The sequence below is a fragment of the Xenopus laevis genome, chromosome 7L (genome assembly GCF_017654675.1).
Source record: "Xenopus laevis strain J_2021 chromosome 7L, Xenopus_laevis_v10.1, whole genome shotgun sequence".
NCBI classification, from domain to species: domain Eukaryota; kingdom Metazoa; phylum Chordata; class Amphibia; order Anura; family Pipidae; genus Xenopus; species Xenopus laevis.
Window position 1 is genome coordinate 7,090,931 of NC_054383.1, and position 72,089 is coordinate 7,163,019.

General features: G+C 39.2%; 3 protein-coding genes and 2 pseudogenes across 3 annotated transcripts; all 5 read left to right on the plus strand.

Moving 5' to 3' along the window:
• Positions 1 to 10,063: 10,063 nt before the first annotated feature.
• On the plus strand, positions 10,064 to 14,404 carry LOC108696960 (olfactory receptor 1F1). Its single transcript, XM_018226663.2, has 2 exons — positions 10,064 to 11,003; positions 14,130 to 14,404. The coding sequence occupies exons 1-2, from the start codon at positions 10,064 to 10,066 to the stop codon at positions 14,402 to 14,404; spliced, it is 1,215 nt and encodes a 404-aa protein (XP_018082152.2).
• Positions 14,405 to 15,781: 1,377 nt separating this feature from the next.
• Positions 15,782 to 16,616, plus strand: LOC108695719 (annotated as a pseudogene).
• Positions 16,617 to 25,376: 8,760 nt separating this feature from the next.
• LOC108696052 lies at positions 25,377 to 28,916 on the plus strand (annotated as a pseudogene).
• Positions 28,917 to 40,100: 11,184 nt separating this feature from the next.
• On the plus strand, positions 40,101 to 41,553 carry LOC108696051 (olfactory receptor 8D1). Its single transcript, XM_018225041.2, has 2 exons — positions 40,101 to 40,261; positions 40,764 to 41,553. The coding sequence occupies exons 1-2, from the start codon at positions 40,101 to 40,103 to the stop codon at positions 41,551 to 41,553; spliced, it is 951 nt and encodes a 316-aa protein (XP_018080530.1).
• A 7,648-nt stretch (positions 41,554 to 49,201) lies between these two features.
• On the plus strand, positions 49,202 to 50,194 carry LOC108695720 (olfactory receptor 1019). The gene has a single exon (XM_018224692.2). The coding sequence runs from the start codon at positions 49,202 to 49,204 to the stop codon at positions 50,192 to 50,194; it is 993 nt and encodes a 330-aa protein (XP_018080181.1).
• Positions 50,195 to 72,089: the final 21,895 nt, after the last annotated feature.

A 72,089-nucleotide genomic window follows, 5' to 3' on the forward strand; every position in this document is an offset into this window, starting at 1 on the left:
AGAAGTTTCTCAGATTTGCAATTGGGGAAGATCTACATTTCCAATTCACATGCCTACCTTTTGGACTAGCAACGTCACCTCGAGTGTTTACGAAAGTGTTACAAGCGCTAGTAGCGGAAATAAGGAAAGAAGGCATTTTAATCTATCATTACTTAGACGACATCCTCTTAAGAGCAAGAGATTCGACAACATTGATAAAACATCGAGACAAGGTAATGAAGATTCTTCAGAAGCACGGGTGGAAGTTGAATATGGAAAAAAGTCAACTCCTACCGTCACAGGACTTAGTCGATCTAGGGGCAAGGTTTTTGACGAAACAAGCACTTGTAACTCTACCAGAAGAAAAGAAAATCAAGATAAGGAAAGTGATTATGGGTCTGATCCAGACAGTAGTGATGTCAGCGAGAGAGATATCCAGTGTAATCGGTCTATTAAATTCAGTGGTGCCGATGGTGAAGTGGGCCAGGTGGCATATAAGACCTTTGCAGCAGGTTTTCATTCAACAATGGAGACACTCGAATCACTCCTGGAATCAAAAGTGGATCATTCCAAATCAAGTGAAGCAAGACATGAAGTGGTGGTAAGAGGATGTGAACTTAGCGAGAGTGAAATCCTTGGACGAAATTCATTGGGAAGTGTTAACAACAGATTCCAGCCCGTGGGGCTGGGGAGCACATCTGGGGCAAACCTGGCTCCAAGGAAGGTGGGAGACGGAAGAACAGTACCTGTCATCCAATGTATTAGAATTGAGAGCGGTGTGGAAAGCCATACAAAGATTACATCACCAGCTGAGAGGGTCTTGTCTAATGGTACAGGTAGACAATTTGGCAGCGGTAATGTATATAAAAAAGCAAGGAGGAACTCGAAGCATGAGTTTGTTGGAGGAAATGATTCCCATTATGAGGTGGGCAGAACAACATTTACAGGAAATGACTGCACTGCACATTCCGGGAAAGCACAATCAAGTAGCAGATTTCTTGAGTCGCAGTGTAATCAGCAAACACGAGTGGGAATTGAATCAAGAAGTATTCCTCAAAATTGTCCAGAAATGGGGACAACCAGTGATAGACTTAATGGCGACTCGGAAGAATCTGAAAGTGAATCAGTTTTACTCGAGGAATCAATGTTGCCAATCGTTGGCAATGGATGCTCTTGCTCAAAACTGGAGACAAGGTCTATTATACATTTTTCCCCCAATTCCTTTGATCCCGAGGATACTCAAGAAAATAAGGAAAGAGAAAGCCAACATAATAGCAATACTGCCCGATTGGCCCAGGAGGGTCTGGTACCCACTGTTGAGGTCTATGATGATAGACGAACCTCTGAATCTTTGGGGCAGACGAGACTTGTTGATGCAGGGGCCAATCAGTCATCCTTACCCGCAAACGTTATCGCTGAAGGCATGGAGGTTGAAAGGATCAGGCTGACAAAAGAAGGATTCTCAGAGGCAGTAATAAAAACAATGTTGGCATCGAGAAAATCATCCACAAATAAGACTTATCAGAGGATTTGGAAAATATTTCTGTCTTGGTTATGTGACAGAGAAAGTACTTTGGAACAAGTGACAGTGTCGCATGTGTTGGATTTTTTGCAAGATGGATTTGACAAAAATCTGAGCCTGAGAACTTTGAAACTTCAGACCTCTGCTATTTCAATCCTGACAGAGAGGCAATGGGCAAAAAATGAAAAAGTTATAAAATTTTTGTCAGGAGTCCTTCATTTAAGACCTCCAGTGAATACACTGTCTGCAACTTGGAGCTTGCCATTAGTTTTAAAAAAACTAGCCACAGAGCCATTTGAACCGTTGGAGACAATTTCAGACATGTTGTTAACGCTAAAGACAACCTTGTTGGTTGCAGTTACTTCAGCAAAAAGAGTGGCTGATTTGCAGGCATTTTCATCAGAAGAACCCTATACTGTGATTCAAGCTGACAAAGTATTGCTGAGAGCAGTACCAGAATTTTTACCAAAAGTAGTGAAAGAGCACTATTTAAATAAGGAAGTGGTGTTACCATCTTTCTTTCCAGAACCTGTGTCAGAACAGGAGAAGGAGTGGCATAATTTAGACATGGTCAGATGTTTATCAGTCTACTTGGCTAAAACAAAAGTTTGGAGAAAGTCAAACAAATTATTTGTAATCCCAGCAGGAAGCAGGAGAGGACAAGCAGCCTCGAAATCCACAATAAGCAGGTGGATAATTAACTGCATTAAGCTGGCTTATGAAAAAGCTGAAGTGCAGCTACCGAATGGAATTAAGGCACACTCCACTAGGGCAATCAGTGCTTCATGGGCTTTTCAGGCGGAAGTCTCAAAGGAAGAAGAATGCAAGGCAGCCTCTTGGAGTTCTGCAAATACTTTTCTGAAGCATTACCATCTGGATGTGCGTTCCACACAGAGGGCTAATATTGTCCTTAAAGTTTTGGAATCAGTGTGTGAATAAAATATATTTGGTTTCAGCATTAAAATATTAAGTTGTTTGTTTCCTCTCCCAGGTAGATTGCTAAGGTATATCACCCTTAGTGTAAAGGCTGCCATAATGACCATGGGAAATAGAAAATTTAACTTCATACTTACCGAAATTTTCTTTTCCTGGTAACTATGGGCAGCCTTTACACTAACCCCTCCCCAAACAACTAGCTGCTCGGACATCAAAAGACAAGGGGCAGATGGGGGAAGGGGGAGTATTTATAGATAATTAAGATTGGTGGATTGGGAGAGAATTCATTATTAACCTGTCCTGTCGGCTTTGGGAAGCAGGGGAACCCTTAGTGTAAAGGCTGCCCATAGTTACCAGGAAAAGAAAATTTCGGTAAGTATGAAGTAAAATTTTCTATTTGTGCATCACAAGTATATAATCCTATATACACTACATAGCCTTATATAAGTCAGAATTGGCCTCAGCCAATCCATATGTTTACATAAGTTACCACTTTTAATACATCTATAATTTATATATTGGTTGGATCATACTTACCATGGCACTGTCCCTTAAGCCATTATTGACTGCTGTATATAAGAGTGTAACACTTATCCCCAGCATAGCTGTTGCATTTAAATAAGCTTACACTGCATATACCTGACTTTGATCCCGCATTTAAGCCAGTCTTAGTTCCTACATTGATCAAGTGTATGATACTGAAATGGCTTGCTTGCAAGAGGAATCCCTGCTTATAACTTGACTCAAATGTTATATACAACAAACATGACACGGGGCCACTGGAATAGTGACCTATGTTACCATGGTGACATACCAACCTGGAGGCTGTATAGGCACCTTCTGGAAAGTGCCTTAATCCTTCCCACACCAATCGCTGAGCTGTTTAACCCATACCTTAAGTTTGGTTGTTATATTAATTGGTGTCTAAACCAGAGAAATGTATAACATGTACATTTATATTTGGTTATTGTCTTAGTCAGCCCCAAAGCCACTGGAAGCATATACATTGGTTGTAATATTAATCAGTGGCAGGACCAAAGAAATATATAATATGTCCATTTATATTTGGATACTAAAGCCAGGTGCAAAACCACTGTAATGTTTCCACATATACATACAGTTTGGTTATAATATTGAACAGTAGAAGGACCACAGAAATGTATAACATGTACATTCATATCTGGTTATTACAGCCAGCCCCAGAACCACTGAAATGTTCCACATGTACATACAGTTTGGTGTAATATTAAGCAGTGGCCGGACCAAAAGGTGTATAACGTACATTTATATTTGGATATTAAAGCCGGCTCCAGAACCACTGAAATGTTTCCACAAATACATACAGTTTGGTTGTAATATTGAATAGTAGTATGACCAAAGAAATGTATAACATGTACATTTATATATTTGGTTATTACGCCAGTTCCAGAACCACTGAAATGTTTCCTCCTACATTCAGTTTGATTGTAATATTAAGCAGTGTCTTGACCAAGAAATGTATAACATGTACATTTATATTTGGCTATTAAAGTCAAATCCAGAACCACTGAAATGTTTCCACATATACATTCAGTTTGATTGTAGTATTAAACAGTAGCAGGACCAAAGAAATGTATAACCTGTGCATCATATATGGTAATTCCATTATACAGACTGAGAGTCAAGAGTCCAATCTCAATAACAGAACAGAGTTATAACACAGAATCTTACCGGATGCTTCTGGAAATCACTCTGAGCTACTAAGGGAAGCAGTGGGAGGAGAATCTTCATGCTCATTAACTGCACCTGACACTGACCTCCAGAGTAATTATCTAATTACCTACAGCTGCTGTTCACAGAACCTGCAGACCCACCTTGTCTGCTCAAAGAACATACAGATCAGTATAGAACATGCAAATTAGCATTGCATTAACACAGCATTACATTAGAATTGCTCATAGAACGTACAGAACAGCTACCGTTCCCCCAATGGCCTATCTGGCCCATCCATTCTTAAGAGTTAAGAGACTCCAGCATCAGGATGGCGTTCCCAGCTAAGCCTAGTTCTTAACTGTTAGAAGAACAAAGGCCCCAGGTTTTTTTTTTACCTCAACCTTGGGAAAGACTTGTGAGGGAGGCAGCTGGCTCTGAAACCGAAATTCCTCAAGAAAAAATAAAATAATACCCCAGTGTAGGGGAAAAGGAGAAGGAGGACATTAGGCCGCTAACTAAACATTCTGCTAACCCCACTCCCCAAGGCAAACCTGGGATTCCAACAGATTAACCTTATTTAACTGCCACCTCCCTCTCCCATCCGTAAAAATCATAAGGGGTGTAGGGGCCATACACCCCAATGCCGCTGGACGCATTTTAGACATGCCCAGGTAGGCACACGGATGGGGGGACATAGCACTTCCCGCCGGACAGGTTATTATCAGGCCGGGAACGCACATGGATCAAGGACAAACCAGTGATATAAGCCACAGTAACACTGTGCCTACCTGATCCAGATGATGTAGACTTCATACATGAGGTAAAGTGCTTATTGGGAAAAAAGATCACAAAGACCAAAACCCCAGTCCCTAGGACGCTTTCCAGCAAGCCCTAATGCTTCCCCAAGGTTAAAAAGAGAAAAAATAAACTGAAGCAGAAGAAATAAAGACACCAGATTGGGGGGGGGGTTGGGCTTTTAAAGCTTTGGGGAAGGTCCTTCTGACGGGAGCACTGGGGCGGGGGCTATCCCATTAAGTATGACATGGAATGACCTGTGTTACCATCTTTTATGGGACCAAAATCTGCTCATACATCAGACCAGTTCAGTCCTACATCCCAAAGCAGGACACACATTTTGCTCTTCTCTACATTGTATATTAGCTCAATTCTTTCATATACACTATGAAGAATAAAGAATTTAAAGATAGTTCAAAGACAGTGTCTGGAGTTTTAAAAACTATAAACATTAGATTGTAGATGGATTGAAGTTGCAGCACAAACTTAACTCTGATGGACAAAATCATTAGACTATCATTTCAAAACTTTGGAAATCAAAAACTACAAATTTAAAACAAGTGTAATAAAATGAAATTAGCAGCTGTATGGTACAAGGCGAACCCATGCTCAAGCAATCTTGCAATGATTAGGGATGCACCGAATCCAGGATTCAGCCAAATACAAGTGCATGGCCAAACAGAATCCAAAAAAAAAGTCACGTGACTTTTCATCACACAAAGAAGAATTAACATTTTTTATTAACCACACGCTGTGCACATGGTTCTCTTTCACTCATGTGAAAAGTCATATGGGGCAAATTTACTAAAGGGCGAAGTGACTAACGCTGAAGAAAATACACCAGAGTGTATTCTCATTAGTGTAATTTCGGTACTTCGCCAATTTACTAATGGGTGCAGGTGTAATTTCTGAATCAGTGGTACAGGCTGATACATTAGATAGGTATAAGAAGGGGTTGGATTGATTTTTAGCAAGTGAGGGAATACAGGGTTATTTGAATATATCTCATAGTACAAGTTGATCCAGGGACTAGTTCGATTGCCATTTTGGAGTCAGGAAGGAATTTTTTCCCCCTTTGAGGCAATTTGGAGAGATTTCAGATGGGTTTTTTGCCTTCCTCTGGATCAACTGGCAGATAGGCAGATTAAAAAAAAAGGTTGAACTTGATGGACGTGTGTCTTTTTTCAACCTTACTTACTATGTTACTATATCGCAACTTCGCTTTGATTGCCGACCTAACTCTACCGAAAATTTGCCAACATTTGGCGCCCTGGTCACAATTGCGCATTTTAGTAAATTAGCGTTGTCAGAGCAAATTTTCATCTGGCGAAGTGTACCGATGGGTGCGAAGCCGTTGATGAAGAATTTTCACTGGTTAGTAAATTTGCCCCATAGACTAGATTCAATTCGAGGAGCAAAAACTTTTCTCCAAATCAAGGTCCAGTTATTTCCCATAGAATCCAAAAAAATCCAGTATTACCCTCTCTGCAGAATTCCCCAAATCTTTTAAGTAGGGTATTTCCTACCACTTCAATATTACCTTGCACCAGTTTTAAGTTTGAGCTTGTCAATAGCAGCAATGATCCAGGACTTCAAACTTGTCACAGGGGGTCACCATCTTGGAAAGTGTCTGTGACACTCACATGCTCAGTGGGCTCTGATTGGCTGTTGAGAAGCTAAGCTTAGGGCTCGTCACTAATTATCCAGCAGAAAATGAGCTTCCCTGGCTGTAATATAAGCTGATGCTACAGGTTTGCTGATTATTAAATTCTGATGCTAATTGCACTGGTTTCTGTGCTGCCATGTAGTAATTATGTGTATTAATTACTAATCAGCCTTATATTGTGACATTTCTATTCTATGTGTACTGTATATTGTGAGTGGGTCCCTAAGCTCAGTAAGTGACAGCAGCACAGAGCATGTGCAGTGAATCAGCAGAAAAGAAGATGGGGAGCTACTGGGGCATCTTTGGAGACACAGATCTTTACTGCTAAAGGGTTGTGGTTGCCTTGGGCTGGTACAGAAGCACAAAACATCATGTACAACATTTTTAGCCTATTTTTTAATCTTTAGTTCTTCTTTATGCACACAACAATTGAGACCACAAATGCCTAATCCCCCTTTTATGGTGCTGTGATAAATCACTGAGGATCATAAAGGTTTAAGCATTCTTGGTGGTTTCCTATTACACTGTAACACCGGCAGTGCGCCAGCGCATAAACGCTGGAGTGTGTCAACTTAGGCGCCGGCGCATAAACACCGGTGCATGCCAAAATGGACGCTCCCACCAAAACACTTAGGAGCTATGACATCTAATTTGGGCGCCTGGCTTCCTATTGGTCCCTGATCTGTCTGTCTTCCTCAGCCTGCTCCTGATTGGTTCCTGTCCCCTTAAATACCTTCCTCTTCCTTCTCACATTGCCCAAGCTGGCTTCTGTTTCCACAGTTCCTGCTCAAGTCCCGTTTGCCTGCTTTCCTGTTTATTCGACCCTTGGCCTGTTTATTCGACCTTGTACCTTCGCTGCCCGGACCGACCACTGCTTGAACTTGACGACGCTTTTGCCTTATCCCTTGGTACTTCGCTTCTCTGCTTCCTGAAACCGACCACTGCCTGTAATTGACTATGCCTTTGCCTGATCCCTGGATACTTCGCTTTTGGCTAACACGCTTGGCTCCTTTGCTGACTCCGCCGCAGAAAGTCCGGGGCCCCAAAAGGGCGTCGGTGAAGACCGGAGCCGTAGAGGAGTTCCAGTTGCCATCTGTCCGCCTAGGACCAGCTGTCCTCCTCCGGGATCCCAGGTAACAGATCGTTACATACACACTGTATTAAACATAATCCCACTGCTCCATTCGACATCATCATTCAACATCATGAAAAAAAAAAACCTTTTCTGATTATTGTTAAGTGCATTTATTGTTCCATAAATTTGCAACTCTCAGAAATGTTCGAAATTCTAAAAACCCTATAAAATGCTATAAAAAAACAACTCAACGCTTAGCCAACAAGTTTCTAATGGTAGATTTCAGCCATTGCCATTTTTTTTAAAATACAAGTGAAATACTCTACAAACTAACTAACATTTGTCAAGAGATGTCCCTCCCACTGGAATTAATTAGGAAACCAGCGATTTTGATTTAGATCATATCAACAAACCTCATAATCCCTGGAGGAGATGCAGCAATTGGAAGAGCACAGAGATTTAGGCTTTATAAAGTCTAGTAGAAATCCAGACAGGTAGCACAGCTCTGGAAGGTATGGACTTTTTCTTTTTGAAGACGTGGACAGTATTCATATTCAAATTCTAGATCTCAAGCATTCTGGATAATAGATTCCACACCTGCATTGTAACACCTGTGAGTAAGGACCTTTAGTTTTACAAGCAGAATTTATTTTCCTGCATTCAGGGCAATATACTTGAAAAAATATTAGCCTTTGCTCGAACCACGAAAAAGAGATATTCTCAAATCTAAGTCATATTGACTGAGAGAATTCAACAACAGAAGTATTGTGTGACCTTCTTGAAATAAATGTGTCAATGAATTCTACTATTTTATAATAAAATTCCTAAAGAACATATGTATTAGCAGAAGAGAATGGCTAACAAATATCAAGTTTTGGGGGTTTTATGAATATGTTTACATGGACAGACAGACGGACAGCTATATTCATTTTTGTCTCATGCAAACAGATACCATTTGCATTTCACATTTGTATTAACACATATTTGGTAAACCTCGATTTTTTTCTGGCCCAGTTTTTAAAGTGGAAAACTCAAATATTTAGATGAAGTTAAAAACTCGTATTTTTAAAGATTGATAATACAGGTACGGGACCTATTATCAAGAATGCTCGGGACCTGGGGCTTTCTGTATAAGGGATATTTCTGGAATTTGGATCTTCATACCTTAAAGTCTACTAGAAAATCATGAAAACACAATTGGTTGGTTCTGCTTCCAATAAAAACTAATTATTTCTTAGTTTGGATCATGTACAAGGTACAAGGTATTATAGAGCAAAAGGAAAAGGATTATATGGGAGACGGTAATTCGGAGCTTTCTGGATAACGGTTTCCGCATAACGGATCCCATACCTGTACCCCAAAGCTGCTAAAAATCCAAAAATACTCCAGCTAAAACCTGTCGAGGTCATGTAAAAGTCAATGACAGATGTCCCTGTAGCTATTTCTTGACATCTTGATCTGAGCTGGTTTTTGTTCCATAATCCGAGAAATTCGAGTTGTCACTGACAATCCGATAAAGTCGAGCTTTCGGAGCTTCAGTTAGAAAAAGACACACAAAATGAATTGACGCAAGATTTGGTCGCAACGTATTTTGGTCACTGAATTTTTCAAGAAAAATTACTGGTAAATTAAGGGGATTCTGGTTTGGGAATTTGGTCAAATTTTTTTAATTAGCGTGATAAAAAGTCAAGTTTTAGTAAAATACTCCCCATACTGCATTTAAAGGAGAAGGAAAGCTACGGAGGCATTTTATTGCCAATAGATTAGCTACAATAGTGCAAGCTAGAATGCTATATTTATTCTGTAGAATGTTTTACCATACCTGAGTAAAAAGCTCTAGAAACTCTCTGTTTGTTTAGAATAGGAGCTGCAGTATTAACGTGGTGTGACATCACTTCCTGCCTGAGTCTCTCCCTGCTCTGGGCTCAGATTACAGCAGAGAAGGGAGGGGGATAGGAGCAAACTGAGCATGCTCAAGCCCTAGCCCTGGAGGTTTAAGCTGAAAACAGGAAGTCTGATACAGAAGCCCATGAGTACACAATAGAAGGAAAGAAATGTGCTGTTTCTTTTGAGGGTTTACTGGTATATTTAGATGGACCTTTCTGATAAAGCTTACTTAGTTTTAACCTTTCCTTCTCCTTTAAAGCAAAGAAAGTCCAGTCCCTGGGAAACAGCAACTTATTCTTTGGTCTGAGTCAACTGGAGGCTTGTGGGACCCACAAGGTGGTGGCAATCGATTGCCCATTTTAGCTCACCTGGCCCGTTGTGTTGCCGACATGACAGGCAACCCTTAGGTGGTCTGCATTGGGTAATATTGACAAGCATTCCTTTGTAAAGTGATTTATGTTTATACATTTATACCCAGCTGAATTGTTGCTTATTATTTTATATTTCCAAAATGGAGACCATGTTTAAGGAACCATCAGATCACAACTCCACAGAAATTATATTTACAGTCCAATGCTTTACAGACATAAAAGAACTGCAGGTTCACATTTTCAGCGTCTTCCTAATTATCTTGCTCATAATTCTAACTGGCAATATAACAATTATTGCAACAATATCGATATGGCCCCTGCTGCACACTCCCATGTACATGTTCTTGGTCAGTCTTTCATTCGTGGATATTTTCTATACGTTGACTACTTTGCCGAAACTATTGCGCATGGTCGCTACTCAAGACAAGACCATATCATTTGCAGGGTGCATGATTCAGTTATATGTTTTTATGGCCTTGACTTGCATTGAGTTTATTCTACTTGCTGTAATGGCCTATGACCGTTATGTGGCAATTTGTCATCCGCTTCACTATGGTTTATTAATGAGCCATAAACTCTGCCTGAAACTTATAACGTCTGTATGGATCGCTGGCTTTTTGGACACTGCCACTCATGCTTTCCTCATATCAAACTTGTCTTTCTGTTTATCGCGTCATATTGACCATTTCTTTTGTGATGTTACTCCAGTTCTAAAGATCACTTGCAGTGACACCTCCACCTTCGAGACTCTGACCTACATAAATGGGGCAATTGTGGCTGTTCCACCGTTCACTGTTACGGCTTTGTCTTACATATTCATCATCTGCACAATACTGAAGATCCAGTCATCCAAAGGGCGGATAAAAGCCTTTTCTACCTGCGCCTCCCACCTCACTTGTGTCGTCATCTTATATGGGACCCTCTCCTGTTCATACATGAGACCAACAAAAACCTACAATCCAAAGCAAGAAACATTTCTTGCTCTTCTCTATACTGTTTTAGTTCCTATGCTAAACCCTGTTATATATACACTAAGAAATAAAGAATTTAAAGGTGTTCTCAGTAAAATAATTAAAAAAGGTATGTTATTTAGAGAAGCACCAAACAGATGATGGGAAATACTTTTTCTGTTGCAGATGGCCATCATTAAAGCATTGCCTAAATTTTAAGAAAAAACATACTTTTTTAAAGTAGGATATCATTAGATATCATTTTAACAGATATTATGGAGGAAATACGAGTTGTCCTAAAGAATATTTCTTTTGAGCCTTGTGACAACCACAAACCCTGTCGTCTTTATCTGAGCTTGTTGCTCTTAAAAGAATTGTTCGGTATAAAAATATGAACTGGCTAAAATAGTCTGTGAAAATAAAAGATTGATTCAGTGCTCAAAGAGAGAGAGACAAAAAGAAAGGAGTATATGGGTCGCACAATCTATTTGCAGATTTGTGTAAGTGATTGTGTGCTCAGAAGACGTTGTGATCAACTAATTCATCGTGAATATACAAGTAAATCGATTGTGTTAATTTGTGGAAATTGCTTTTGTAATTAATAAAATTGAATTAACAAAGTGAAAAGTCTTGTGAAATTCATTGTGGAATAAAATTTTTTTAAAGTGCGAGGTGCTTATTGTGGACATTGATACATGATTGGAGTTTTAGGAGTCAATAAAAGTTATATTTTATCAGGTTTCTCATCCATGGGTCATATATCGTGGGTCCAATCATGTAACAATGTCCACAATAAGCACCTCGCACTTTAAGGGGCTGATTCACTAAGGGTCGAATATCGAGGGTTAATTAACCCTCGATATTCGACTGGGAATTGAAATCCTTCGACTTCGAATATCGAAGGATTTAGCGCAGATAGTACGATCGAATGATTATTCCTTCGATCGAACGATAAAATCCTTCGAATCGAACGATTCGAAGGATTTAAATCCAACGATCGAAGGAATATCCTTCGATCAAAAAAAGTATGGGGACCTTCCCCATAGGCTAACATTGACTTCGGGAGCTTTTAGATGGTGAACTAGGGGGTCGAAGTTTTTTGTAAAGAGACAGTACTTCGACTATCGAATGGTCGAATAGATTTTTACTTCGAATCCTTCGATAGTCGTAGTCGAAGGTCGAAGTAGCCCATTCGTTGGTCGAAGTAGCCCAAAAAATACTTCGAAATTCTAAGTTTTTTTACTTCGAATCCTTCACTCGAAGTTAGTGAATCGGCCCCTCAAAATTTTTTATTCCACAATGAATTTCACAAGACTTTTCACTTTATTAATTCAATTTTATTAATTACAAAAGCAATTTCCACAAATTAACACAATCGATTTACTTGTATATTCACGATGAATTAGTTGATCACAACGTCTTCTGAGCACACAATCACTTACACAAATCTGCAAATAGATTGTGCGACCCATATACTCCTTTCTTTTTGTCTCTCTTTCTTTGAGCACTGAATCAATTTCTTATTTATAGGAGTTGTCAGCACATCTATACCGAGTGGCTCATCGGCTCTCGGTTAAGGGACTTCCTTAGGGAGCGACATTTGGTTAGAAGGTGCGGCAAACACCAATTTCTCTCACGCAAAATAAAAGATGTTGTCAATGAAGTTAGCTTAAAATGTTATCTATAAAGGCTGAAGTGAACAAATGTCTAATAACCGAACAGAACCCAACTTCCAACTGTATTCCTTTAAAATACAAACAGCCCCACCCAGAAAAACCTTCTGCTTTTTGACGATCAGCCAATCTTTAGAAAAAATCCAAGTCGAAAATATGATTGATATTTACACCAATTTTCCTGTTAATAATACTTCAACTTTGACAGAAAAGACATTGATACACCTTTTTCAGCCATTTTACTCAATGCTCCATATTCATAAACAATTTTGACAATAATTTTGCCCAAAATATCATTGAAATGAGTTTGCTGGCTTACAAAACAGATTGCAGAATTTTTTCTACATTCAAAAGAATTTGATCCACCGTGGATAATAATTGTCCCAATCATATATCCCTGCACGGGGGTTGGTTGTGTTTACCTGCATTAGGCATCAGAGGCTGGAACGTAGAAGCACGTCCTCTTGACTAGGAGCTAGGAACTATGGGCAACCAGGGAAAAGAGCTTAGTTTTGTCAAGAAAATCCTTTATCCAAAGATAGCTGTCCCAAGGCTTTTGTTTTCATAAAAAATATTGTTTTATTAAATTAGCATTAAAAATCAATTACAAACAACCCCACCAGGCCCACCTTACGCGTTTCGCACCCTCCGGCGCTTAGTCATTAGTTTTGTCAAGGCAAACTTTCCATGGTGAATTTTCCACTGTGAATTTTTGATGCAGTTTAGCTAAAACATTGGCAGGCGGCGATCCATGCCTGGTGAATAAATTCACCCATCACTATTACACAGTTATTAGAAATGATACTCAAAAGGACACTTTTTGGCAATGAGCTCTCTATATATAGTTCATGTTCATCTAGGACTAGTACAATCTACATGTTACTAAAACAGTGAAGAAGGTTATTACGCTGTAGTAACTACACTAATAAATATTTAACAGTTGCAATTTTTAAACATAATCCCACATGGGGACTGACCAGTGTAGCAACAAATACTTGAATATTGGGTATAAAATTACTTTGGGGATATTATGGGACTTTTGTGGGCAAAAAAGATTTAGAAAGTACCTCATCCAACTCTAAAGCTGGCCACAGACGCAAAGATCCGATCGTACAATCAGACTTTCCCATCTCCAGACCTGCCACTAACCATTCCGACAGAAGTATTTTAACCTGCCTGACAGAAAGTGCAACATTCTGGAATATTTTATCATTTAGTTTTAAACACTTTAATCCCTTCCATTTAACGGAAAAGCTCCCACCAGTCATCCATTCCTTGATCATTCACATCAATGTTCTTTAACTGATGCTTTATTATTAGTGATGGGCGAATTTGCGCCGATTCGCCAAAAAATTTGCGAATTTCGCGCGAAGTTCTCAAAACGGCGAAAAATTCGCGAAACGGCGTCGGCGGCTCGTTTTTGACGCCGGCGCCCATTTTTGTCGCCAGTGAATTTTTTCTGCGAATTTTCTCAGGCGTTTTCCGAATTTATTCCCTGGCGGCGAATCGCGTGAATTCGCCGCGAATTCGCGCCTGGCGAATAAATTCGCCCATCACTATTTATTATTGTTTATTTCCAATAGGGAAGACCATGCTTAAAGTAGGCAATGACACCAAAGATATTGTATTTACAGTCCTGTGCTTTTCACACAAAAAGGAAGTGGAGATTCCACTTTCCATAGTCTTCTTAATCATCTTCCTCATCATTATAATTGGAAACATTCCAGTTTTTGTAACTATAACGTTGTGTTCCCAGTTGTACAATCCCATGTACATGTTCTTGGGCAGCCTCTCATTCCTGGATATTTCCTATGCCTTGACTACTCTACCACTCAAGAAAAGACCATTTCCTTTGTAGGGTGCATGATTCAGTTATATTTCTTTATATTCTTTGTTTGCATTGAATTTATTCTTCTTGCTGTTATGGCCTATGACCGCCATGTGGCAATTTGTCATCTGCTTCATTACAAATCCGATCATACAAATCATCGTACAATCAGACTTTCCCATCTCCAGACCTGCCACTGACCATTCAGATAAAATAAAGTAGAAAAGAACAGATCAGCCGATGTTCTGCCCCTAAAAGCAATCGTACGATAGTTATGTCCGAATAAAGCTGGTGACAGTCTCCCTCTGAAAATTGTACGATCGGCAATACACGCAGAGATATTATTGGAAGCCGACAGAAGTCTTTTAACCCGTCTGATTGACCAAACGACCCATCTCCGTCGTACGAAAAATGACGGGACTCTCCACACAGGGTCCGAAAATCGTAAGGATCCTCGATTCGTATGATCAGATCTTTGCGCCTATGGCCAGCTTTAGGGGCTGATTTACTAACAATCAAAAATTAGATTTTTCCAAAAATCTCTAAAAATGTGTGGTTTTCCTATTTTTTTTTTTTTAAAAGTTCTAAAAATGTGAGATTTATTATTGTGTAAAAACCACAAAAACCTCTAATGAAAAACTTTGCCAGGTAAAAGTTGTTGAGGTCTTATAGAAGTTAATTGGAGCAGATTTTTTTTGCTGGGAATTTCTCTGACATTTTTAGAGGTTTTAGAGGTATTTGTATATTTTTCAGCTCGTTTAGCGTTATTTTACGTACTTGCTTTTTTATTCTTTTTTATTCTTTCTTGATCTTTTAATAAATGTTTGGACGTTTGTGGTCTTAGAGAAAGTGAGTTCAGTCGAGGTTTCAAAAACTTCAAAAACTACTAAAATTCAGTTGAGTTTTTTATGATATTTTTCTTGTGGCAAATACAATGGGTTCAGTGGGCATTTTTTTCTTGGGCCAGATGCATTGCCTTTTTTTTATTCTAAATACATTTGAGTCAGTGGGTACTTTTTATTGCGCCAAATGCATTTGAGTCAAGGGGTGTTTTTCTCTTGCGCCAAATGCAATTGAGTCAATGGGTGTTTTTCTCTTGTTTTCACCTTAAACTATTTTTTCTGTGTTAAGAAAACAATTGTTTTCCGTCAAAAATAAAACATAAGGAAAATTGCTTGCATAAAAAAAAGTAAGAATGTTGAATTTAGCTGTGAATCTGTATCAGGCAAACAAATATCACTCATTCCTAACGAAAAGTGCAACAATCTGGGATATTTTATCATTTAGTTTTACTTTAATCCCTTCCATACCATAGAAAAGCTCCCACCAGTCATCCATTCCTTGATCATTCACATCAACGTTCTTTGACTGATGCTTTATTATTGTTTATTTCCAATAGGGAAGACCATGCTTAAAGTAGGCAATGACACCAAAGATATTGTATTTACAGTCCTGTGCTTTTCAGACAAAAAGGAAGTGGAGATTCCACGTTCCATAGTCTTCTTAATCATCTTCCTCATCATTATAATTGGAAATATTACAGTTTTTGTAACTATAACGTTGTGTTCCCAGTTGCACAATCCCATGTACATGTTCTTGGGCAGCCTCTCATTCCTGGATATTTCCTATGCCTTGACAACTCTACCACAACTGTTACTAATGTTCTCCACTCAAGACAAGACCATTTCCTTTGTAGGGTGGATGATTTAGTTATATTTCTTTATATTCTTTGTTTGCATTGAATTTATTCTTCTTGCTGTTATGGCCTATGACCGCCATGTGGCAATTTGTCATCCGCTTCATTACAGTTTATTAAATGAGCAAAACGAATAACCTCCGTGTGGATCATTGGCTTTTTGGACCCAGTTGCTCATATTTTGCTCATATCAAAGATGTCTTTCTGCTTATCTCACAATATTGAATATTTGTTTTGTGATTACGCTCCAGTGCTAAAGATCACTTGCAGTGACACCTCCGCCATTGAGATTCTGATGTAAATGGAGTATTTGTGGCTATCACATTGTTCACACTCACTACAGTTTCTTATGTGTTTATTATCTTCACAATACTGAAAATCCAGACATCAAAAGGGAGGCAAAAAGCCTTTTCTACCTGCGCCTTCCACCTCACTTGTGTTATCATTGTATATTTCACCATCTCCTGCTCATACATGAGACCAACGAAAATCTATAATCCAAAACAAGAAAAATATTTTGCTCTGCTGTATAATGTTTTAGGGGCACATTTACTAATGGTCGAATATCGAGGGTTAATTAACCCTCGATATTCGACTATCGAAGTTAAATCCTTTGACTTCGAATATCGAAGTCGAAGGATTTACCGCTATTCGTTCGATCGAAGGAATAATCGTTCGATCGAACGGTTAAATCCTTCAAATCGAACGATGCGAAGGATTTTAATCCATCGATCGAACGAAATTCCTTCGATCAGAAATTTGCTAGAAAGCCTATGGGGACCTTCCCCATGGGCTAACATTGTACCTCGGTAGGTTTTATTTGGCGAAGTAGGGGGTCAAATTTTTTTTAAAGAGACAGTACTTCGACTATCGAATAGTCGAATAGTCAAACGATTTTTAGTTCGAATCGTTTCGATTCGAAGTCGTAGTCGAAGGTTGAAGTAGCCAATTCAATGGTCGAAGTAGCCAAAAAAAACGTTCGAAATTCAAAGTATTTTTTCTTCTATTCAGTCACTCGAGCTAAGTAAATGTGCCCCTTAGTGTGCATGCTAAATCCTTTTATCTATTCAGTAAAAAATAAAGAATTTAAAGATGAATTCATTTTGTGCACTGTAGTTTCCGATTTCCGATGGGTGTTAGAGCTCAGAGCTGCTGAAAAGCTGCACTTTGGATGAATGCAACATTTTCATAAAAACAAAAAAACATATGTGGGTGTTGTTGGAATCAGGGTCTGGAGCATTGGGGGCCCACCTGGGCTGCAACATGAAGGGCCCTCCTGGCAGTTACCGGGGGTCCACGCTCACATGCACGAATGCTGAACTGCAGCAGTACAAGAGTTCTTTCTTTATGGGGCAGCCGATTGGGGGAGCCGGTCTGGGTCGATGGGGGCGCATGAGGGCCAGGGCCCGCCGAGTTTTTCCCCGGTATTCCTCCAGCCCAGTCCGCCCTGATGTGAATCCTTCTGGAATGTCCAGCTTAATATATCATAAATCTGGTGTCTGGTGTAATACCATTATTTCCTACTGAATGCGAGAATGAAGAACATCTAGTTGGAAAAATAAGAGACATTAATGATTATTATTGCTGCTTTTTAAATTGGGCTCTGAATCTTTCTCCTGTCCTGCTTAATAATAACCTTTAAATTTATAGGTGTGTGATGTACCTTGCCTAGCTGGGGCATTTTTGTATCGGCAGTACATGGGGGAATGTACTATGCACCCCCCACTACGTCCGCGTCCTCGGTAAACTGACTGCGAGATTGGCGCATGCGCAGAATTACGATCTCTCAGTCAGTTTACGGTGGACGTGGAAGATGGATGTGTGTAACTCCGCTGGAAGAATCTGTGGCGAGGGGTAAGTATGGAGTATGGGGCATTTCCCTGGGGGTAGTTAACCTGGGGGGAGGAGGGGGGTCTACTTGGGGTGGGGGGGATGGGGTTTTTTCCTCACAGGTGGGGAGTTAGCCTAGGGGGAGGGGGATCTACCTAGGGTGGGGGTATGGGTTTTTTTCCCTATAGGTTGAATTCTCCTTTAAATGTGTCTTGGTGTTTTTTTTTTCTTATGTACAAACACATTTTTTTTTATGTTACTGGTCCCTTAAAACACCCTTGGATGTCCAGTCTCTGCCTGGTTAACCCTGTGGTGGCTCTTAAAGGGATGACACTTAAAGGGATTACTCAAACCCTAAAGAATGGGGATATATACCTGCCATCCATGATATATACCCTCCAACTTGTACAATATGTATTGTGTGTATATATATATATATATATATATATATATATATATATATATATATATATATATATATACACCATGCACGAATAAAACCTTTTTTATTTATGCTTGATGGTCGTGGCCGTGAGCGCTTTCGTGGAATGGTGAGTGCCGATGAATTCTTCACACACACACATATATATATATATATACACAAGGAGTTAATAAACCAATTTTTTCCGTTGATATAAAGCTTTGGTAAAAATTTCCTTTCCTTGCCAACATGTTTCGATATTCTATTTTTTATGGACTAGCATCCAGGTTTTGTTTTTGGCTTATGATTGTGCGTTCTGAATGCGTTATATATATATATATATATATATATATATATATATATATATATATATATATATACACACACATACACACACACATACACACACACACATATATATATATTTATTTATTTATTTAAATAAATAATTTTGGTTAAATCAAGTCTGATTCTGAAAAAAAAAGTTCACTATTGATTAAAACCAGTATATATAGATAGGGGCATCTGCCACTGACTTATACATGAACTCGGCAGGTCTGGGATGGAGTATTTTTGGATTCAGACTTTTAGGGGCAGATTTATCAAGGGTCGAAGTGAAAATTCCAATTAAAAAAATTCAAATTTCAAGCTATTTTTTGTGTACCTCAATTAGGAAATAGTCCAAGTTTGATTCGAATTTGAAAAAAATGTGAAAATTCGAATATCGAAATTTATCATGTACTGTCTCTTTAAAAATTTGTCTTCGACCATTCGCCATATAAAACCTGCCAAATTGCTATTTTAGCCTATGGGGGACCTATTTGGAGTCAATTGGTGGGCTTTGAAAAATCAAAGTTTTTTTTAGAAAATACTTCGGAATTCGGTTCGTGTTTTTTTATTCAAATTTCAAGGTTTTTTTATTCGAAATTCGACTCTTGATAAATCTGCCCCTTAGCAACTATAGTATAATAAATCTCGAAAAATGTGAGATTTTTTTCCACGAAAAATTGCCGCCCTAAAGTTGTAAATAACCCCCTTAATGTCTCATAACTAGCGATGAGATAATTTTTCGCCAAGTTTTGCCTTAAAAATAACACCCATAGATTCCAATGGGTGAAAAAAATTGTTGCTCATCAAAAATAAATTGTTACTCGTCAAAAAAATGTTATTGCCCATAGACTTCAATGCATTTCAGCAAATTTTCACTTTTTCTTGAATTATAGGCAAATATAGGCGATTTGCTCATCACTAACCCTAAATTTTAATTCTGAATTCAATTTAGTCCAAATGCTCCAAAAAGTACTGAGATTTAAGTGAATTGCAAAATAGATCCTGGATGCTGTGCCTACCTCATTTTACTCAGACCAATAATTTAAAGGGCATGTAAAGGCAAAAAAATAAAATCCCATTTTTATTTTCTTTAATGAAAAAGAAACCTATCTTCAATAAACTTTAATTAAAAAAGTGTACCGTTTTTATTAGAAACATGACTGTATGCAGTGAAATTCTCCCTTCATTTACTGCTGTGGATAGGAATTGTCAGACAGTCCCTAACTGCTGTGCAGGGAAACAATCATACTTATGAACAGTAGGGGGAGCCCCCGCCTTACTTCCCAGCCATGCAGAACTCAAGCAACTTTGTTTGTTTCCCTGTAGAGCAGTCGGCGACTGTGTAGAGATTTGTATTGGATTTTATTTTTGCCTTTACATCCCCTTTACTGTTTCCAACTCCAGCTGCAGGGACAAAGATCATGGAGCCAGATTTAAACAGATAAACTGGGATTCTATTTGGAGGATTATTTTGCTGCAGCCACTGGTTCTGGAGATTTAGAGAAAGTTTGTATTAAACAATACAGAAACTATAAAATCCACATTAGATTACATGACAACACAGGACCCAGTACAGTCTGTATATTCTGATTATTAATCAGTCTTGTTGTATCGGCTTCTGGCAGATATTATTTGACTTGTGCTGTTTTGAAAAGTCACCAGCGACCGCTTCGCACCCATCGCTACACTTCGCCAGGCGAAAATCAGTTCAGATAACACTAATTCATTAAAATGCGGAGTTTCATCCCGGGCATCGAATGCTGACGACTCTTTGCTAGCGTTACTTCGCCAATGCGAGCAATTCAAATCGAGATGTGTTAGTGTTTATTTCTGCCTAGCGCAAATTCGGTAGAGGTCTTGTGCTCAGGTTAATTTGCATACGGCGGGAAATTTGAAGTGGAATGGACGTCTTTATGTTATATGTTGCAGCAAATACATTACATTTCCACTGTTAATTACACATGTCCAGGGAACCTTAATTAAGACATTAGAGTTGTTATAATTCCCTACACATTTCCCCAAAAAATTTTTGCAGGCTATCACTCTGAAAAAAGGAAAAGTCGCCAGCGTTTTTTGAACTTTGATGCTTTTTCCACTCTGAGAATATAATGTAAGTAACAGAAGATTGAGGAAGATCTATGCACTTCAGTGCACTTTGCCTGGTCTGAGCTGGAGAAGGAAAGTTTGGCGAAAGAGGTAACGTTCAGTAAAATCCGCATTTTAGTGAATTTGAGGAGTAACTTCCCCTTGCCAGAGTGAAAAGTCGCCTGCTGATAGAGTGCGAATGAGTGCTAGCAACAGTCCCATTGGCTAGCAAATTGGCGCCTGCGCCTTTTAGTGAATTGGCAAAGTCCCTGTGGGTGGCAACGCTGGCGAAAAGCCGCTAGTGTTAGCCACTTCGCCCTTTAGTAAATCTGCCCCCTAGAGTGGAGGAAAGTGTCTTGCTGCCAGCAAGAGTGTGGCAGAGGTTGGTGAACCTAAATCCCTTGTGGTCGAAGAGTCCCAGGAGGGGAAGCCAGCGGGGCTCAGTGTGAAGCCCAAATGCTCTGAAATTCTAGAGGGTGAGAGTTTCCCTGGATGGTGAGAGACTAGAGGGGGGGACCCTGAATGTTTTTTTCACTGAAGTTGTTGAATTGTACCCTGCCTACCACTACCTGCCTACCAAATGCTAATCACCCCAAAAAGTGCATGTGCAGGCCAGTGACAGGTCACAATATAGTGAATAAAGTACCCCCTCTTGTAAAATATAAGGATATTATAAGTTACCGAGGAGTTTCATGACCATATAAAAACACGAGGCCGAAGGCCGAGTGTTTTTATACAGGTCATGAAACTCCGAGGTAACTTCTAATATCCTCATATTTTACAACTGGGGGTACTTTATTTATTATAATACACAAATTTTAGTGAGTCATGTGACAGAAATTACATCACTACTCACCGTTTATAACTGATGACATCAGAACTCACCGTTTATAAGGATATAATTTACAAGATATTCATGGCTTTTGTGTATTATATATATATATATATATTTACTCCCTCAATGAGGAAAAAATAGTTCATACCACCGTTCCCTTTGGAAAATGTCCCTTCAGACTTAACCAGAGTATTGAGCTCATAAATACTCCAAAGGCTTTACACTCAAGCTATACAAAGGCTGCCTTTTCCTAAGTTTCATTATTTCTATGAAATAACCCTAAATTTGTATTATTTTAATGCATCCTTTAAGTTTTTTGCTGCTGATAGCAATGTCGATAAAGACACACCGCTAAAGATTAGGAAAGAAAGGATTTTTAAATTTTAAAAGATACATTTATCAAATATAGTCTTTATATTTCATAATAATGGGTAAATTTTTTGTAAAGCAGAGATGAACCGAAAAAGTAAATAATGTTATTTCTCAAAACAGAGTGAATTCTGTGCTTGAACAGAGGGTTGTATTATTTTTTAGTTATAAAGTATTTTGTACTGTAAAACCTTGAATGACCTATCATGGGCAATATCACCTTCTGGTATTGCTTTTAATTAACTCTATTGCTTCGATTAACTGGAGAGGCCACTTTTGACCCATTGGTAAGTATATCTTTTCCCTATATTTTTTATATCTACTACAACTCACCAAACATGGATGTTTCCTTCACATTGTCACTGAAACCGAAAAAGCAAATCCGCAAGTTCCTCATGTTCACACATTTTATTGTCTTTACAAATCGATCCAGTAGAACAGATTAGGAACCAATTAAGTCTCACAGGCAAAAAGTTAAAGCCTTTTAGATCCCAAAATTACAGTTATTAGGTTATAAATAATCTCAGCTTGACTTTCCCTTTAATCCCTTAAATAAACATTTGACATTTTAAAAAAAAAGAAACTCATCAATTCATCACTAATAAAGCCTGGAATTGCTTAACTTGACTGTGTATTCCATAGAAAATATTAGTTTTCAGGGAGTGTTTAAAGGTTTGTAAGGAAGCACAGAGCACTAAAATTCATGGACCTTGTTTTATCGCTGTGCCTCCTACTCATCCTTGATCTTTTAGAAACGACAGATAAAAAATGGCCAAATTCAAATCTTCCCTCTCTTTCCTTGTCAAATTTCCATCCTAAAAAATGCAATATACTTAATAATTTAATAATAATTTAATATTAATAATATTAATATTTAATAATAAGTAAACATTTGAAATGTTTTTCAGTTTCTCTTAAAGTTAACACCTGCCCCAAAAGTTTGACATTTGGTAGAGTTTTTCTGCCCCAGGTGATTTCTTAAAAAACAAGACAAATAAAAGACAGTTTGTTTAATGCTTTATTAAGGGGGTTATTTATTAAACCTCAATTTTATCTGGTTGGGGTTTTTGGAGCAAAAACAAAAAAAATTTTGTGTAAAAAATAATAATTTTTTTCGAACTTTATTATACCCTGAGGTTGCAAAATGCCTGAATCTGAAAATCCACAATCTCAAACTTGTCGAGGTCATGTATAAGTCAATGGAAGATGTTCCAATTCCAATGTGAAGATATTGTGGTCTGCGTTGGATTTAGCCTGATAATCCCACAAATTCAAGGTTTTTGGGCAATTGAGCGATTTGGAAGTAAAGCCCAAAAAATTGTATGATTCAGGGTTTTGCTCGATTCTATTGAGTTTTTCCTTGATCTGATTATTTTGGGTTATTTTAATGGTAAATAAGCTAAAATTGTGGATGGATGTTTGTTCAAGCTTTCCTTATTTAAAACATCAGATAAATTTGGGTTTTAGTAAATAACCCTTTTAATACTGTATATCCATATGGTTGTGTTTCACTTATTTTATTATTTTGACTGGTTCGGTTCCCCATTTTAGTTCTAAATAACTGACACCCTGGTTTTACCAGTAAACAGGCTTTTGTATGGATCACTTCCAACCATTCTCCTATTTGGTGACATTTAGGGGCAGATTTACTATGGGTCGAATATCGAGGGTTAATTAACCCTCGATATTCGACTGGGAATTGAAATCCTTCGACTTCGAATATCGAAGTCGAAGGATTTAGCGCAGAAAATTCGATCGAACGATCGAAGGATTATTCCTTCGATCGAACGATTAAATCCTTCGAATCGAACGATTCGAAGGATTTAAATCCAACGATCGAAGGAATATCCTTCGATCAAAAAAATTTAGCCAAGCCTATGGGGACCTTCCCCATAGGCTAACATTGACTTCGGTAGCTTTTAGCTGCCGAAGTAGGGGGTCGAATTTTTTTTTAAAGAGACAGTACTTCGACTATCGAATGGTCAAATAGTCGAACGATTTTTTGTTCGAATCCTTCGATAGTCGTAGTCGAAGGTCGAAGTAGCCCATTCGATGGTCGAATTAGCCCAAAAAACACTTCGAAATTCGAAGTTTTTTACATTCGAATCCTTCATTCGAGCTTAGTAAATCTGCCCCTTATATTATTTTACTTTTGGATTTGCTCTCCTAAAAGGAATGTACCCTGAACATATTCATATAACATCCTTCCATCTTTGCCTGGGTGTTTATTCTGAGAGGACTAGTTCAGTGCAGATGCCAGGCCTATTAATAACATAGTAAGTTAGGTTGAAAATAGACCCATGCCCATCAACCTGCCTACGTCTAGTTGATCCAGATAAAGGCAAAGCAACCCTTTTGAAGCCTCTCCAATTTGCCTCAGGTGGAGGGGAAAAAAAGTTTCTTCCTGACTCCAAGATGCAACCGGACCAGTCCCTGTATCAACTTGTACAAAGAGCTATCTTCCATAATCCTGTATTCTAAAAGAGACCACACTTACACAACCAGGCCCTCCAGAAAAAATGGTGCCTGGCGCTCATTGTGGAGGGACTGGCACCCTCCCACACATCCTTTAAAATAAACAGCCAGTATGATGGATAAAGGGGTTTACCCCTTTACATTGCCCATTTGCAAATACAATGCAAGGGCTTACATAGTTACACAGTTACATAGTTACATATTTAAATTGGGTTGAAAAAAGACAAAGTCCATCACGTTCAACCCCTCCAAATGAAAGGGCTTGTCTTGCTTCTACTTGCCATGAGTGTAAACACCATCCAACCCCTTCTTATACCTATCTAATGTATCAGCCTGTACCACTGATTCAGGGAGACAATTCCACACATTCTTCACAGCTCTCACTGTAACAAATCTCTTCCCAATATTTAGCTGGAACCTCTTTTCTTCTAATCAGAATGGGTGACCTTGTGTCAGCTGGAAAGACCTACTGGTAAATAAATCATTAGAGAGATTATTATATGATCCCCTTATATATTTATCCATAGTTATCATATCCCATCTCCTTAAATGCCTCTTCTCCAGTATAAACGACCCACATTTGGACTAGTTTGGACTGTCTCTAATTCAAACTTAGTAACATAAATACTTAGGTTGATAACAAGACACATGTCCAACCAAATAAGTTATGTACAGAGGCCAAGTAGAAAACTGGTCTTGTTCACATTTATAAACACTATTTTACAATTGGAAAGATTATGTATCACAACATTCATGCCTTACAGTGTGTTTCAGTCTGAGGAGGGCATTTGGGTATGTGAATGACTGAATGATCATTTACTGAAGACACAGGTCATTATCAAATCTGATCTATATTCAGGGATAGAATGTGTATGTGTGGCTTGTTGGGTATCTATCTCTATATATGTATGTATGATATTTGTATATTAAAGTCCCTTGCATTCCTTGTGTAGGAAGGAAGATGAATAAATTGACATTGGAAAATCAATCAGCGGTTACCAGATTTACTGTGCAGTGCTTTTCAAGCTCTCCAGACCCCTCTATTTATTTTCTTTCTTCTTGCCTTCCTCATAATTCTCATTGGAAATGTGTTTTTGCAGTTATTATACATAGGGGCCCATTTACTTAGTTCGAGTGAAGGAATAGAATAAAAAATACTTTGAATTTCGAACGTTTTTTTTTGGCTACTTCGACCATCGAATGGGCTACTTCGACTAAAAATCGTTCGACTATTCGACCATTCGATAGTCGAAGTACTGTCTCTTTAAAAAAAAACTTCGACCCCCTAGTTCGCCACCTAAAACCTACCGAAGTCAATGTTAGCCTATGGGGAAGGTCCCCATAGGCTTTGCTATCTTTTTTAGGCCGAAGAAAAATCGTTCAATCGATGGATTAAAATCCTTCGAATTTTTCGTCCGATTGTTCGATCGGACGAATTGCGGTAAATCCTTCGATTTCGATATTCGAAGTCGAAGGATTTCAATTCCGCAGTCGAATAGCGAGGGTTAATTAACCCTCGATATTCGACCATAAGTAAATTTGCCCCTTAGTGTCCAACTTCACAAAGCCATGTACATATTCCTGGGACTCTCCCAAATCTATTAGCCATGCTGCACACACAAGACAAGACCATATCAATCACAGGCTGCATGGTTCAGTTTTATTTCATCATGGCATTCGCTTGCATTGAATTTATTCTCCTTTCTGCAATGGCCTATGACCGCTATGTGGCAATTTGTTACCCACTTCACTATACTTTACGTATGAGCCTGAAACATTGTGCTAAGATTATAGTTGGTGTGTGGGTCGCTGGCTTTCTGGACCCAGTTATACATACTGTGCTAACAGTAAGGGGCAGATTTATCAAAAACTTCGACCCCCTAGTTCGGCAGATAAAAGCTACCGAAGTCAATGTTAGCCTATGGGGAAGGTCCCCATAATTAACCCTCGATATTCGACTAGGAATTGAAATCCTTCGACTTCGAATATCGAAGTCGAAGGATTTAGCGCAGAAAATTCGATCGTACGATCGAAGGATTATTCCTTCGATCGAACGATTAAATCCTTCGAATCGAACGATTCGAAGGATTTGAATCCAACGATCGAAGGAATATCCTTCGATCAAAAAAACGTAGGCAAGCCTATGGGGACCTTCCCCATAGGCTAACATTGACTTCGGTAGCTTTTATCTGCCGAACTAGGGGGTCGAAGTTTTTTTTAAAGAGACAGTACTTCGACTATCGAATGGTCGAATAGTCGAACGATTTTTAGTTCGAATTCTTCGATAGTCGTAGTCGAAGGTCGAAGTAGCCCAAAAACACTTCGAAATTCGAAGTTTTTTAACTTCGAATCCTTCACTCGAGCTTGATGAATCGGCCCCTAAACTTTTCTTTTTGTTCATCCAATCACATTAATCATTTCTTTTATGATCTCACCCCAGTGCTTAATATTTCCTGCAGTGACACCTCCCCTATAGAGATGATTAGTCTCGTATGTTTGTATAATCTATAAAATACTGTACCTTCCACCTCACTTGTGTTATCTTTTACTGGACCATCATCTGTTTGTACATGAGACCAACAAAATCCTTCAGTCCCAAGCAGGACACATTTTTTGCTCTGCTCTATATTATTATAGTCCCTATGCTAAACCCTTTTATTTATACTCTGAAAAATAATAACTTTTAAGATAATGTAAGGAAAATTAGCACTAGGATGTATTCTAATTTATTAAATTCTTATTTAATTATTAATTGTACAAAAAAATAGAAAGAACTATTGTGTTTTTTTTTAAACAAAGCATTTAACTGTTACATCAACATGTAATGGGATCTATTTAGAGAGTTAACCCACTAACAATTGCAAGCTGTTTATTGGTTAATATATGATTATTAGAATGAAATAGTGAATACAGTTGTAAAATAATAACACTAGTGTCCAAATGATAACACTATTACTAAAAACCTTTAAAGGAGAACTAAACCCTAAAAATTAATATGGTTAAAAATGCCAGATTTTATATAGTGAACTTATTGCACGAGGCTAAAGTTTCAGCTTGTCAATAGCAGCAATGATCCAGAACTTCAAACTTGTCACAGGGGGTCACCATCTTGGAAAGTGTCTGTGACACTCACATGCTCAGTGGGCTCTGATTGGCTGTTGAGAAGCTAAGCTTAGGGCTCGTCACTAATTATCCAGCAGAAAATGAGCTTCCCTGGCTGTAATATAAGCTGATGCTACAGGTTTGCTGATTATTAAATTCTGATGCTAATTGCACTGGTTTCTGTGCTGCCATGTAGTAATTATCTGTATTAATTACTAATCAGCCTTATATTGTGACATTTCTATTCTATGTGTACTGTATATTGTGAGTGGGTCCCTAAGCTCAGTAAGTGACAGCAGCACAGAGCATGTGCAGTGAATCAGCAGAAAAGAAGATGGGGAGCTACTGGGGCATCTTTGGAGACACAGATCTTTACTGCTAAAGGGCTGTGGTTGCCTTGGGCTGGTACAGAAGCACAAAACATCATGTACAACATTTCCAGCTACTTCTTTAGTTAGGCTTTAGTTCTCCTTTAATGACTTTTTTGGCATACAAGATATTGATGTCACTGACATAATAATGTTGAGGATGTAGCTTCAGTTTATCAATTCACCAGGTATAACCCGGCAACAAAGACCTGGCAAAAAGGGTAACATATTGGACAGTTCGCACTTTGATAAATTTGTAGATTAATGATTATTCGTCTGGTGAAATGGCACAAAACTTCTCTAGCATTCGGCTTTTTTGCTAGCGAATTGTCCACTTTGCTTTTTAGTACATTGATGTCCCTGCAAATTGTAATTCTGGTGAATTTTCTCTAAAAAAGCCCACTTTGCCCTTTAGTAAATCTGCCCCTTGGATAAAAAAAACCCATATATGTAGTTCAACCTTTTATGTCTATTTAAAACCTGCCAAACTGCGAGTCAATGCAATGCAGGAAGGCAAAAAAAACCCGTGGCCTTTCAATTTTGCCTCAGAGGGGTAAAAAGTCCCTCGTTGACCCCAAGATGGGAATTGGACTGTTCCTGGATCAACTCAACTCAGGGAGGGAATTCCACAACTTCACAGCCCTCACTATAAAAAGCCCTGTCTGAAGATGGGACCTTCTTTCTTTTAACTGGAATGGGGGCCCTTGTGCCTGCAGTAAAGACCTACAGATAAATAAATCATTAGGGAGTTTATTATATGGTCACTTTACACATAGTTATTATATTCACTCTTATTTGCCACTACAGAATAAATAACCCCAATTTGACAAGTATTTTAACCAGTTTCATTGCCCTTCTTTGGATTATCTCTAATTCAAAATGACCCTGTTTCAGCCCTGGAGACCAAAACAGCAGTGCATATTTTAGATGGGATCTATGTGAATTTTAATAAAGCTTAAAATCGTGTTTGCCCTTGCAGCTGCTACAGCCAAGTATATTATCTACATGGACCCCTAATACAGTCCCATTAAGACATTGGGGTGAATCTACTAAGCGGTTTAAAATTTGGCAGCGACGGCTTTGCAGCCATTGCAACACTTCGTCAGACGAAAATTCGCTCAGATAACACTGATTTGCTAAAATGCACAGTTGCGTCCAGGGCGCCGAACGCTGTTGAACTTTCGCTAGCATTACTTCAGCAATCAAAGCGAAGATGCGCTAGCATTCAATTCTGCGCAACTTCGTTAGAGGTCTTCGCTCAGGCTAATTTGCATACGGTGGGAAATGATAAAGTTGAATGGACATATATGTTGCAGCAAATACATTACATTACACAATAGAGTTGTTATAATGCCCTACACATGAGCCCACTATATCGTTTATGTGCCATATGTTAGAAATTTTTCAAGGACTTTCAAGGACTTCTGCAGGCTATCACTCTGAAAAAATTTGTCTGACATGATCAGTCGTTCATTTAGATATACAGATTACTACTCGTAATGGCATTCTCCAGAACATGATCGATTTACAAGCTTTAGAAATACTTGCCCAAAACAGATTTAGGATAACTAAAGTCATGTAAAACACAGATGGAGCAACTACAGTATATTGCGGCACCTTGAACACTAATAGGTCCCCTGATTAGGGAGGGCGGTGTTTGCTATACAGTGACAGATTACTGGGGGGTTGAAAAAAAGAAATTTAGGGCGCTATATTATTACCCTTTGCCAACAACGGAAGCAAGAATTCTATATATTAGATATTACATGTAATTTGCTGTGCTCACCAGTGGCCACCATTTTTACACATTCAGTTTTTGAATGTTTCTGTTCCACTGGTGCTAGGCAAAATATTTTCTACCAGACACTTGTCTCAACTTTTTATTGGTTTGTCTAATAACGACAGTATCAAAAACAAAATTATGTTGGGCAGTGCCAGGTGCCGGATTAGAGAAGGTTGAGGTGGTAGAAGCAAATCAGCAGTCAAATATCTATGGTGCAACCTGTTTCTATTTCTGCTAGAATACACCTATTTCAATCATATAAGTCACTGGGTACAATACAGACTGGTCAAATTGGTCATATTGTGAATAGGGATGTAGCGAACTGCCGAGTATGTGTTCGCGAACTTCGAACATCCGAAAATCGTTCGATTCGAACGATCGAAGGATTTTAATCGTTCGATCGAACGATTTTCGTTCGAATCGAACGATCGAAGCCATTCGATCGAATGATTTCATTCCATCCAATGGCTTCGATCGTTCGATTCGAACGACAATCGTTCGATTTTAGCGATCGAATGGTCGAATGGTCGAACGATTTTGACGCGAACGCCTATTGGCGAACGTCGCGCGACGTTCGCGAACTTGCGGCGGACGCGAACAGTCGAAGTTCGCGCGAACTAGTTCGCCGGCGAACAGTTCGCTACATCCCTAATTGTGAATACTCCCCGGCTGCTGCCTGGTAAAAGCAACTAAAGCAAAAAATCAACACAAAAGCACAAGTATTTGTTATTAACTGTTATTTTAAAGTGAGGTTTGTATATTTAAGTACTGTGGTTTCATTTAATATAGTTTCTTTTTTTTGTCTTGGGTGCTAAATAGCAAAGTTTGGGTGCTATTGTGCTTACAGCAAGTTTGTCACAACCTGCTTTACTTTGCAGTTAGTTTTCCCTCAGTTTGAGAGGATGGGGTTTGATTAGTTGCACCTGAACAGACTCCAGTGGAGCTTGCTCTAGTGTTTAGCTGCTCTTTCAGGAGTTTCAAACTAAAGGAGGTTCAAACTAGTACAAAAGTCTCTTTTTTTAAAAAATGTTGTTGGTTGGTTCCTGTTTGTTGATCTGTAACTGGGTTAATGAGGGTTAGCAAAATGTAAGGTCTGAGCCAGTACACAGTCTGCTTATCTATGTGGGGGTTGTGAGCAAACTGCCACTTTAGGGAGGAACTCCACGATGTGTTTGGTGCTACGTTTTCATCCGACAGTTGGATAAATGTAGTTCTTACATGCGATTCTCCGTCACTTCCTGTTTCTGCACAACATCCGACACGTCAAATGCGTTTCATCGCATGGCGACGTGTCGCCATTGTGGAGTTCCTCCCTTAGAGGCTCGAGTTTGAGCACTAGAGCAACAAATTACAACACTTCGGTTGACTGACATTCTTGAAAGGAGTCTCTTGCTCACTGAGCAGGACTGAGCTGGGTCAGATAATTTGGGGGGAACAGAAAAGCAGCGGAATGATGAGGCAGTTATGTGGGTGAGAAAATCTAGTGTGGGCAAATGGAAAAGGGATGAAAAGACATGCTTCAAGTTAACTGGGACAGCCAAAACAATTATAAGACAAGCTAAAATCGATATGGAAAAGGGTATTGCAGCAAGCAGTAAAAAGATTCCAAAATTATATTTTAAATATTAAAATGGTAGAAAAATGAAGCAGGAAGGGGTGGGACCCTTAATATCAGAGGGGGGTCAGCTGGTTGATGAGAACACAAAAAAGCAGATATGGAAAATGAGGATCAATGTTGATCAATGCAAGTTTATGGCAAAAATAATATAAATGTTATACAGTAAATAAAAGTTATACACTAAATGGCAGTGTGTTGGGAGTTTCCTTATCTTAGAAGGATCTAGGGTTTTTTTTGTAGATAACAAGTTGTCTAATTCTGGGCAGTGTCATTCTGTGGCTACTAAAGCAAATAAAGTTCTGTGTTGCATAAAAAGGGCATTAACTCAAGGGATGTGTCACATTCGGCACCCTAAATCCAGAACCAACGCTAGGCTGCCTGGTCTCGGCTCTTGCTTTTGCCTTTAACAGCCGCCTTTCACCTTGGGAGGAGCCCTCGGCTAATTGGATGCCGCCAGGTCTTACTAAGAGAGGAGCAAAGCTAAAGGTTCTGGACCAGCAAAGGGGCACAATTGTTTCACCAAGGCTACTGGATGGAAGACAGGCCAGACAATTTAACGCGGACGCAGATCGGGCCAGCACAAGCAGAGTAGAGAATAGTCAGACAGGCCGGGTCCTCTCCGGAGGCACGGCGGGCGTTCCCACCGGCCACTAGACCACCAGGGTAAGTTAATATCGTTACAGGATGAAAACATAATTCTGCCTCTTTATAGGTCCCTGGTGAGGCCTCATCTGGAGTATGGGGGCAGTTTTGGACTCCAGTCCTTAAGAGGGATATAAATGAGCTGGAGAGAGTGCAGAGACTAAGTGCAACTAAACTGGTTAGAGGGAGGGAAGAGTTAAATTATGAGGGGAGACTGTCAAGGTTGGGGTTGTTTTCTCTGGAAAAAAGGCGCTTGTGAGGGGACATGATTAGACTTCACAAGTACATTAGAGGACATTATAGACAAATAGCAGGGGACCTTTTTACCCATAAAGAGGATCACCGTACCAGAGGCCTCCCCTTTAGACTAGAAGAAAAGAACTTTCATTTGAAGCAACGTAGGGGGTTCTTCACAGTCAGGACAGTGAGGTTGGGGAATGCACTGCCGGGTGATGTTGTGATGCTGATTCAGTTAATGACTATAAGAGGGACTTGGATGATTTTTTGGACAGACATAATATCAAAGGCTATTGTGATACTAAACTCTATAGTTAGTATAGATATGGGTATATAGAATTTATGTGAAGGTATGGAGGGGTGTGTGTGTGGATGGGTTTCATTTGGAGGGGTTGAACTTTTTTCAACCCAATTTAACTATGTAACTAATAGTAATAATCTAATGTTTTACACTCAATAATACAATGTATCTAATTTATGTGTGTGTATGCTTTAATATATGTGTGTATAGAAGATATAGAACTATCATGGAACCCTTTGCATTTCCTGTGTAGGAAGGAAGATGAATAAATTAACATTGGAAAATCAATCAGGATTCATTTAGAGGGGTTGAACTTGATGGACTTTTTTTTCAACCCAATTAACTATGTAACTATGTTAACGCCTCAAGTTAATGAATACTTACTATTATACTATTGAATGCAAAATGGCAATTATGTACGAAACCGCACTTTGCTTACTGCACTTGTGGGCTTGTGCCCTTATCAGGCGCTGTGGTAGGTCTGACGAATTAATAGCCTCCCCTATGCCTCTTACTGGAACTCAGAGCCCGAATGGAGACAGGAATAAGTCCAGGTAGAGAGTAACAGAGGTGCCGGTAGTAGGTGTTCAGCAGCACTTGTGTAGAAACCGAGTCGAAGTAGCCGAATAGGGTAAAACGAGGACGTAGTCAAGCCAGGCAAGGTCAGGAAACAGGATCTGCGGTACCGAGGGAGAATCCGAAAGAAGAGTCGATAAACAGGCCAAAATATTCAGGAAACCAATGGATCAGACAGTCAAAGTTCAGGAACGCTTAGTGTCAAGGCAAGATCACTTCGCAGTGATTTGCAGGCCTCGGCGTCCTTTTACGCGCTGTGCGCATGCGTCAAAAACGGGCGCGCGCCCGCGAACCTTCGTCCGCGCGCGCGCGCGACCAACTCGACGCGGACGCGCCGATGCGCGAAAATGACGCGACCTCTCGCGAGGGCAGACATCAGCACCAGAGGACTGACATTGCCCCCCCTCAAGGCGCGGCCTCAGGACGGGCCCAGGCTTAGCAGGATAGCGTTTGTGAAACAGCTTAATAAGCTGAGGAGCATGAACATTGTTTGTTGGTTCCCAAGACCTCTCTTCAGGAGAATACCCCTTCCAATGTATAAGATATTGTAACTGACCTCTGTGGTACCTGGAATCCAGAATTGCACCTACTTCGAATTCCTCGACCCCTTGGATAGACACTGGCACTGGAGGAGAAGAAGAACGACCAGGAAACGTGTTCTTGACAACTGGCTTGAAAAGAGACACATGAAATACTGGATGGATCTTGAAGGATGCCGGTAACTTCAGCTTGAAAGCCACTTTATTTATTTGTTGAGTGATGATAAATGGGCCAAGAAATTTCTGTCCTAACTTCTTGGAAGGGCAGTCTAATTTAACATGCTGAGTGGACAACCATACTTGATCCCCTACCTTAAATTCTGGACCTCCTCTTCTCTTTCTGTCAGCAAAAAACTTGTACGATCTCTGTGACAAAGTCATAGCTTGCTGGATCTTTTGAAGATTACTTGACAAAAAGGCAAGTCGGTCTTGTAGTAAGGGTACTGTTACTTCTCTGGGTAAGTTGGGTAATACCTGAGGATGAAAGCCGTAATTGGCAAAGAAAGGAGTCTCCTTGGTAGAAGAGTGCACAGAGTTATTGTATGAAAATTCAGCAAATGGAAGAAGTTGATACCAATCATCTTGTCCATACATATTCCTTGATCAGAGATGATGAAGCCTAAGAATTCGATGGAAGTTTTATTAAATTCACACTTTTCCAATTTAGCAAAAAGACCATGGGTCCGGAGTCTGTTGAAAACCCTCTTCATATGTTGAATATGCTCTTCTAACGATGCAGAAAAAATAAGTATGTCATCCAAATAGACAATAACAAATTGATCGAGGATGTCTCTAAAAATATCATTGACGAAGTGCTGAAACGTCGCGGGGGCATTGCAGAGACCAAACGGCATGACAAGGTATTCAAAATGCCCATAGCGAGATCTAAAGGCTGTCTTCCACTCATCGCCCTCCCGAATTCTCACCAAATTGTAGGCCCCTCGTAGGTCGAGCTTTGAGAATATCTTTGCACCTCGAAGATTTTGAAATAGTTCATGAACAAGAGGAAGAGGATAACGATTCTTGACAGTTATATGGTTTAACTGCCTATAGTCAATGCATGGACGTAAAGAGTGATCCTTCTTCTCTACGAAAAATATGCCAGCCCCAGCTGGCGAAGTTGACGGACGGATGAATCCTTTCTTTAAATTCTCGTCAATATAATTCTTTAATACCAGTAGTTCAGGTTCTGAAAGAGGGTAGATACGTCCGAAGGGAATAGCCGCTCCGGGAAGAAGATCAATCGGGCAATCATAAACCCGATGAGGGGGAAGCTTGTCAGCCCCCTTCTCATCAAAAACGTCTAGGAATTCATGCAAAAAGGAAGGTATTGTCGTTAGACGAACATCACCGGGTGTATATAGGGCTAGGGAAGTATTTTCACAACTCTTAGTGGCTAAATGAGTGACACCAAACTTTGAGTTGAATTGCAGAACACCAGTGCACCAATTTATTGAAGGATTGTGACGTCTCAACCAGGGTAATCCAAAAATAACGGGGAACAAAGGAGAAAAAATGACATTGAATACAATAGACTCTGAATAGTAGGGAGTAATCAAAACATTCAGGGGAATCGTCTCATGTGTCACAGGCCCGGAAGAAAGTGGTGACCCATCGGCTGTTCTTACAGAAAAGGGATCTTGTTTAAGACGAATGGGAATGTCGTGATTCTTAACAAACTCAGAGTCAAGGAAACAGTCACAAGCCCCAGAGTCAATGATGGCAGAAGCTTTAATTCTTCCTTGGAGCCACTGTAGAGAAATGGGAAGAATTAATGGTGAAACTCCCCTAGATGAGGTGTTAACGGACAAAAAAGACAGTCTTGTTTTACCTGAAGGACGAGTGGGACAATCCTTCAAGAAATGGCCAGACAAACCGCAGTATAGACAGAGATTTAATTGGCGTCTACGAAGTCTTTCTTCAGGTGAAATGGCCGATCTTAAAAGACCAATTTGCATGGGCTCACCCGATTCCACAGCAGATGAAGAAGAAGAAAAACGAGGGAGCAAAGGAGCCTTGGGAAGGAGCCAGGAAGAAGATCTTTCAGCACGTCTTTCTCTTAGGCGTTGATCCATCTGAATCACCAGATCAATAAGGCCTTCCAGATCAGTAGGCATTGCTACACGAGACAATTCGTCTCTTAAGGCATCAGAGAGACCAATACGGAATTGATGTCTTAAAGCTTTATCATTCCATTCCGTGTCTGCAGCGTACCTCCGGAAGTCTGAGATGTACTCTTCCACGGGTCGTCTTTCTTGACGAAGACAACGAATAGCTGCTTCAGCAGACACGTCACGTCTAGGGTCATCATAGATTTGACCCAATGCCTGGAAAAAAGTACTAGAGTCATTCAGGAGTGGACTTTGACTCTCCATGAGACGATGTGCCCAAGCTTGCGGTTCCCCAGACAGTAGAGAAATAATCACTCCCACCTTGACTTGTTCGGAGGCATAGGTCTGTGGCTTTAAGGAGAAGACCAGGCGGCAGCCATGGAAAAAAGCCCGGAAAAGTTTTCTATCTCCAGCGAATTTTTCAGGTAGCGCCACCTTGGGTTCAGAAAATGCAGGAGCAGAAGCGGTAGGTAGAGCTTGAGATGCGGGAGCTGGAGGGGGGTTGTCAGGAGAAGCAAGATCTTGTAGCTGCAGCTGGATCTGTTGATAACCCCCTTGGAGGTCTCGCACCGCCTTGGTGAGAGAAGTGATTTGCTGCACGAGGGCATCAAATGGCTTAGAGGCTTGATCACCGTCAGACTCCATACTTGGCGAAGTGATACTATCAGGCGCTGTGGTAGGTCTGACGAATTAATAGCCTCCCCTATGCCTCTTACTGGAACTCAGAGCCCGAATGGAGACAGGAATAAGTCCAGGTAGAGAGTAACAGAGGTGCCGGTAGTAGGTGTTCAGCAGCACTTGTGTAGAAACCGAGTCGAAGTAGCCGAATAGGGTAAAACGAGGACGTAGTCAAGCCAGGCAAGGTCAGGAAACAGGATCTGCGGTACCGAGGGAGAATCCGAAAGAAGAGTCGATAAACAGGCCAAAATATTCAGGAAACCAATGGATCAGACAGTCAAAGTTCAGGAACGCTTAGTGTCAAGGCAAGATCACTTCGCAGTGATTTGCAGGCCTCGGCGTCCTTTTACGCGCTGTGCGCATGCGTCAAAAACGGGCGCGCGCCCGCGAACCTTCGTCCGCGCGCGCGCGCGACCAACTCGACGCGGACGCGCCGATGCGCGAAAATGACGCGACCTCTCGCGAGGGCAGACATCAGCACCAGAGGACTGACAGCCCTATTGATTGGGTATACAATATACAATACCAGTTTCAATGCAATAAAATGTAGCTTTGTTCTACATAACATTCTGTTATATGATGTATTCCCATATGTCTTGCAGAGAAGGACAATTTACCTCTCAGCAACTGTGCCAATTAGTCTTAGACTATCCCTCTTGGGTTAAGCCTGAATTCCAGTAGGACTGAGAAACCTTAATAAAAAGCATCTGACAGATCTTTATTGGGCACTTGAAACCTATGGATGCCGTCACATTTCAAGGAACAAAACTTCTTGCTTCTATTTTAGAGGAAAGACTTTAGAAATACATAAATTGGGAATATTCATTGTTATCTGAATTGATGTGCTTATTCTAAGGACGAGGTCCAAGTTTATCTCTTTATACTCAGGTATGACTGGTACCTTTGAACAGAAGGCTTGTAAATCTTGTTCAGCCAATTCCTTGTGTGCACCTCCATCACAGGCACAAACTCTAGTAGAAACAATGATTGTGGGTAACAAGGAATAACCTGTGAGGCAGATTAACTGCTCAAAGTGATTTTATTGTTTGCACAATTATGTTTTGCAAACAATAAAATCACTTTGAGCAGTTACTCAGCCTAAATGAATCCCTATCTTGTCAACCTGTTTCTTCAAACAAACTCTAGAATGTAGTGCTGTGTACCAAGGCAACATAGAAAATCCCCTCCAACACACACATCCAAATAATCACACTATACTTTATCTGTATATATATTACAGTGCTAATTACTTCCCACCACTGAGGTTCAGTGTTGATAAATGCAGGTTATGCACTTTGGCAAAAATAATATAAATGCAAGTTATACACTGAATGGCAGTGTGTTGGGAGTTTCCTTAAATGAGAAGGATCTTGGGGTCTTTGTAGATAACAAGTTGTCTAATTCTGGGCAGTGTCATTCTGTGGCTACTAAAGCAAATAAAGTTCTGTCTTGTATATGTAGCCTACCCAAGGGTATGACTTGATATAATAGTGATATGATTGTGGTGACACTACAATATTCCCAGTAAATACCAACACAAGCCGAAAGTGAACTCAGATTTATTATACAGGAACTGGGCTGAAATGAATTGGTAATTAAATGCAGATATAGAGATGGTCAAAAAAATAACATGCAATGCAATTCAATTTATATCAGTTAAATCCACAATAGTATTTCATTATACCAATAAAGGTAACTAAGTATTTGACATGTAATATATGGATATTTGGCAGCTCCCCATAGTTCCTAAAAGCCGGGAACGGTGGGGCCCTTAAAGAAAAGTTCACTCCCAGGATCACTGGACTTTGTATATTAGCTTTAAATGTGTACTGTCACTTTAAATATAGTTATCCTTGACTCTGTACTCCACTTTATATTGGTCAGCAATAATAATCCCACAGTGACTTGGTGCAATGAGTGTCCTGTAGCAAATGGCACAGAATGTTCCTTCTGCAGAGTCTGTCTGAGCAGAACTATACTGTACAGTCAATCCCTGTGTTGCTTTTGCTCAAATGAGCTATTGGTTACCTGTATCTCAGCACTGCTGCACATTTACTACTGAGATGTGAGGCAGGAAAGTCAGATACTAATAAACTTGCTTGCAGGTCTCACTTCCAAAATATCATTACTGTACTGGAGGCTTGGAATGGCTCTGGCTGGTAGGGATGGGCGAATTTATTCGCCAGGCGCGAATTAGCGGCGAATTTGCGCGTTTCGCCGCCAGCGAATAAATTCGCGAAACGCCCGCGAAAATTCGCGGAAAAAATTTGCCGGCGTCAAAATTTTTTTTCCGAAAAACAGGCGCCGGCGTCAAAAACGAAACGCAAATTCGCCCATCACTACTGGCTGGATTTCAGTCTGCTTCTTAAACTGTGCAGGAGGATCTCTGCTCCCTCCCTTACAGCCTGGACACACACTGGCCTTTCACAGAAATCTCCAGCAGCTCTCAGCCACCTTTCTCCTCTCCAGAGCACGGCCTTCTGGGATTTGTAATCTCCTGATTCACATTATTATTTACACTGCTGCAGCTCTCTGAATAGCAGTGACTATTAATCCACCAAACAAGGTAATAATATATTTGCATAGAAACCTGCAGGGCTACATATAAAAAAGGGCATTAACTCAAGGGATGAAAACATAATTCTGCCTCTTTATAGGTCCCTGGTGAGGCCTCATCTGGAGTATGGGGGCAGTTTTGGACTCCAGTCCTTAAGAGGGATATAAATGAGCTGGAGAGAGTGCAGAGACTAAGTGCAACTAAACTGGTTAGAGGGAGGGAAGACTTAAATTATGAGGGGAGACTGACAAGGTTGGGGTTGTTTTCTCTGGAAAAAAGGCGCTTGTGAGGGGACATGATTAGACTTTACAAGTACATTAGAGGACATTATAGACAAATAGCAGGGGACCTTTTTACCCATAAAGTGGATCACGTACCAGAGGCCTCCCCTTCAGACTAGAAGAAAAGAACTTTCATTTGAAGCAACGTAGGGGGTTCATCACAGTGAGGACAGTGAGGTTGTGGAATGCACTGCCGGCTGATGTTGTGATGCTGATTCAGTTAATGACTATAAGAGGGACTTGGATGATTTTTTGGACAAAACTAGGAGGGTTGTGGATACACACCTGAGGCCACTTTCAAAAAGTTTAGAGCCCTGTCTAAATGATTCAAGTAAATATGCAAGTGCATGTAATTTTGAAACAGGGTTTTTTTGTTACAAAGTTATGATCATAATATTGATAAGCCACCATACCACGTCAAGGTAAAACCCCACATGGTGGTCCCTAACTATTTACCGCTAATCATAGTAAAAAAGGAATTTTACCTCTCTGTGTAGTAACAATTCTTTATGTAAACATCTCCAGTGCCTTAGTTTCAAACTATGTGCTAAATGACTTGGATGATTTTTTGGACAGACATAATACAAAGGCTATTGTGATACTAAACTCTATAGTTAGTATAGATATGGGGATATAGAATGTATGTGAAAGTTGGGAGGGGTGTGTGTATGGGGCTGGGTTTTCATTTGGAGGGGTTGAACTTGATGGACTTTGTCTTTTTTCAACCAAATTTAACTATGTAACTTTGTAACTATGTAACTATTCGTAATAATCTAATGTTTTACACTCAATAATACAATGTATCTCATTTATTTGTGTGTTTTAATATATGTGTGTATAGAAGAAATGGAACCATCATGGAACTCTTTGCATTTCCTGTGTAGGAAGTAGGATGAATAAATTAACATTGGAAAATCAATCAGCGGTTACCAGATTTACTGTGCAGTGCTTTTCTGACAAACAAGCTCTCCAGACCCCTCTATTTATGGTCTTTCTTCTTGCCTTCCTCATAATTCTCATTGGAAATGTCAGTGTTTTTGCAGTTATTACACTTAGGGGCAGATTCACTAAGGGTCGAATTTCGAAGTTAAAAATACTTTGAAATTCGACCCTCGAATTGAAATCCTTCGACTTCGAATATCGAAGTCGAAGGATTTAGCGCTAATCCTGCGATCGATCGATCGAAGGATTTTTCGTTCGATCGAACGATTAAATCGTTCGAATCGAACGATTCGAACGATTTTAATTCAACGATCGAAGGAAAATCCTTCGATCAAAAAAAGATTAGCAAACCTATGGGGACCTTCCCCATAGGCTAACATTGACTTCGGTAGGTTTTACCTGCCGAAGTAGGGGGTCGAAGTTTTTTTTAAAGAGCAAGTACTTCGACTATCGAATGGTCGAATAGTCGAACGATTTTTCGTTCGATTCGTTCGATTTCGTTCGAATTCGAACGAATTTAACCAATTCGATGGTCGAAGTACCAAAAAAATACTTCGAAATTCGAAGTATTTTTCATTCGAATCCTTCACTCGAGCTTAGTGAATCTGCCCCATAGTGTCCAACTTCACAAACCCATGTACATATTCCTGGGCAGTCTCTCCTTCCTGGATATCTCCTCCACCTCAATGACTCTCCCAAATCTATTAGTCATGCTGCACACACAAGACAAGACCATATCATTCACAGGCTGCATGGTTCAGTTATATTTCTTCATGGCATTCGCTTGCATTGAATTTATTCTCCTTTCTGCAATGGCCTATGACCGTTATGTGGCAATTTGTTACCCACTTCACTATGCTTTACGTATGAGCCTGAAACATTGTGCTAAGATTATAGTTGGTGTGTGGGTCGCTGGCTTTCTGGACCCAGTTATACACACTGTGCTAATGACAAACTTGTCTTTTTGTTCATCCAATCACATTAATCATTTCTTTTGTGATCTCACCCCAGTGCTAAAGATTTCCTGCAGTGACACCTCCCTAATAGAGATGATCACTTACATTAATGGGGTGATTGTGGGTTTTAATACTTTCACAAGCACCTCAGTCTCTTATGTTTTTATATTGTTTAAAATACTGAAGATTCATTCATCGCAGGGTAAGAAAAAGGCCCTTTCCACCTGTACCTCCCACCTCACTTGTGTTATCATCTTTTATGGAAGCATCATCTGTTTGTACATGAGACCAACAAAATCCATCAGTCCCAATCAGGACGTATTTGCTCTGCTTTATGCTGTATTGGTCCCTATGCTAAACCCTTTCATTTATACTCTGAAAAATAAAGAATTTAAAGCTAATTTAAGGAAAATTGGTAGTAGAATGTCTTCCATTTTAATGGCATAAATAAATCACAAAACAGTCTTTTCATTAACTGAGTTTGCAAAGTAATGTTGGAAATGAACTGAAATCTATGTAGTGAATAAATGAACTCACTGAGTAGCAAGGAACATACTGTAAGTAATATTAAACAGCCAGAATAATGGAATCTAGTGAATGATTTACAAGTATAGGTTCAGAGGCCTGATGGATTGTTACTGGTACTTGTACTTGTGAAATTTGACACCTATTTTTTATAAATAAACCCTATAATTAAATGATATGACCATACATTCTAGTGGCCCACTGTTGTTAGAAGAATCTTACAGAGGCCTGCCCTTGGCCCTTTGCCTTGTTTTGTTTATGAATGAATTGCAAGTACTGCCTCTGTTTTTGCTGATGATAGTAGGGCAAATTTATGGACTTTTGCAGCCTATCACCTTGAAAAAGGGAAAAGACGCCATGTGTTTTTCAACACGTAATCGAGGAAGCCCTATATACACTCCATTGTACTTCGCCTGGTCTGAACTGGCGACGACAAGTCTGGTGGAACAGCTAACGTTCAGTAAAATGCGAATTTTAGCGAATTAGCAGACTTACATCCATTCGCCAGAGCGGAAATTTGCCTGGCGATAGAGTGCGAATGAGCGCTAGTGTATGTCTCTTTCGCTAGTGAATTTTCACCTGCGCCCGTTAGTAAATCGGCGAAGTTCCAAAATGACGTCACGCTTGTGAATTTTCGCCAGCGTTGGTCACTTCGCACTTTAGTAAATTTGCTCCAAGGTTTTTCAGCTTGCCTCATTGGTGCAGAGCCCCTGACTGGGCAGCACATTGGCACATTCCTAAACACAAGGTTTTGCAATTTGCTAGAAATAATATAAACGCAAGTTAAAAATTTAAAAATCTTGACATATCCTTTAAAAGACCTGCAGAAATAAAAAGTGAAACACTCTTTAAGAAATATAAAACCGATGACTAACTCACTCGTATTGATTCATCTAGTGTGGACAATGAGAGTCGTTTTTCCAGCCAAAAAGGGGAATCCCACGGTTCTATCTTGTATTTTGACATATATAGGGGTATATTTATCAAAGAGTGAAGTTACATCTAGAGTAAAATGCTGCCACTCTCCATTCATTTCTTTGGGATTTTTAAAAGAGTATTTATCAATGGATAAAAGTGAAAGTTCATCCTTTGAGTAACACTCCTTTCAAAATCCCATAGAAATGAATGGAGAGTGGTGGAATTTCACTCTAGTGGGCTGTAGCCATCTCTAAAGTTAAATATACCCCATAGGAGCAGATTTACTCAAGGGCAAAAATTTGCCAGCGACCACTTTGCAACCATCGCTACACTTGGCCAGGTGAAAATTTGCTCAGACAATGCTAATTCAGTGGAATGAGGAGTTTCGTCGTGGGCGCCGAATGCTGTCGACGTTTCGCTAGCGTTACTTCGGAAATGCAAGCAATTGAAAATAAAGATGCACTAGCGTTCATTTCTGCCTAGCGCAAATTTGCTAGAGGTCTTGCGCTCAGGTTAATTTGTATATGGCAGGAAATTTAAAATTGAATGGACGTATATGTTTCAGCAAATACATTACATTACACAAGTCCAGGGAACCTTAATAAAGAGAATAGAGTTGTTATAATGCCCTACACATGAGCCAACTGTATATGGTCCATATGTTAGAAAATGTATGGGGGAACCTGGTTACCCAAAAAAATTTTTAAGGACTTTTGCAGCCTATCCCTCTGAAAAAAGGAAAAGACACCAGCGGTTTTTCGACTTAGAAGCTTTTTCCACTAAAAAATATGATGTAAGCAACAGAAGATTGAGGATGATCTTTGCACTCCATTCTACTTCTCCTGGTCTGAGCTGGTGAAGGCAAGTCTGGCGAAAGAGGTAACGATCAGTAAAATCTGCATTTCATTGAATTTTCGGAGTAATGTCCATTCGCCAGAGCGAATTGTCGCCTGGCGATAGAGTGCGAATGACCACTAGCGTCTGTCTCTTTTGCTAGTGAATGACGCCTGCGCCTGTTAGTAAATTGGCGATGTCCCTGCGGGCGGTAACAATAGCGAATTGACGCTAGCATTCGCCACTTCGCCCTCGAGTAAATCTGCCCCAAATTCTTGCATTTTGACATATAGGGGTATTTATCAAAGAGTGAAGTTAGAGATCACCTCAGTCTGCTAGTGTCAGGACTGCCAGAATACCCGAGGGCGCTGTTTACATTCTCGGCGGTCAGTGAAGATCCAAGATGGCGGCGCCCATGCTGAACACATGGCTGCAGCGTCGCTGCATGATGATGTCATCACTGGTGCCGGGATCTCGTCATAAAAGGGCGCCCAAAACACTGTGACGGCGCCCAAGAATAGGATTCAAATCACTACTGATCCTGGGTTCCTGTACTGCCTGTTTTCCAGCCTTGATTCCTGCTCCATCTTTGATTCCTGCTCCCAGCCTTGATTCCTGCTCCCTGTCCGTGATTCCTGTTACCTGCCTGTGTTATTGAACTTTGCCTGGACTTTTGCATCTGATCTGCCTGCCCTCGTTAACTCCTGCCTGTGACCACTACTACTGATTCTGCTTAACCCTTTGGATACCGCGACCTTGCTCCCACTAGAGGGCTTCCTCCTTGATCCAGACTACCTCCCTGGAGGGAGCTCCCGGCTCCCTGACAGCTAGAGTGAAATACCGCCACTCTCCATTCATTGTAATGGGGTTTTTAAACGAAAATTTATCAAAAGGTGAAAGTGAAATTTCACCATTTGATAAATAGGCCTTTAAAAATCCATAGAAATGAATGGAAAGAGGTGGTATTTCACGCTATCAGACTGTGGTGATCTCTAACTTCACTCTTTGATAAATATACCCCATGGTCTACAATTCAATATAATACGTAAAATCATTAATATAATGACCCTGTATTAAATGAGATCCTTGAAGGTGGCTGCAGGTTTGTAACTAGAAGGACAAAGACTCTGAGTGGTAGTTTATTCCCCAGTCTTGTAGTGACCAAAAAAAGAAATTAGCACTTGGCTGAGTTCCATAGGAATGTATAAATGTGGATCAAATTGCTGCATTACTTGCAAATATGTAAATATAACAAAATATTTTGTTCAGATACTACTAATAAGATTCACTATATAAAGCAATTCATTAACTGCAATTCAAGGTTGAAGGTAATATATCTAGGCTTGGGCGAATTTGACCCGTTTTGCTTCACCAAAAATTTGCCACCATCGAAATGTCGCCGGCGCCCATTAAAGTCTATGGGCGTCGAAATTTTTTTGATGCGCAGCGAAATTATTTTGACGCGCGTCAATTTTTTTTGTCACACAACGCCATACACGTCTATGGGCGTCATTTTCGGGGCGAAACAAGGCGAAAAAATTCGCCCATCCCTAAATATATCTCATACCTGTACTAAATGCAATATACAATACATGGGTCAATACCTCAAGATAGAATAGGTGAACGTATTACCAACATTACTAATGAGAAATGCACAACAGGAGTAGCTAAACATTTTCTTGATTTCTCTAACAGGTCACTTGTTTATTTTTCAACCCCACTAGAGGGGGTGATATGGTGGCCGAATTATTAAGAAAAGAAACAAAGTGGATCTTCTATCTTAACATTAGACAACCTTCTAGAATTAGATAATGTCACTATTATAGCTATACTCATAATTTTATACTGGAGTCTACTTAATAGAATCTACATTTAATATTTTGTGTTTACGTATTTTTGTTGTAAAAGTCTGTATATAATAATTATTTTTTAAAGGGATACTGTCATGGGAAAAAATTTTTTTTCAAAATGAATCAGTTAATAGTGCTGCTCCAGCAGAATTCTGCACTGAAATCCATTTCTCAAAAGAGCAAACAGATTTTTTTATATTCAATTTTGAAATTTGACATGGGGCTAGACATATTGTCAATTTCCCAGCTGCCCCAAGTCATGTGACTTGTACTCTGATAAACTTCAATCACTCTTTACTGCTGAACTGCAAGTTGGAGTGATATCACCCCCTCCCTTCCCCCCCAGCAGCCAAACAAAAGAACAATGGGAAGGTAACCAGATAACAGCTCCCTGACAGAAGATAACAGCTGCCTGGTAGATCTAAGAACAACACTCAATAGTAAAATCCATGTCCCACTGAGACACATTCAGTTACATTGAGAAGGAAAAACAGCAGCCTGCCAGAAAGCATTTCTCTCCTAAAGTGCAGGCACAAGTCACATGACCAGGGGCAGCTCGGAAATTGACAATATGTCTAGCCCCATGTTAGATTTCAAAATGTAATATAAAAAAAATCTGTTTGCTCTTTTGAGAAATTGATTTCAGTGTAGAAATCTGCTGGATCAGCACTATTAACTGATTCATTTTTTTCCCCATGACAGTATCCCTTTAATGTTGTTGGTGCCAAATTATTGTCAACCATCCATGTAATTAGAATCGCTGTAAGAATCATTGTGATTGGCTAATTTTCTCATAAATGGTATGTACCATGCAATGTCTCATTAGCCTATGAGTAAGTGCCTAGGAATGGCACAAAATGCGCTAGGCTTTCTGTAACACAAGTAAGATGTAAAACTTTTTTTGTTAATAAAATAACTGTTAGGGGCAGTTTTATCAAGGGGCAGATTTATCAAAGGTCAAGGTGAATTTCGAATGAAAAAAATTAAAATTTCAAGTTATTTTTGTTTACCTCGACTAGGGAATAGTCCAAATTCAATTAAAATTTGCAAAAAATTAAAATTTTGAAATTCATCATGTACTGTCTCGACCATTTGCCATCTAAAACCTGACAAATTGCTGTTTTAGCCTATGGGGGACCTCATACGTCAATTAGGGGACTTTGAAAAATCGACGTTTTTTTGGGGAAAAACTTTGAATCGAATGCGATCAATGCGATATTAATTCAATTCGTACGATTCGAATTCGGCCAAATACGGACCTATTCGATCAAAAACTGACCTATTCGACCAAAAAAAACAAAAACTTAGACATAATTTCGGTTGGTCTTTTTGAATTCAAATTTTTAAGTTTTTTCAATTCAAAATTCTACCCTTGATAAATATGCCCCCAAGAGTCAAATTTTGAAGTATTGGGAACATGTGAATAAAATAGACCAACTGAAATGTATCAAAAAAACAATCAAAGTTTATTTTTCTGGGTGAATAGGCCGCTTTAGTTCGAATTAGAATCCTACGAATCGAAGTAACAGGGTATTCGATCGAATTCGATTCGAAGGTTTTCCAAAAAAAAAAACCCTGCGATTTTTCAAAGTTCAGAAATTGGTCCCAAATAGGTTCTAGGAGGTCCCCCATAGGCTAAAATGGCCGGTTTGTGCCATCCTATTCTTTACATGGTCGTGTATCTTCATATACATGCATGGGTTTCCTCTTGGTGCTGAAGTTTTCTCTTAAATTCCAAAAACTTACATGGCTGGTTAATGGGCTCTTGATTAATTTCACTATAGTGTCTGTGTAAATGAGATATTAACCTTAGATTGTAAGCTCCAAAGGGGCAGATGTATAATCTCTGTGCACGACAACAATATTTCGCCGCGCCAAAACATTTTTTTGACGCCCATAGACTTTAATGGGCGTCGGCGACATTTCGCTGGCGGGTAATTTTTGGCGAAACGAAATGGGTCAAATTCGACCATCCCTACTATGTAACTATGTAATGGCCTCAGGTTAATGAATACCTAGAGGCCGATTCACTAAGGGTCGAATATCGAGGGTTAATTAACCCTCGATATTCGACTAGGAATTAAAATCCTTCGACTTCGAATATCGAAGTCGAAGGATTTAGCGCAAATAGTACGATCGAACGATCGAAGGATTATTCCTTCGACCGAACGATAAAATCCTTCGAATCGTTTGATTCGAAAGATTTTAATCCAACGATCGAAGGAATATCCTTCGATCAAAAAAAGTTAGCCAAGCCTATGGGGACCTTCCCCATAGGCTAACATTGACTTCGGTAGCTTTTAGATGGCGAACTAGGGGGTCGAAGTTTTTTTTAAAGAGACAGTACTTCGACTATCGAATGGTCGAATGGTCAAACGATTTTTAGTTCAAATCCTTCGATTCGAAGTCGTAGTCGAAGGTCGAAGTAGCCCATTCGATGGTCGAAGTAGCCCAAAAAAAACGTCGAAATTCGAAGTTTTTTAACTTTAAATCCTTCACTCGAAGTTAGTGAATCGGCCCCCTACTATTATACTATTGAATGCAAAATGTCAATTGTGCTTGAAACTTCACTTTGCTTACTGCACTTGCGGGCTTGTGCCCTATTGATTGGATATACAATATACAATACCAGTTTCAATGCAATAAAATGTAGCTTTATTCTACATAACTCTCTGTTATATGATGTATTCCCATATGTCTTGCAGAGAAGGACAATTTACCTCTCAGCAACTGTGCCAATTAGTCTTAGACTATCCCTCTTGGGATAAAGCTGAATTCCAATAGGACTGAGAAACCTTAATAAAAATCATCTGACAGATCTTTATTGGGCACTTGAAACCTACGGATGCCGTCACATTTCAAGGAACAACACTTCTTGCTTTTATTTTAGAGGAAAGACATTAGAAATACAGAGATTGGAAATATTCATTGTTATCTGACTTTATGTGTTTATTCTAAGGAAGAGGTCCAAGAGGTCCATCTCTTTATACTCAGGTGTGACTGGTACCTTTGAACCAAGGCTTGTAAATCTTGTTTAGCCAATTCCTTGTGTGCACCTCCATCACAGGCACGAATTCTAGTGGAAACAATGATTGTGGGTAACAAGGAATAACCTGTGAGGCAGATTAACTGCTCAGAGTGATTTTATTGTTTGCACGATTATGTTTTGCAAACAATAAAATCACTTTGAGCAGTTGATCTGCCTCACAGGTTATTCCTTGTTACCCATAATCACTGTTTGTACAAGTTTATCTCTTGGCAGTTACTCAGCCTAAATGAATCTCTATATTGTCAACCTGTTTCTTCAAACAAACGCTGGAATGTAGTGCTGTGTACCAAGGCAACATAGAAAATCCCCTCCAACACACACATAAAAAATACCCACACTATACTTTATCTGCATATTATATATATATATATATACTACAGTGTTCACTTCTTCCCACCGACTTTACAAGTACATTAGAGGACATTATAGACAAATAGCAGGGGACCTTTTTACCCATAAAGAGGATCACCGTACCAGAGGCCTCCCCTTCAGACTAGAAGAAAAGAACTTTCATTTGAAGCAACGTAGGGGGTTCTTCACAGTCAGGACAGTGAGGTTGGGGAATGCACTGCCGGGTGATGTTGTGATGCTGATTCAGTTAATGACTATAAGAGGGACTTGGACGATTTCTTGGACAGACATAATATCAAAGGCTATTGTGATACTAAACTCTATAGTTAGTATAGATATGGGGATATATCATTTATGTGAAGGTATGGAGGGGTGTGTGTATGGGCTGGGTTTCATTTGGAGGGGTTGAACTTTTTCAACCCATTTTAACTATATAACGATTAGTAATAATCTAATGTTTTACACTCAATAATACAATTTATGTGTGTGTGATTTAATATACTGTATGTGTGTGTAGAAGAAATGGAACCATCATGGAACCCTTTGCATTCCCTGTGTAGGAAGGAAGATGAATAAATTAACATTGGAAAATCAATCAGCGGTTACCAGATTTACTGTGCAGTGCTTTTCTGACAAACAAGCTCTCCAGACCCCTCTATTTATGGTCTTTCTTCTTGCCTTCCTCATAATTCTCATTGGAAATGTCAGTGTTTTTGCAGTTATTACACTTAGTGTCCAACTTCACAAACCCATGTACATATTCCTGGGCAGTCTCTCCTTCCTGGATATCTCCTCCACCTCAACGACTCTCCCAAAACTATTAGCCATGCTGCACACACAAGACAAGACCATATCAATCACAGGCTGCATGGTTCAGTTTTATTTCATCATGGCATTCGATTGCATTGAATTTATTCTCCTTTCTGCAATGGCCTATGACCGCTATGTGGCAATTTGTTACCCACTTCACTATGCTTTACGTATGAGCCTGAAACATTGTGCTAAGATTATAGTTGGTGTGTGGGTCGCTGGCTTTCTGGCCCCAGTTATACACACTGTGCTAATGACAAACTTGTCTTTTTGTTCATCCAATCACATTAATCATTTCTTGTGTGATCTCACCCCAGTGCTAAAGATTTCCTGCAGTGACACCTCCCTTATAGAGATGATCACTTACATTGATGGGGTAATTGTGGCTTTTAGTACATTCACAATCACCTCAGTCTCTTATGTTTTTATATTGTTTAAAATACTAAAGATTCATTCATCCCAGGGTAAGAAAAAAGCCCTTTCCACCTGTACCTCCCACCTCACTTGTGTTATCATCTTTTATGGAAGCATCATCTGTTTGTACATGAGACCAACAAAATCCATCAGTCCCAATCAGGACGTATTTGCTCTGCTTTATGCTGTATTGGTCCCTATGCTAAACCCTTTCATTTATACTCTGAAAAATAAAGAATTTAAAGCTAATTTAACGAAAATTGGTAGTAGAATGTCTTCCATTTTTACAAGATTTAATGGCATAAATAAATCACAAAACAGTCTTTTCATTAACTGAGTTTGCAAAGTAATGTTGGAAATGAACTGAAATCTAAGTACTGTCTCTGCTTTTGCTGATGATAGTGGGGCAAATTTATGGACTTTTGCAGCCTATCACCTTGAAAAAGGGAAAAGACGCCATGTGTTTTTCAACAAATAATTGAGGAAGCCCTATATACACTCCATTGCACTTCGCCTGGTCTGAGCTGGTGACGGCAAGTCTGGCGGAACAGGTAACATTCAGTAAAATGCGCATTTTAGTGAATTAGCGGACTTTGTCCCAAGGTTTTTCAGCTTGCCTCATTGGTGCAGAGCCCCTGACTGGGCAGCACATTGGCACATTCCTAAACACAAGGTTATACAATTTGCTAGAAATAATATAAACACAAGTTGAAACTGTAAAAATCTTGACATATCCTTTAAAAGACCTGCAGAAATAAAAAGTGAAACACTCTTTAAGAAATATAAAACCGATGACTAACTCACTCGTATTGATTGATCTAGTGTGGACAATGAGAGTCGTTTTTCCAGCCAAAAGGGGAATCCCACGGTTCTGTCTTGTATTTTGACATATATAGGGGTATATTTATGAAAGAGTGAAGTTATAGATCGCCACAGTCATCTAGAGTAAAATCCTGCCCCTCTCCATTAATTTCTTTGGGATTTTTAAAAGAGTATTTATCAATGGATAAAAGTGAAAGTTCATCCTTTGAGTAACACTTCTTACAAAATCCCATAGAAATGAATGGAGAGTGGTGGAATTTCACTCTAGTGGGCTGTAGCCATCTCTAAAGTTAAATATACCCCATAGGAGCAGATTTACTCAAGGGCAAAAATTCACCAGCGACCACTTCGCAGCCATCGCTACACTTGGCCAGGTGAAAATTTGCTCAGACAATGCTAATTCACTGGAATGCGGAGTTTCGTTGTGGGCACCGAATGCTGTCGACGTTTCGCTAGCGTTACTTCGGAAATGCAAGCAATTGAAAATGAAGATGCGCCAGCGTTCATTTCTGCCTTGCACCAATTCGCTAGAGGTCTTGCGCGTCTTTGCATACGGCAGGAAATTTAAAGTTGAATGGACGTCTATGTTTCAGCAAATACGTTCCATTACACAAGTCCAGGGAACCTTGATAAAGAGAATAGACTTGTTATATTGACCTACACATGAGCCAACTGTATATGGTCCATATGTTAGAAAATGTATGGGGGAACCTGGTTTTTAAGGACTTTTGCAGCCTATCACTCTGAAAAAAGGAAAAGACGCCAGCGTTTTTTGGACTTAGAAGCTTTTCCCACTAAAAAATATGATGTAAGCAACAGAAGATTGAGGAAGATCTTTGCACTCCATTCTACTTCGCCTGGTCTGAGCTGGTGAAGGCAAGTCTGGCGAAAGAGGTAACGTTCAGTAAAATCTGCATTTCATTGAATTTTCGGAATAATGTCCATTCTCCAGAGTGAATTGTCGCCTGGCGATAGAGTGAGAATGACCAGTAGCGTTTGTCTCTTTTGCTAGCGAATGACGCCTGCGTTCATTAGTAAATTGGTGATGTCCCTGTGGGCGGTAACACTAATGAATTAACACTAGCGTTAGCCACTTCGCCCTCGAGTAAATCTGCCCCAAATTCTTGCATTTTGACATATAGGGGTATTTATCAAAGAGTGAAGTTAGAGGTCACCTCAGTCTGCTAGAGTGAAATACCGCCACTCTCCATTCATTGTAATGGGGTTTTTAAAGGCAAATTCATCAAAAGGTGAAAGTGAAATTTCACCATTTGATAAATACCCATAGAAATAAATGGAAAGAGGTGGTATTTCACGCTATCAGACTGTGGTGATCACTAACTTCACTCCTTGATAAATATACCCCATAGTCTACAATTCAATAATATGTAAAATCATTAATTTAAATTTTGATGATCCTACAAACAGACCCTGTATTAAATGAGATCCTTGAAGGTGGCTGCAGGTTTGTAACTAGAAGGACAAAGACTCTGAGTGGTAGTTTATTCCCCAGTCTTGTAGTGACCAAAAAAAGAAATTAGCATTTGGCTGAGTTCCATAGGAATGTATAAATGTGGATCAAATTGCTGCATTACTTGCAAATATGTAAATATAACAAAATATTTTGACCAGCTACTACTAATAAGATTTACTATATGTAACACCTATTTGGGCCATACGGGGTTAATTCACCAGCTAGTGCACTAGAGCATGGGTTTCACGTGACTCTAACACTTCAGGTTAGGGCCTTCACTATATGGAAGATTAAAGGTGTGGTGTAGTGTAACTACAACTCCCACAGGCTACTGTGCAATAACAAAAGACTTGGGCTCCAGGAGGTTCTTGCAGTAAAACAGAACAAGGTTTATTACTCTGCACGAGGCGAGTGACATCAGGTTTGTACTCAGGCAGGAGTTGAGGCAACAGCATATAGAGAGGTCACACAGATCTGCAGGCAGCTCACCTAGAGCAGACACAGGCGTTTCATGAGGAAGAGCCTCCATTAGGCATTTGCAGAATTCACACACATTCCCTCCTGGAAGTTGTCAGGAAGCAGCTTGTACCCTACAGTCCCTCTTCACTGAGGTCCCTGACTGGAGGCAACACACAGAGCCTCTGGGAAGCTCCTCCCTTACTGCAAATCCTTGTTGGAGCTTCAGCTGCTCTTTCTCTCTCACCTCTCTGCCTTTCTCTCCTAGAGAGACTATGACAAGTCTGCCCTAGTGTATCTGTTCCTCATTCACGGGGTTTCCTGCTCCCCGACTTGGACACATGACTTCTTCTGGGCCTATTGCACTCAGCCCCTCTGAGCTCACCCAGCTGGATCAGCATCCAGAGGAGAAAGAGGAAGTGGCCACTCCTTACACTCACTATAGTGCAGTGTAGCAGGAAGTTGTCACACCTCTCCTGGCAGATCACTATAAGAAAAAGGTGGGGCCTTAAAACGGCAGCGCACATTAACCCGTAGAGGCCCCTACATATATAAAACAATTCATTAACTGCAGTTCAAGGTTGAAGGTAATATAGCTAGGCATGGACGAATTTGACCCTGTTCACGTCTCCAAAAATTCGCCACCATCGAAATGTCGCCGGCGCCCATTAAAGTCTATGGGCGTTGAAATTTTTTTGATGTGCGGCGAAATTATTTTGACGCGCGTCAATTTTTTTTTGTCACACAACGCCATACACGTCTATGGGCGTCATTTTCAGGGCGAATCAAGGTGAAAAAATTCACCCATCCCTAAATATATCTCATACCTGTACTAAATGCAATATACAATCTTAACACTAGACAACCTACTAGAATTAGATAATCTCACTATTATAGCTATACTCATCATTTTATACTGGAGTCTACTTAAAGGGATACTGTCATGGGAAAAAATTTCACAATGGATCCGTTAATAGTGCTGCTCCAGCAGAATTCTGCACTGAAATCCATTTCTCAAAAGAGCAAACAGGTTTTTTTATATTCAATTTTGAAATCTGACATGAGGCTAGACATTTTGTCAATTTCCCAGCTGCCCCAAGTCATGTGACTTGTGCTCTGGTAAACTTCAATCACTCTTTACTGCTGTACTGCAAGTTGGAGTGATATCACCCCCGTCCCTTTCCCCCCACCAGGCAGCCAAACAAAAGAACAATGGGAAGGTAACCAGATACAGTAGCAGCTCCCTAACACAAGATAACAGCTGCCTGGTAGATATAAGAACAACACTCAATAGTAAAAACCCATGTTTCACTGAGACACATTCAGTTACATTGAGAAGGAAAAACAGCAGCCTGCCAGAAAGCATTTCTCTCCTAAAGTGCAGATTTCAAATGTCAGATTTCAAAATTGAATATAAAAAAATCTGTTCTTGCTCTTTTGAAAAATGGATTTCAGTGCAGAATTCTACTGGAGTAGCACTATTAACTGATGCGTTTTGAAAAAAACATGTTTTCTGATGACAGGATCCCTTTAAGAGAATCTACATTAAGGGGCAGATGTATGAAGGGTCGAATATCGAGGGTTAATTAACCCTCGATATTCGACTAGGAACTAAAATCGTTCGACTTCGAATGTCGAAGTCGAACGATTTAGCGCAAATTCTGCGATCGATCGATCAAAGGATTATTCGTTCGATCGAACGATTAAATCCTTCGTATCGAACGATTCGAAGGATTTTAATACAACGATCGAAGGAATATCCTTCGATCAAAAAATCTCAGGCAAGCCTATGGGGACCTTCTCCATAGGCTAACATTGACTTTGGTAGCTTTTAGCTGCCGAAGTAGGGGGTCGAAGTTTTTCTTAAAGAGACAGTACTTCGACTATCGAATGGTCGAATAGTCGAACGATTTTTAGTTCAAATAGTTCGATTCGAAGTCGAAGTAGTAGTCGAAGGTCGAAGTAGCCCATTCGATGGTCGAAGTAGTCCAAAAAACATTTCGAAATTCGAAGTTTTTTTAATTCGAATCCTTCACTCGAGCTTTGTAAATGTGCCCCTTAATATTTTGTGTTTACGTTTTTTTGTTGTAAAAGTCTGTATATAATAATTTTTTTAATACTGTTGGTGCCAAATTATTGTCTTACGAGATGCGATTGGAATCGCTTTAAGAATCATTGTGATTGGCTAATTTTGTCTTAAATAATGTGTAACATGCATTGTCTCATTAGCCTATGAGTAAGTGCCTAGGAATGGCACGAAAAGGCTTTCTGTAACACAAGTAAGATATAAAACTTTCTTTGTTAATAAAATAACTGTTAGGTGCAGATTTATCAAGGGTCGGATTTCAAAGTAATGGGAACTCCCGTAACTTCGAAATTTGAATTAAAAAAAGTTTTTTTTCCCGGGTGAATAGGCCGTTTTAGTTCGAATTTGAATCCTACGAATCAAAGTAACAGCGTATTCGATCGAATTCGATTCGAAGGTTTTCCAAAAAAAAAAAAAGAAACGGTGATTTTTCAAAGTCCAGCAATTGACCCCAAATAGGTTCTAGGAGGTCCCCCAAAGGCTAAAACGGTAATTCGGAAGATTTTAGATTGCAAATGGTCGAATTAAAATTTTTAAAGAGACGGGATGGTACATAATAAATTTCCATTTCAACTTTTTTCCAAATTCAAATTGAATTTGGACTATTCCCTAGTCGGAGTACACAAAAATGTTAAGTTTTTTAATTCGAATTTTCACTTAGACACTGGTTAAATCTGCCCCTTAAAGCAGCATTTCTATGACTGCGGTCCGGTTTGTGCCATCCTATTCCCCACACGGTCGTGTATCTTCATACCCATGCATGGGTTTCCTCTGGGTGCTGAAGTTTTCTCTTAAATTCCGTATACGTACATGGCTGGTTAATGGGCTCTTGATTAATTTGACTATAGTGTCTGCATAAATGAGATATTAACCTTAGATTGTAAGCTCCAAAGGGGCAGGGACTGATTGAAATGATGTATAATCTCTGTGCAACATGGAAGAAATTTTTATTTAGTAACTTAGTTTGAAAAAAATAAGTCTATTGAATTCAACCTTTTGGGGCCCATTCACTAAGTTCGAGTGAAGGAATAGAGGAAAAAAAACCTTCGAATTTCGAAGTGTTTTTTTGGCTACTTCGACCATCGAATGGGCTACTTCGACTACGACTTCGAATCGAACGATTCAAACTAAAAATCGTTCGACTATTCGACCATTCGATAGTCGAAGTACTGTCTCTTTAAGAAAAAACTTCGACCCCCTAGTTCGCCACCTAAAAGCTACAGAAGTCCATGTTAGCCTATGGAGAAGGTTCCCATAGGCTTTCCAAGTTTTTTCTGATTGAAGGATAATCCTTTGATCGATGGATTAAAATCCTTCGAACCGTTCGATTCAAAGGATTTAATCGTTCGATTGAATTGCGCATATTCGAAGTAGAAGGATTTTAATTCGCCAGTCGAATATCGAGGTTTAATTAACCCTCGATATTCGACCCTTAATATATCTGCCCCTAAATGTCTATTTAAACCCAACCAAAAGTCAATGGGGATTTTTCTTGTGGCGACAATTTTGTCTTAGCGACTTTTTTGTCCAAATGCATTAAAGTCAATGGGCATTTTATCTTTTGCCAACTATTTTGTCTCTGCGACAATTTTATCTTGGCCACTTTTTTGACGCAGCAGATTTTTCGTGGCAGACTTTTGTAGCAGTTTTGCTAAAAAAAAAATATAGGAAGCAAAATGTAGAAATTTGTAGCAAATCCATGTATGGCGAAAAAATCACTACCCAGGAACTTTATCACGAAAGACCTATATCCAGTCTGAGTTGCATGCTGTGCCCCTGCAATAAAAGGCTTTCTAGTAAACTGTGACTTATCTGGGCAATAAAGGCCATAACATCTAGTAATAGGTGAAGCACTTGTTACATGCCTACTGTATATGGTAATTTGTAAAATAAAATGTTTGTGGCAGAATGTATTTTTTTTGGTTTTGCATCATATACAGGTAAGGATCTGTTATCCGGAATCCCGTTATCCCGTTATACGGAAAGGCCATCTCCCGTAGACTCCATTTTATCCAAATTTTTTTTTAATTATTTTCTTTTTCTCTGTAATAATAAAACAGTACCATGTACTTGATCCCAACTAAGATATAACTAATCCTTATTGGAAGCAAAACCAGCCAATTGGGTTTATTTAGGGGGTTATTTATTAAAGTCCAGATGCCAAAAACTTGAAAAATTTGAGTTTTCATGACTATAAAACCTGAATTACTTGTGAAAAAAAACTAAATTTTTTTGGGATTTATTATACCCCGAGGATGGAAAAAGTCTGAATCCAAAAATCCGGCATCTCGGACCTGCCAAGGTTGTATATAAGTCAATGGGAGAAGTCCTGAAGGTATCCTGATCTGTGATGGGCTTCATGCAATAATGCGAAGATTTTGTGGATTTCGGGAAAAAATCCAAAAAAATACGTTTTTGTATAGAAAATCTGAAAAATTTGAATTTTTCTCGCACAGGAAATTTTCAGGATAATGTATGGATAAATAAGGGGAAATAACCCATACGGATTTAGTCCTAGTACATTTCAGAAAATAGTGAGATATTTTTGGATTTTGATACATAAGTCCCTTAATGTTAACATGATTTTCTAGGAGACTACGAGGCAAATTCACTAAAGGGAGAGTTTTCACAATTCGTTCACAAAGCGCAATTCGTTCGATCGAACGAAAAATCGTTCGATCGAACGATTAAATCCTTCGAATCATTCGATTCGAAGGATTTTAATCCATCGATCGAACGATTTTTCTTTGACCAAAAAATACTTAGAAAGCCTATGGGGACCTTCCCCATAGGCTAACATTGACTTCGGTAGGTTTTAGGTGGCGAACTAGGGGGTCAAAGTTTTTTTTAAAGAGACAGTACTTCGACTATCGAATGGTCGAATAGTTGAACGATTTTTAGTTCGAATCGTTCAATTCGTAGTCGAAGTCGTGGTCGAAGGTCTGAGTAGCCAATTCGATGGTCGAAGTAGCCAAAAAAACACATTCGAAATTCGAAGTTTTTTTTCTTCTATTCCTTCACTCGAACTAAGTAAATGGGCCCCTTACACTTAGGTCAATTTTAAAATGGCAGATACATAAGGTCGTATAGGCGGTTTTCTTGGAGATCTTGATGCAAATGCTTAAAGTGGCCACTTATTATTGCACATTTCCAAGGAAGCTAAATAAAGACTAAAGAGATCCTTTAATGTCCTAGACACGAGTCCACCCTAAAATAAATGTGGCAGGCCCCTCAAATGGTTGAAAAAAAATGGTAACACAAACATCTTAAATAGTTAGGGCTTTTGAAGGCAATCCCGCTTTTTAAAAAAATGAAAAAACACTGGCGTTTTTTTTTACAACTTTTATGAGTTTCCGGCATACAGGATATGATGTCACTGACATAGGATTGAGGAGGTTGAAGCTTCATCTTATCAGTTCATCTGGTCTAAGGTGGTGAAGGAAACTCTGGCAAAAAAGGTAACGTTCTATAAAATTCGCACTTTAGTGAATATGCAGAGTAACGATTATTCGCCTGAGCAAAAATTCACCTGGCGATAGGTTTAGGAACTGCACTAGCGATGGTCTCTTTTGCTAGCGAATTGTCGTTGATGCCTGTTAGTACATTGGCGATGTCCCTGCAGATGGGATTTCTGGCGAATTTTTGCTAGTGACGGCCATTTAAACGGCCAGTAAATCTGATGGTTATTTATCAAGGGTCGAGTTGTGTTTTTCCGAAAAATTCTAGTTTTTCTAGGGTAGTTTTCAGTCAAAACCTCAAATTTTCAGTTTAAAAAAACTCAAATTTTTGTGAGTTTTATTAAAAAACTACATTTTTGTATTTTTGTTAATAAAAACCCTCACATTTCAAGATTTGTTATACCCTGAAGCCGGAATTCGCTTGAATCCAAAATCCTCCAGCTAAAACCTGCTGAGGTCATGTAGAAGTCAAAGGCAGAGGTCCCTTGAATCATTTGAAGATGTTAATAGCCTTCATGATGATCTGTTTTTTTTCCTGTGGGTTCCCCTTGAAATCTTGATTAAATCGAGTTTTCAAGTTTTTAACCCCGAATTCACTGATTCAAATTTTTTCCTTTCAAGTTTTTTCTTAAATCAGAAAACATTTGAGTTGGGAGTTCATTCGAAGTATAAAAAACTTCACAAACCTCTAGAACCTCGACCTTTGGTAAATAAAATGTAAATGTATGAATATCCAAATTATGGAAAGATCTGTTATCTGGAAAACCCCAGGTCCCGAGCATTCTGGATAACAGGTTCCATACCTGTACAATGATAGGATCGTCATTATCAAAGACTGAATTTGTCTTCACATTAAATTTTTGTATTTTTTACAAATTCATATTTTTTCAGAACAATAAAGCCAGTGTTTTACCAAATTTGAGTATATTTGAATAGTTACATAATTATATAGTGAATAAACTATCCCCTCTTGTAAAATAAAAGGATATTATAAGTTATTGAGGAGTTACATGACCATATAAAAGCACAAGGCCGAAGGCGAGGTGACTTCTAATATCCTCATATTTTTCAACAAGGGGTACTTTATTAATTATAATACACAAGTTTTAGTGAGTCATGTGAAAGAAATGACATCACTAAGCTCCAATTTTAACCGATGACATCACTGAGCACTAGTGATGGGCGAATTTGCGCCATTTCGCTTTGCCGGAAAATTTGCGAATTTCGTGCGAAATTCGCGAAACTGCGAAAAAATTGCGAAACGGCGCTGGCGTCTCGTTTTGACGCCGGCGCCCATTTTTTATGCCGGCGCCCGTTTTTTCGCGGGCGTTTCGCGAATTTCGCCGAAAATTCACGAAACTGCGAAAAAATTGCGAAACGGCGCTGGCGTCTCGTTTTGACGCCGGCGCCCATTTTTTATGCCGGCGCCCGTTTTTTCGCGGGCGTTTCGCGAATTTCGCCGAAAATTCACGCCTGGCGAATAAATTCGCCCATCACTACTGAGCGCCATTTATATGGATATAATTTACAGGATATTTAAGACTATTGTGTATCATATACTTATACAGACCTATCTATAAGTAGGGATGTAGCGAACGTCGGAAAAAAAGTTTGTGAACTTCCGGGCAAAAATGCGAACGGTTCGCGAACGTCGCGAACCCCATAGACTTCAATGGGAAGGCGAATTTTAAAAGCTAGAAAAGACATTTCTGGCCAGAAAAATGATTTTAAAGTTGTTTAAAGGGTGCAACGACCTGGACAGTGGCATGCCAGAGGGGGATCAAGGGCAAAAATGTTTCTGAAAAATACATTGTTGACACAGCGCTGCGTTTTGTGCTGTAAAGGGCAGAAATCACACTACGTCACTCAGGTGATGTTTCTGGACACGGAATGTGAAAAAGCTCACACAGCTAGGTGGCACTTGGTTAAAGACTGGGCAAACAATGCCTGCAAGGGCAACGTATACACTACAGCAGTGGATACGGAATGTATTATTGCTGCTTGAAAAACGTCACTCAGGTGGTGTTTCTGGAGACGGTATTATTATTGATATTTAGACAGAATGTGAACAAGCTCACACAGCTAGCTGGCAGTTGTTTGAAAATGAAGAACACACTGGGCAAACAAATTGAAACAATGCCTGCAAGGTCAACGTATACACTACAGCAGTGGATACGGAATATATTATTGCTGCTTGAAAAACGTCACTCAGGTGGTGTTTCTGGAGACGGTATTATTATTGATATTTAGACAGAATGTGAACAAGCTCACACAGCTAGGTGGCAGTTGTTTGAAGAACACACTGGGCAAACAATGCCTGCAAGGTCAACGTATACACTACAGCAGTGGATACGGAATATATTATTGCTGCTTGAAAAACGTCACTCAGGTGGTGTTTCTGGAGACGGTATTATTATTGATATTTAGACAGAATGTGAACAAGCTCACACAGCTAGCTGGCAGTTGTTTGAAAATGAAGAACACACTGGGCAAACAAATTGAAACAATGCCTGCAAGGTCAACGTATACACTACAGCAGTGGATACGGAATATATTATTGCTGCTTGAAAAACGTCACTCAGGTGGTGTTTCTGGAGACGGTATTATTATTGATATTTAGACAGAATGTGAACAAACTCACACAGCTAGGTGGCAGTTGTTTGAAGAACACACTGGGCAAACAATGCCTGCAAGGTCAATGTATACACTACAGCAGTGGATACGGAATATATTATTGCTGCTTGAAAAACGTCACTCAGGTGGTGTTTCTGGAGACGGTATAATTATTGATATTTAGACAGAATATTTAGCTAGCTGGCAGTTGTTTGAAGAACACACTGGGCAAATAATGCCTGCAAGTGCACTACTATTGGTGCACTACTATGAAGAACAGCAAACAGCACTGGACACGTTAAAGAACAGTAAGATAAGTAAAATAAAAAAATATGTATATGTATATTAAAAAAAAAAATTACTCTGGTTGGTGCTGAACTACTAGGAGCAGCACACCAGTCCCACTCCCCAACACAGCTAGACTAATAGCACTGGGCTCTTATAGTAGCAAAGTAAAAAAACAAAAAAGAAAATAAAAGCAGTCCTTACAAGGACTATTGGGTTACAGGCAGCAGTCAGCAGATGAGAGATCAGCAGCAGTGCCCACAGCAGCTACATACAGAGCACTGCAGTAGAAGGTAGATTACTAGCCAGCAAAGCTACCTAACCTAAACTCACTGTCCCTCAAATCCCTGCAGAGTTCTGTCCCTACAATACAGAGCAGTATCAAGTAGATTACTAGCCAGCAAAGTTACTATCAACTGTCCCTCAAATCACTAACAGCTCTCTCCCTACACTAGCTCTTCCAAGCACACACAGGCAGAATGAAAAAACGCTGCAGGGCTTCAGTTTATATATGGAAGGGGAGTGGTCCAGGGGGTGTGGGGGTGGTCCAGGAGGGAGAGCTTCCTGATTGGCTGCCATGTATCTGCTGGTCTGGGGTGAGAGGGCAAAAATAAGCGCCAGCTAAGGCGAACCCAAATTGGCGAACGTCGCGCGACGTTCGCGAACATTCGGCGGACGCGAACGGTCGATGTTCGCGCGAATTAGTTCGTGGGCGAACAGTCCGCGACATCCCTATCTATAAGCTATTTATTTACTCATATGATTTGTTTCATCAAAAATGCAGGTACAAACCATTATATCCTGTAAACCTAAAACTTGTAGGTCTACTTGAATTCTATCATTTGATTGAAGTAATAAGTAAATAAAAGCTTTTTGAGCTAAGTGAAAATATAACACAATGCTAATATATGGAAAACACTCAACTTGAATTTTTTTTTACATCTTTACACTTTACAAAAATGCTAGAAATTAATAATAGATGCAGAAAATGTGATTTATTTTACTAACTACTAATTTTCCCAACCTTTGATATGTCTACCTCATAGGGCGACATTTATAAAGGCTATTATGAATAATACGCATACATTTACGCACTAATATACGCTAAATCGAAATCCGGCAATTTATTAATGTAGTTACCGCGAAAAACTCGATGGCTGCGTTATACATACACCATGATTCGCAAGTCACGAGATTTTCTGCCACTGGATAAGAATCGCTTATTCATCAAGTGGCGTTTTTATTTCTCTCTATAAATTACGATTCAAAATTCGCTGTTAAAATACGCCTATGGATCAATGACGATTTTATATTGGTTGCTGTTCTTGCCTTAATAAATGTTGCTGAAATTCCTTGTTAATGATCCAGTACATATAGCAAAATGTATGTAGCTCCATAAAACATAATTAGAGCTAGATGAAACAGTTTAGACAGAGACCATGATCGCTATTTAACTAACTACGTAGAGAAATAGAGAATGAAGATAGATAGGTGAATCAGTCAGTGGCACAAGAGGCTCCACAGGTGAATTATCGCAGGTGAATCGGTCATTGGCACAGGTGAATCAGTCAGAGACGAGAGATGATAGATAGATAGATAACGAGGGGGAAGAGAGATGGATATAGATAGACAGACAGATAAGAGACTGTATCACCCTATACATATACAGACAGACAGAATAGTAATTGATAAAAAAAAACTACTTCTCAGCCAACAAAAGTACACCAGAGACTTATTTTTATTGTGTAAAGTTTACTTATGCCTGTATATCAACTTTGAATTATTAACTAGGCAACACAATGGTCTGTTGTGTTACAGTTGCTCTTATTATTCTCACCGTCACATTTGAGAATTTAGTTACTATTAAAGAATTATCTGTAGATTAACATAATTAAACACAGGAAAACTTTTTTGGCATTATTTGCAATTTTTGCATTATCTTCTCAATGAAAATAAAGGAAGGGTAATACCCAATAGCATATGTTCAAAACATAATTACTTATGTAATATGTAGATACACATAGGGGCTAGTGATGGGCGAATTTATTCGCCAGGCGCGAATTCGCGTGTTTCGCCGCCAGCGAATAAATTCGCAAATCGTCCGCGAAAATTCGCGTCAAAAAATTCGCCGGCGTCAAAAATTTTTTTTCGAAAAACGGACGCCGGCGCAAAAAACGGGCGAATTTTCGCGAATTTTTCGCCGTTTCGCTAATTTCACGCGAAATTGGCGAATTTTTCGGCGAATCGAAACGGCGCAAATTCGCCCATAACTAATAGGGGCCGATTCACTAACTTCGAGTGAAGGATTCGAATGAAAAAAATTCGAATTTCGAAGTATTTTTTGGGTACTTCGACCATCGAATTGGTTAAATTCGTTCGAATTCGAACGAAATCGAACGATTCGAAGTAAAAATCGTTCGACTATTCGACCATTCGATAGTCGAAGTACTTTCCCTTTAAAAAAAACTTCGACCCCCTACTTCGGCAGATAAAACCTACCGAAGTCAATGTTAGCCTATGGGGAAGGTCCCCATAGGCTTGCTAAACTTTTTTTGATCGAAGGATATTCATTCGATCGTTTGATTAAAATCCTTCGAATCGTTCGATTCAAAGGATTTAATCGTTCGATCGAACGAAAAATCCTTCGATCGATCGAACGAACGTTTAGCGCTAAATCCTTCGACTTCGATATTCGAAGTCGAAGGATTTCAATTCGAGGGTCGAATTTCGAAGTATTTTTAACTTCGAAATTCGACCCTTAGTGAATCTGCCCCATAATTTACTTATGTGTTTCTATCAATTTTAGAATATGTATTGTCTCCTTAATTAACTATGCAACACAATGGTCTGTTGTGTTACAGTTATTATTAACACAGTCACATATAGGATAACATAATTAAACAATAGAAAAAATGTTTGGCATTATCTGCAATTTTTGCATTATTTTATCAATGAAAATAAAGAAAGGGTAATGCCCAAGAGGAATAGTGACACACTCCACATTGTCCTCCAACCTCTCTGAAGTTTGACACCCCCTTTCAATGAGAAAGAGAAGAGCACTCAAACACAGATTAACTGCTTTGATAAATGTTTATTCATTCTGCTAAACACTTTGTTTAGCAGAATGAATAAATATTAATCACTAAACAGACAAGTTTGAGTGCTCTCCTCTTTCTCAATGAAAGGCTGATATTCCAGGATGATCGTTAAATCCTTCTGAGTGGATTGAAGCTTTCATTATAAAAAGTGCAATTAGGCTGAATGCAGATTCCTACATTTTTGACAAGTTGACACCCCCTCAAGTATGATGTCACTCATGAAGTTACTGACTGATGTGAGTTAGTAAAACAAAGTATTGCGGGGATGTGTGTGTAATTGAAAAAAATTTGTAAAAAAAATTCACTGTTTATATTCCAAGTTGGCATGTTGTACTTAAAATATGGAATGTGTTAAAATATGGAATGTGTCACTATTCCTTTATCTAAAAAAACACCATAAATCTAAATGTAATGACTACAATAAAATATTTTTCTAAACTTGTGACTGTTGCTCTGCATCTTGCTGGATTACAAAAGAAACCTTGAGTAAGGGTTCCATTTTTTGAAGCAGAAAGTCCACTTTGTTGTCCACTTTCTGTATTATCTCTTTCACTTCAGTTCGGTGAATGTCACAATCACATGTATGTTTTTTCTTTTTGTTTCTTTTTTAGATGAAGGCATTGCATTTGTAGAAGTTGTTGAATCAATTGTATCTACAAAAAAAACAAATAACTTTATAACACTGCTGCTCATCGTATACAGTAACTGATCATAAGTTCACTTTTGACTACAAATCGATTCTATACGGGTGATATATTTTGAAAATGTTTTACGACAGACTGAGCTTCCATTTGGATTTGCCAAATAATTCTCTATTATTGATAATAGTAAGTAATAACTATAACAGTGTTGCCTATATACTATTTTTCTATAGACTTCAACATTATTAAGAAAACAGAAGAAAGTAGAAAGGAATGTAAGCGAAAAGTCTTGGGAAATAGGGGGGGGGAGAGAGAGAGAGAGAGAGAGAGAGAGAGCAGATAGAAGAATAAGGTAAATACAGTAGTCTAAAGAGAATGATAGCAAGAGTTGTTAGAAAAAAAGAAATGATAAAGGGAAAAAGATGAGGGAAAAAATAAATACATTCATCATTATACCTGATGTTTGGCTTTTTTCAGCTTCATTTGTTGAAGTTTCACCCTGGGAACTTGCTATAAAATAAATATAAATTAAATTAAAACTGATAATAGAAACAACGATAAAAAAGTTTTGAAATCATAGAAAGACATATATAATTACCTGTTTTTTGACTTGTACCAGGTTCATTTTCCATGGCTTCTGTTGACTTACCTAAAAAATGTATATGATCAGTTAATACAATAAATAACATAAAATAACTCATACTCATATTGGTATAAGGCATACAGTATATGCACCTATGTCTTGTAGTATCTGTAAATATAGCTTCTTTTCCCTTCTTTTTAGATCTGAATAGCGTACTTGAACTTCTTTTATAGATCTTTGAACTCCAGTCTTGCGTCCTAATATTCGCACTAACTTTCCCATAACTTTGTGCTTATAAGCATTCGTATTCACAACTGGTGGATTGTCATATGTATACTTATCTAGGTAGTCAACCATAAAATGCAGATCCTCAAGGGTGAAATTTTTTTTTTTGGCTAACACAGATTGTTGCTCCATTCTTCTGTTGTCCAGTGTTATCTCTCCTTTCAGGCTGTTACATCTATTGTTTCAGGCATAAGTCAACCTACCTTTTCAAGGTATTTAGAAACTGTTTTAACAGCAATTGCACTTAAAGCTAAAGAATACATTCATTTCCCTCAAAACAGAGCACAGTGGGATGATGTAAAAATTGAATTTTTCCAAATAGCTGCAATGCCTAATGTGTTAGGTGCAATTGATTGTACACACGTTCCACTGCGGCCTCCTCGCAATGGTGAAGAGCAATATAGAAACAGAAAGCACTTCCACTCAATAAATGTACAGATGGTCTGTGATGGTAAACATAGGATAATGAGTGTTAAATCAGGATTCCCAGGTTCTACACATGACTCGTATGTTCTTCGGCAGTCCTCCTTATTTCAAAAATTTGAAGATGGACACATGCCAGATGGTTGGTTACTTGGTAAGTATATCTGTGTATGCATTACAATTCATGCCTAAATAAATAACTTACATAACATAAGCATATGATGTAAAGGAGCTTTCAGATTAGCTAACAAAAAAAGTTTAAAAATTTAATAAAGGGGTGGTTCACCTTTTAGTTAAAGGGGAACTATAGCAAAAATGAAAATTTTATCAGTTTTAAATTCTGCTTTGTTTCTGAAATAATCAAGTTTTTTTCCACTATCTCTCTCAGCATCTGTTTCTCCTCATTCTGTCTTCATGCAGCAGTTGGGTGTCAGGTGAATGATCCAATATATCTCATACGGGGCTCCTTTTGCATAGAAGATACAGAGTTCACTGTACATGAAGATTTTGTGCAAAAGGCAGTTCATTTGTCATATTATGATTGTACTGGAACCAGTTATTTGAGTGAGCTCTAATTCATCTGCTAGGAAAGGGAGCCCCCCTATAAGATATATTGGATCATTCGTCTGACACCCAACTGCTGCATGAAGACAGAATAAAAACAAACAGATGCTGAGAGAGGAAGAGTGAATATAAACTTGATTATTTCAAAGTTTGTTATTTCAGTATGAGAAAGCTTATATTCTTTTTCGCAACATTTTCCTTTTAATTAGTATAATGTGTATATTAATGCATATATAGTATATATGATGTATATATTATTTCTTTATTGTCTAAGGTGACTCTGGATACGGATGTCGTCCATGGCTCATGACTCCTGTACTAAACCCACATTCACAAGCTGAGGAGAAATACAATGAAGCACATCGCAGCACACGATCAGTAATTGAAAGAACATTTGGATTGTTAAAAGCCAGATTTAGATGTCTAGATAAATCTGGAGGAGTTCTACAATACACACCCAAAAAAGTAACAAATATCATTATAGTGTGCTGCATTCTGCATAATCTGGCTTTAAAGCATGGTGTGCCTGACATAGAAACTAGTGATGGGCGAATTTATTCGCCAGGCGCGAATTCGCGGCGAATTTGCGCGATTCGCGAAACGCCCGCGAAAATTCGCGGTAAAAATTCGCCGGCGTCAAAAAAAAAATTTTCCAAAAAAAGTCGCCGGCGCCAAAAACGGGCGCCGGCGTTGGAAAAACGGGCGCCGGCGTAAAAAACGGGCGCCGGCGTCAAAAACGAGACGCCGGCGCCGTTTCGCGAATTTTTCGCCGTTTCGCGAATTTCGCGCGAAATTCGCGAATTTTTCGGCGAAGCGAAACGACGCTAATTCGCCCATCACTAATAGAAACGTATTCTGAAAGTGTGCAAGAGCAGTTAAGCTCCAGCTGTAATGAAACTACTGACAGTGGAAGAAATGTGAGGATGCAGTTAATCAACTCACACTTCAGATGTAAGTTTTTGTAAACTTTTTATTTTGCTTACAATGAACAAATGTTAACCATATTCTTTTTTTTCCCACAGAAAATGTCAGAAATGGATTACCAATTCTCAATGTCAGTCATCTGTGACAATGTAAATTCTACGGAACCATGTCAATATTGAACTTCAGAAGAGCACTTTTTGGAAATGCAAACTTTCAAAAAATAAAACACGCTATGGAACAAAGGGGTCCGTTTACTAAAGTGCGGTAAATCTGACTTTAAGTTTCCGCATGTTATCGCTGAGAATATTTTTACGCCAGAATATTCGCAGCGACTAAGTTTACTAAACAGCGATGCGCTCAGAAGTCATTGCGATAACTTGCGGTAACTACGTTAAGGAACTAGCTTACGTTAGCGGTAATTTTAGCGAGTTGCGAATTTTCTGGCGAAAAATCACGTTTTTGCGAATATTTATGCTATAAAATAGTCTTGTTTTATGGCGGTTATTATGGCAATTTTTACTGTGACATTTATGGCCAGAAATGCATCTTCAAAACTCATAAACTTTATTGACTGATGATTATACCATCCAACAACATCACCAGCGTGACACCAATCAAACATGTCTGCATCATATAAACCCTTCTGCCAATAGAATCATAGGAAATGATACCAGTCAATCTCTTTGCTTCATAGAAATGCACAGTTTAATGTAGCCAATCCCAATGAAACCAAAAAGTGTAGAGGCTGACGAATCCTTAGACTGTGATGCCACTGCCAATAATACGACTCTGAGCTGAAACTGCTGCTGTTGCACCAGATAGAAGCAGAAGCCAAAACATACTGTCAGCAATAGCTACAGATCTGTCTCCTGTCAGCAAAGAATGATGGGTAAAAAAAAAACATTATTATGGGATATTTCCTGCCCCTTGAGAATTTTCTGGCGGAAAAAATACTTTTACGCCACTTCATAGGTGGCGGTAAAAGTTTGCGAATATTCTGGCGTTAATTTTGTCTTTAGCACATTTCGCTGTTTAGTAAACCATGCGTTAATGTGTACGTAGCGTTATTTTCAGCAAATGCGATAACTGGCGAACAATTATTCTTGCGCAAGAAAATCCGCAAATTTATATTTACCGCAGGTTAGTAAACTGGCGATAACATATTTGGCGAAAATTCTGTCTATATATTGTGCGAATATTTTTAACGCACTTTAGTAAACGGACCCCTTAATTCGTGTTTTGCACTTTTTTTTCCTTCTTTCTCTTTTTAGTGAAAACTTTCTCAGATGTAATTTTAGCAGCATTGCTATCATTTTTATTGCGACCATTGCGGGTATTGTATTTTTGTGAACTCAAAGCAGCAGCAGACACAGCTTCAGTAGTAGGATTACAGTGGTTTACTTGTTTTGGTTCCTGTAATATCTTGTGCAATATTTTATTATTCTCTTGCATCACAAATAACTTTCTTGAACGGTACTGTTTGGTTCTCTGAGAATCTGCCCTTTGCTGATTACGAATCTCTAACACATGTTGATTTAACATTTTAAGGTGAGCCTCAACCTTATTCATCTTTTTTATTTTCCTTAATTCCAGCTTTCTCACAGCATTTGTATTGGTACTAAAATTTTCAACGACTTTTGAGAGAAAAAGAAGATCTGAAATTTCTCCTCTATCATTATTTTCGCTTGTATTAGGATATGTTCTACCAGGGTTGTCCATGTGATCCCCTTCACTTTGCAATACAGGTTCCAGTACCAAAGTCACAGTTGAACCAGCATCATCATTTGGGACATCTAAATCAAATATATTAGTTCATTGTATGTGACATATATACTGTAATGAAAAATAATAAACATACATAATAATACTAACCAGGGAAATCACTAGAATATAGTATGTTGTCCTCTGAAGCATCATGTTGGTTTGAAAGATCGGTATCATCTGTTAAAAAAAATATTGTTTAGCCAACTAAATATGCATGTAGAATTTAGAATAAACATATAATACATACCTATGTCACTAGGTCCTCCAGTGGTTGCTGATGAACTTGTACCTTGAGTGGAATTTAACATCTGAGTAGGATTTTCATGGTTTCCAGTCACAACAGACCTTGATGAAACTGCAGACTCTTAAATAAAACAAAGAAATCAAAGAAATAACAATAGCCATGGGGCATTTTAAATATGGCTCAATAGCCCAGGTTGATAGCAGATAACACATATAAGCGCCGTTTCCCCTTGTAATGGCTGCCCACATGGCTACACAGCAGCGTAGTTTTAACAGTGCAGGGCAACAGTACATTGTTTCATTGTTTAATTTGTTCCTTTAAACAAGAATGTAAACTGCTGTAAAGGGGTACATACATATGAACATAAGAAAAAATAGAATAAAAAGAAATCTTACCATCAGTGTCAATGTGCCCATCGATGCCATCTACTATATCTGGTCCCATCACCTTTTTAAAATCTTCTTCATATTCCAAATAATGTATTTCATGTGGAGCACCACCTCCAGTACCACAGACATACTTCTTTTCTTCAGCTAACTTTTTCTTCAACAACCTTTTGATGTCGCTGACTCTTTTCTTGCAATTGTCAATTGTTCGTGGATGAGCACCCACTGCATTAACTGCTTCACATATTCTCAGCCAAAGAGCTCTTTTACGTGCCTGAGAAGTTTTTGGAGCTAAATGCCCATAAATGTGATCATAATACTGAACAACCTTGTCTACCAAAGCGCAGTTCTCATCGAAGGTGAATTTGATATTTCTTCCAGCCTTTGTTGTATGACCACCACTTTCAGAGTTATCATCAGCCGCCATTACAATTCCTTCACAATGAGAAATGTGTGTTTTGCGAAGATACGCAAAATTTCAACCATGCCTTATAACAAAACGTGACGTAAATGCCAGAGCATGCGCATTAGCACCAGTGAATGCTACGAAAACGGAGGTAATGCTCATGGGCAGTAACATAACACGTCACACGTTATTCGCTGATTTACACATAATAATATCCGCATCAAATTACGATTCAGTGCGCTAACCAATCGTCGGAAAAATACGATATGATACGCATTCGCAAGTATCGTAAACATACCTTCATAAATAAGCGACTAAATTATTTCATCGCCATAAACGGATTACATCGGAATGAGGCGTGCGTGTGCGTATTTATGTACGGTAATATTTTCGCAGCATAATAAATGTCGCCCATAGTGTTCCTCAAATGCATCTTCGTTAGATGTCAATATTAGTAGGATTTCAATGTATTTTCTTGGCCTTTAATAGTTACAATCACTAGTTTTGGCAAATAAATTTGGCAGGTGTGAACTCCCGTGAAAATTCACCAGTAAAAATTTGGCGGCGTCAAAACAAATGTAGACGTGCGTCAGAAAAGTTGATTGCGTCAAAATCATCGTGCTTCAACACTATTTGGACGCCCATTGACTTTAACGCGGGCGTCAAAATTCGAGTTTCGCAAATTTTTTGCCGTTTCCCGAATTTCATGGCAAAGCGAAACGGGAGAAATTCGCCCCTCAATTAACAGTCACTTATTCATTTTAACAATTCATTCTGCATTATCCTGGAATCATTCCTTCAGAACTTCAAATGTACACCTCTGTGCACCTGCATCATTTATTGGGGCATGAAAACAAGTGCGTTTTGTGCCCACTAAAACTTCTTCAGAGATCGCAGATGATGCCTCCGAAAATGCCTGTGGAGTATTAAACGGGTTAGAAGGATGAAATGAGCTTCAATGTAGGTATGGATATTGATTTATCACTATTGTCAATAAAATTTTTATACATTTTCTTGACTGTCCTTATCCCTGAATCCCAGTTTAATCAAGTGGATTTACTATTAGTGATGGGCGAATTTATTCGCCAGGCGCGAATTCGTAGTGAATTTGCGTGATTCGCCGCCAGCGAATAAATTTCGAAACGCCCACGAAAAACCCCCCAAAAAAATTTGCCGCGCCGTTCCGCGAATTTTTCACCGTTTCGCGAATTTCGCGGATTTTACGGCAAACCGAAACTGCGCAAATTCGCCCATCACTATTTACTATAGTGTAGGAGCATCAGATAAGTCAGTTGAATGCTAAACAATGGAAGTGTCCCAGGCAAGGATTTTTATAATTTCTTTGGCTGATATGTATTAGGTTGTTTTACTGAATTTATATTCTAAAATTACTAATTTCATTGCAGTTCTAGGCTGGTTCCTGAATATTACAGATGGATTTTTGAAACATTTTATAGTACAGGTATGGGACCTGTTATCCAGAATGCTCATGGAGTTTTTGTTTATATAAAATATATCTGGAATGGTCTAATTCCTATGACGGACGAATGGCTAGTGTCAGAGGGTTGATATCTATTACCCCCGCCCTCTATGACGCCATAACGCTATAGGGCCCAAGGCAGGATGGACTATAAGGGCTAATGGTCAACTGTGCACAATGGTCACTCATATAACTTATACTAGGCCATACAAATAAATGATCTCCACTCTGTTACTTAGA

Excerpts from the sequence above, each read along its gene's own strand:
- LOC108696960 (XM_018226663.2), top strand. The coding sequence starts at position 10,064 with ATGGAGACCATGTTTAAGGAACCATCAGATCACAACTCCACAGAAATT. Across the intron at positions 11,004-14,129 it reads CAGTAAAATAATTAAAAAAG|GGAAGACCATGCTTAAAGTA; the intron begins GTATGTTATTTA and ends TATTTCCAATAG.
- LOC108696051 (XM_018225041.2), top strand. The coding sequence starts at position 40,101 with ATGAATAAATTAACATTGGAAAATCAATCAGCGGTTACCAGATTTACT. Across the intron at positions 40,262-40,763 it reads GTTTTTGCAGTTATTACACT|TAGTGTCCAACTTCACAAAC; the intron begins TAGGGGCAGATT and ends GAATCTGCCCCA.
- LOC108695720 (XM_018224692.2), top strand. The coding sequence starts at position 49,202 with ATGAATAAATTAACATTGGAAAATCAATCAGCGGTTACCAGATTTACT.